At 36.6% G+C, this 65,894-nt stretch overlaps 3 protein-coding genes across 4 annotated transcripts; 2 read left to right on the top strand and 1 right to left on the bottom strand.

The window, feature by feature from the left end:
* The first annotated feature begins 11,637 nt into the window (after nucleotides 1-11,637).
* Nucleotides 11,638-14,177, top strand: LOC116264632 (NAD(P)H-quinone oxidoreductase subunit M, chloroplastic). Its single transcript, XM_031644961.2, has 2 exons — nucleotides 11,638-12,099; nucleotides 13,883-14,177. The coding sequence occupies exons 1-2, from the start codon at nucleotides 11,761-11,763 to the stop codon at nucleotides 14,054-14,056; spliced, it is 513 nt and encodes a 170-aa protein (XP_031500821.1). The 5' UTR covers nucleotides 11,638-11,760; the 3' UTR covers nucleotides 14,057-14,177.
* A 3,134-nt stretch (nucleotides 14,178-17,311) lies between these two features.
* Nucleotides 17,312-33,103, top strand: LOC116253282 (uncharacterized). Of its 2 annotated transcripts, none has more exons than XM_031628054.2 (10): nucleotides 17,312-20,831; nucleotides 22,281-22,485; nucleotides 22,770-22,917; nucleotides 26,063-26,183; nucleotides 26,390-26,464; nucleotides 29,326-29,416; nucleotides 29,980-30,250; nucleotides 30,333-30,375; nucleotides 30,649-30,752; nucleotides 32,230-33,103. In XM_031628054.2, exons 1-10 carry the CDS (start codon nucleotides 17,729-17,731, stop codon nucleotides 32,671-32,673), a joined length of 4,605 nt encoding a protein of 1,534 aa, XP_031483914.1. In that variant the 5' UTR covers nucleotides 17,312-17,728; the 3' UTR covers nucleotides 32,674-33,103. The 2 variants fall into 2 exon arrangements, with proteins under 2 accessions (XP_031483914.1, XP_031483908.1); XM_031628048.2 differs by having other exon boundaries at nucleotides 17,313-20,831; nucleotides 22,767-22,917.
* Nucleotides 33,104-35,260: 2,157 nt separating this feature from the next.
* Nucleotides 35,261-49,810, bottom strand: LOC116253300 (dynamin-like protein ARC5). The gene is made up of 17 exons (XM_031628067.2): nucleotides 49,272-49,810; nucleotides 47,878-48,042; nucleotides 47,037-47,159; nucleotides 46,665-46,886; nucleotides 46,048-46,181; nucleotides 45,871-45,963; nucleotides 45,533-45,596; nucleotides 45,272-45,320; nucleotides 45,031-45,113; nucleotides 42,861-43,018; nucleotides 42,707-42,767; nucleotides 41,256-41,318; nucleotides 41,014-41,114; nucleotides 38,644-38,701; nucleotides 38,191-38,535; nucleotides 35,799-35,963; nucleotides 35,261-35,725 (listed from the first exon to the last, which is right to left on the bottom strand). The coding sequence occupies exons 1-17, from the start codon at nucleotides 49,713-49,715 to the stop codon at nucleotides 35,612-35,614; spliced, it is 2,442 nt and encodes an 813-aa protein (XP_031483927.1). The 5' UTR covers nucleotides 49,716-49,810; the 3' UTR covers nucleotides 35,261-35,611.
* Nucleotides 49,811-65,894: the final 16,084 nt, after the last annotated feature.

Raw genomic sequence — 65,894 nt, 5'->3', positions numbered from 1 at the left:
ATCAGACTTCCCTCCCATCCAACCTTAAATGCATAGTCCTTAACATGCAAAGTGGATTTAAGATTCACATTATAGAGATCCTTAATTTGTTTAAGCTAATGATTTTGGGATGTGCATCTTTTAATGCAGCATTAGATCTAAGATCCGAGGCTATCAAACACAACTTTAATGAATTTATCTATAGTCCAGCTCTTGTAGTAGGACAAGGGGGGCAAGGATTCGTGACTGCATTGTAATATCCAAGGCTATCACATGCAACAGGATTTATGATTGCGTAGTGTTGTGCATTCACCGTTTACAGTATAGAGAAATTGCATCTATTGAAATCAAATTGATGACCAAATTTTCACTCGCCCATCAGTCCAACCACCTATGCTATGTCCCTTGAGACGTTCATAATGAAAAGGAGAACAAACTTGGAGCAAATAGGATCAAAATTAGGCTTAGGCTATGAGAACCTGATTTTGGTTACATTCTTTGGCTTTTCCTTTGTTTTTTTCTTTCTTTGGGGGACATGGTTATAAAGTAAAAAACAACTAAGTACAAGAAATCAATAGCAGATTGGACCCGGGGTGGAGCCAAGGGTGGGCCTGCATGGGCCGTGCCCGCACCTCTTTTTTTTTTTAAATTACATATAAATTTTAGAAAATTTTATTTGTCTAATATAAAAATTTTGAAAAATGATAATTTCGGTTCGTGTCAAAATTTGGAAACTTTAATTGAACCCGTTCATGAAAAATTTATGGCTCCACCCTTCTACTGGAGCGATCGATACCATGAACTTGGTGATACAAACGCATCATTTCATAGTTATCTTTGGCTTAGCAAATGCATACTTTTTTTTTCTGTGTGTCCTAAATTGCAATTTTTTTTTCTTTGGAAATTCTCATTTAGTTGACCATTTCGTGTCAAATATAGGCCTCACGTTTTTTTATTTTTCCTATATATGCCTAAGTTTTACCAACAATTGTCTAACAAGATGCCACCTTTATCAGTTATACAAAGACTCCGGCCATTTTGTTGACAAAAAATAAGGCACAAAAATTGCTATACAAAGGATGGAAAAGTATTGTGTAAAAGCTCGACTATATTTGAAACCGTATGAATACCGAATATAAGTTATTTATCTAAAACTAATCCAAATACGAATCCGGCCTGAATCTGCTCTGATATTTATTTTAAACCAAATCCAGTCAAATGTCATTTTTTAAATCTAAATCCAATCTGATATTTTAATTAGGTGTTAATTCTTTTTCATATCTAACTTTTTCCAAGCATTTTGTTTAGATATCTGATCCGAATCGGGTTTAGCGACATCCCATATAATCAGACTCTCACCCACCCTTGCCGGTGGAAGCAATTAAGCATAATAACTCAGTATCGTCCCTCCCAATGATCAATAAAAATTGTTTATTTTCATAACATTTTTTTTCTTATAAAAATTTTAAATTATAATAACTAATGTTTCTTAATAAAATTTTCTAGCTCTGCCCCCGACATATATAGTACCCCAAGGTCCAAGTGTTGATGGCATCAGCCGAGGTCCAGACGGTCCCAGCCTCCCAAAATATGTTGGGCCGAAGGAACCCTCTTTTGAGGAACAACTGGAGATTAGATCTCCTAGAGTTTAACTCTGGTCCTCAGCCCTTGACCAATATGAGCCCGAAGCTTCCTTTGTAACTCTTGGAACCTAGGCCACCAACTCACATACCATACTGTGTACCGAGCCAACATAGCGTCTGAAACCAGGGGCGGCTCGTGGTTATGGGAATCGGAAATGAGGATGCCAGGTTATTATCCGGCCAAGTCCGAACCTGAGCTCAAGTAAGCCTGGGCACTGGCCCGGGTGCCTGTCGGATACTTGGGTCCTGGCCCGAATCGGGCTCAGGCCCGGGCCGAAAAATTGGGTGTCAAGCTGGGCTCGGTTGTGGCAGATAGTTGGGCATCAAATGTTTATGGATGTCGGATGGTTAGAGTGGTTAAAAAGCTTGATTTCATTAGCCGGAATCTGTCTCGTTGGAACTCAAAATCTTATGGAAATATTCAAGCACAAGCGAATCATTTAAGATCAGAGCAACAAAGAGTTCGAAATTGTTCAAATGGTTACGAATTTTTAATAAGGCAAGAGTTAGATGTAGCTTTTAGAGAAGTATTTTGGGAAGCAAAAAGGAAGAATCAAATGGTTAACGAGAGAGACCAAAATACAAAATTCTTTCGTTCTTATGTTAATACGAGAAATCAGAACAAGAAAATTAATGCAATGAATATCAATGGAAGGAGCTCTGATAGTCCTTGAAGTATACATGATCTATGAGAAATTCTTTTTAGATGATGGTGAATGAGGTGAAATGTGTGATATATTATGTGAAGAGCCGAATGTGACAAACCTGGAAAACAGATTTCTGTGTGTCACAATAATGGAATTTGAAGTTAGATCTGCTGTGTTTAGCATGGGAAATGGACGTATCCTTAGTCCTGGTTGTTATAATTATAGTCACAATAAACATATTTTTTCTTCTCGAAAAATAACGTGAAAAAATGGGATAAATTACATTACCCATTAAAACTTAAAAAAACGTTTTTTTTAAACATTAAAACAAAAAAAGCGTCTTTAACGTGTTTTTTTTCAGTTTTTTCACCTTTTTATTTTTTAATGCCAAACAGTTTTTTTTTATTTATTTACTTTTTCTTTGTTACAAATCTACTTATCTTTTGATGTTTGTGTTATTAGTTTTTCACTTATTTTATTTTCTCTCTATTTTTAGTTTTCTTAAAATTTTAAAAATTTATCATATTTTTCTAGTTTTTCCCCTTCTTTTCAAGCTCGTTGTATTATACCCGAGAAAACCTCGTTGTTTAAAACTTTGAAACGTTATTTGCAACTATACTTATAACATTGATTTTTTAAAAAAAGTTCTGGCCGATTATTGGAAAATAAGATTAAAATACCTAAGATTTTTTTTCAAAACCGACAGAAATTAGCTGAAACGAGTTGTCATTCATAAGAAGATTGAAATACCCAAGATTTGTAGATGCCCTAGAGTTGTCCCCTAGAAACTATTTTGTTTGATGACTAGCTCATTTACTGTAATTGTGATTAGAGATCCTTAATACAGACCAAAACAATGCTCAAGGAATTTGAGAAGACTTGCTGGTATTGCTTCGAACAACCAGAAATATGGATTCTTTCCTTTTAATATATCTGAAGTGGGATGTAAAAATGTGAGCATAATCTTAGAGTGGGGCAAGATTACTCTTCTTACAAGATACTTGAGTCTGCCATTATTGTTACAACTCTACCAATATTTTGATGTTTGTGTTATTAGTTTCTCACTTATTTTATTTTCTCCTCATTTTTAGTTTTTTAAATTTCTTTAAAATTTACCGAATTTTTTCTTTTTTTAAGCGAGAAGAAGGTCGCCGTTTAAAACTTTGATACATTATTTGTGACCATGCTTTTAATAAGACCCAAATGACTCATGTGGCTTTTAAATCTAGAATTTCTGATTCTAAGTGGGCAGCCTTTGTGAGACATAGGGATATCGTATAGTCTTTGGACATATAAGCCTAAAACAAAAAATTTCATGGGCTTGGAAGAAGGATTTTGTGGGCATGAGAGGATGTATGTCATTCGATCAACTGGTTTGTAGTCAATGGTGACAAAGTAAAATTGTGGTCTGAATTATAGTCTCAAATAACTTTTCGGAGTTTTAAACGGCAAGGTTTTTCTCGGGTATAATACGATGAACTGAAAAAAATAGGAAAAAAGGGTAAATTTTAAAAAACTAAAAATAAGGAAAAAGTAAAATAAGTGAAAAACTAATAACACAAACATCAAAAGATAAGTAGATTTGCAACATATATAAAATAGAAAATGAAAAAAAATGTTTGACATTAAAAAACTGAAAAAATGAAAAAAGTGTGTTTCGTTTTTAATGTTTTTTTAAGGTTTTTAAAAGTTTTAAATGGCTAGCTAATTTATCACGTTTTTTTCACATTTTTTTGAAAAAAACGCGTTTTGTGTGACTTCTTTGGCCAGATTCATGAAGAGCACTTAGTTTTTTCTGCAACAAGAAAACTCATCTCCATAGAAAAGCTCATACTACAACAAATCAAGCTGGTTGATTGTGGGGATCGTTTGTACTGAAGCAGCTTGAAGGTAGTTATGCTCAAACATATATGAATATACAAAACATATGGGAAGGCAAAGAGAGACTCCCAAGATAGTTTTGGTATGAAAAGCCATGCTCTTCCTACAAATAAATGGTGTTTATATTTAGGTAAATAGGGGAAGCTACTAATGCACGATATGTCAAATAGGTACAGGTGCTGATATATATATATATATATATATATATATATATATATAATAATAATAATAATTCAAACAAAATAACACATTGATGATTCAAAATTTATAGTTTCTAAAGAAGAAACTATTGAACAAAATATGAAAATGCAGCTTTTTATGTGCTTCCTCAACTTAAATGGTGTAAAGAACAAAACTGAAATCCTAAATTTTGGATAAGAAAAGACTCGATCAACTTAGTACTGTTTGACCAATACCCAAAAAGTACCCTCGACAATACCAGTACCGGTGTCGTACCTAACTGAACATTGTTTGCGGTGATAAAAAGACGAGATGGTATGGAGGTGCAGTCAAACATTAGATACTTCCAAGTTAAATACAAATGGGAGGCTGAAGCTTTCTTAGGAAACATTGCTGAAGTATTCCAATCTGGTTGTTGTTGGAGGAGAAAACTGAAACATGCTCTGATTCTTTATCGTAAAGGAATGGGTCGTTCTTTCTTCCATCAGTACTGCCATCGATTTAATCATAATCCTTAGAGGAAGCTATTGAGCTGTTAAATGCAAGGGTGAAATCTAATTCTATAAAGTCTCCTTTCCCTGGATCTGTTGATTCATAAAGTTTGATTTGATGATTGTTCTGTACATTTTTGCATGTTTTTGTATTGATCTATTTTTTGCCTAATAATGGGCCCCAAAGGCCGTCATTCTCTATCAAAAAAGGGCTATCCAGCCGTGTGTGTATATATATATATATATGGGTGCAGGGAAAGGGCCGGCAGGGCCTTGCCCCCCTCCTTTCAGATTTTAAAAACTTTAAAAATTCATATGTAAATCTAACAAAGTTTAGTTTAATATATATACAAATTTAAAGATTTCTATTTCTACCCATGTCACAACTTTGAAACTATAGTTTATTTCTTGCGACAAAAAATTCCTGGCTCCGCCATTTAAGCTCGACTCATAAGCGAGTTCGAGCTGCATCATTAGTTAAACGAGACGAGCTCGAGTTCACTCAACTGGACTCGTTAAAGCTCGACTCAGGCTCGAATTAATTACAATACCGTTTTTTTTTTTTTTTAAACCGGTTCAGAATAGTCTCAGGTGGGAAACACTTTTTTGTTTTACGGTTTCCTTTTCTCCGACTCTGACTCTCCCTCTAGCTCTCTCCGACTTCTCCTTCTCTTCTCCCATTCTCTTTCTGTGACTGAAACTTTTCCTCCATTGTGAGTTTGCGACCCTAACGGCCTAACCTTTACTCGTCCACGGGCCACTTCAGCCTTCATCCTTCAAGCCTTCAAGGTCAGCCGGCTGCTCTGCTCTGCTTTCAGCCCAAGGTTCCTGCGTGTACTCTCTGCTTCAGCCTTCTGGTCCTTCTCCCTTCAACTTTCAGATGAAGGTTCCTGCTTGTGTAAGTTCTCTCTCTCTCTCTCACTTTCTTTCTGCATTCTCTTTCTTGTTTTCATCGCGATTCCTATTTTCGGTTCCTCCTGCAAATGCTTCTCCCTCTCCGTCTCCTCGAACAAAGACACGCTTGTTGCGCTCTGCTCATCTCTTTCACAACGTGAGGTGAGGTCTTCCTGTTGCATGGGCCTATTCTGGTACTCCCTCTCTCTCTCTGACACACACACACAGAAAAAATCTCACAGTAACACTCAAGAAAAAATCATGATTTATCCCCTATATTTGCTTTATGTGGTGTAGATTTTTTTAGTTTATGTGTCACCCTGAAACTAACAAATTTGTTGCCAACAGATGTTTCTTTCCCAAATTCAGGGAGTTTAATATTTTGTTCTAGATTTTTTCCGGTTTTTCTTTTAGTGAATCAATGATAAATCGTGGGTTTTTCTTGTTTTTCTTTTGTTTGTTCTCCTTTATAATGGTTCTAGTTGACAAATTTATGCTGTCAACTAGAGACTTTTATGTGCTTCCAGTTTTGTTGCATTTTGGTTGTCATAAGTTTAGGACAATAATATTCATTTTATATCCTGTGATATGGATTTACAGGACCGAGGGAGAGGTCAAGAGCCATCTAAGGTACAAAATCCTAGTTTGAAGAGTGACAAATTTAGAAAGAAATATCATTAATAAGGGCAAACAAGTAGGTGATTCGAGACAGAGTTCAGATGATACCCCAATCGGAGTACATTCCTCTAATAAAACTCATATGGATTCGCAAGACACTGAAAATGAAGGAATTTCAGTAGAGGCTCCTGAAGCACGTATTAGTGGTGCAAAAAGATCAAGGGCAAAGACTTCTATAATATGGAATGATTTTGACGATGTCATTGTAAATGGTATCAAAAAAGAAAAATGTAAGTACTGCACTACAATGTTTTTGATAAGTGCAGGAGGATCTACATCATTAATGAGAAGACAAAAATGTTTGACACGTTTTGCTAACAACAAGCAAACGATTTTAAGTTTTAAATCTAGGAATACATCAAATGTCACGAAGAAGGTGAATGAAATGAGTTCCAACATCGATGCTCAGTCAATAAGAGAGATGGTTGCAAAACTAGTGGCAACCGGAGAACACACTTTTTTTATAGCGGATAATTTCTGGTTTAGGTTCCTTCTTAGGCTTGCTTTTTCTAATTGGGTGCCAGTTTCAAGAACGACAGTTAAAAGAGATGTTATGAAATTATATGAAGATGAAAAGAAGAAATTGCTTCTTGTCTTGAAAGGTGTTAATAAGATTGCTTTGACTACAATAACTTGGATATATGACATTAACAACACATTTCATTGATAAATAGTGAAATATGCAACAACGTATCATCAACTTTACCGAAGTTGAGCCTCCTCATACTAGGTTAGTTTTAGCAAATGTAATTGCTAAGCATCTTGTAGAGTGAGTGATTAAAAAAAAATAATATCTGAGAGATTAAAAAAAAAAAATATCTATTACAGTTGACAATGCTTCATCAAATGATGTTTTTATCAGAAAATTAAAAGAGAACATGGAAAAAAGCTGCATCAACTTGTATTATGGATGTAAATTTTTTCATGTGCAATGTTGTGCACATATTTTGAATTTGATGGTACAAGATGAGTTGAGAGTCATTAAAGATGAAATCATTAGCATTAGAGATGCAGTAAAATATATTAAAGTTTCACCTTCAAGACTCCATGGTTTTGCAACTACAGCTAGAGAGTTGGAAATTTCAATGACAAAGAAGTTAGTGTTAGATGTACCAACTCGATGGAATTCAACATATTTTATGTTGGAAACAAATCTTGAATATAAAAATGTTTTTGCAAGATATAGCTTGGAAGACCTAGACTTGGTATGGTTGTTTGGACCTGAGAATTGGAAAAAAATAACAGTGATATGTGATTTTCTTCAAGTTTTTTTATGATGTGTCTACCTTATTTCTGGGTCATCTTATGCAACATCAAACTTGTATTTTCTTGAAATTTAGAGAGTTCAAGAAATATTACAGGAAAAGGTTGAAAATGAAGGTGGATTTATGAAGGAAATGACAGTGAAAATGAATGAAAAATTTGATAAATATTGGAAATCCTGTAGCTTCTTAATGGTTATTGCATCTATATTAGATCCACGCGTGAAACACACATTATCAGAATTTGTCTTTTCAAGAATTTACCAGTCAAGAGAAGAAAGGAAAAAACAAATGCAAATGATAAAACAATATTTACAAGATGTTTATGAAACTTACGTTCAAAGAAATGAAGTGGATGTCAATATTTCTACCACAGCAACTAATTCCTCTAGTATTCAAAGTCGAGCGAGTCGAGACACACCATCTGGTGGAAGACAGCTATTTTTTAAGTTTTAGGTAAAGCTGAGAATGTTGTTTTTCAGGTCTCCAAATCTGAGATAGACACATATTTGGAGGACAGATTGATTAAACATGATGATAATGGTGATGAAGATTCTTTCAATATTTTACAATGGTGGAAGGATAAGGAATCTAAGTATTGAATTCTTTCACAAATGACACGTGATCTATTGTCAATTCCAATAACTTCTGTTGCTTCAGAAAAAGCTTTTAGTACAGGAGGTCGAATTGTCAGTCGTAGTTCATTGATGCAAAAAAACAGTTGATGCTTTGGTTTGTTTGGGTAATTGGATAAAAAATGATGGTGATCCAATGCATGAAATGTTCACAAAAGTAAGTATATTTTGAAGAAATTATATTCATTAAATATTTTGTGAACCATTTGTTAATTGACTATATGTATTTCTTTCAGGTTGAGGATGAATCAAGTGAATATATATCATTAGAATGATTTAAGTTGCCTCTTGGTAATGCTTGTTTTTTCTCTTTCTTTTGTTTTCTTCTTTTTCTTGATCTAATGTGATTCTAGTGTTTGTTTCCGTTGCCTATTGCAGTTTTCAGCTTTGATGTCCAATGTTCATGACTCATGATTGTGTGGATAGCTTCTATATGAAGTGAGTATGCGAATTCGAGTTAATGATACGGTTTCTTAACTTTCCTTCACCTCTTAAGAAATGTTAGTGTTGTATCTTTTGCTTCTTGATGTCTTTGGTTCCATTATTGTCAGTGTTTATGACCATTGTGTACTTAAAAAGTCATTTTTTAAAATTGACAGTAATGTGACATAGCAATCCAACCACGTGTATTCAGTAGTAGTTGATGGATTTCCACACCAAGCCTGCCATGGCTGCAGCTTCTAGTAGCTATTCGCTGTTTTATTGTACTTTTCCTAAATGTTCAAATTTCTTGTAGAAATGATCCCAGAATTTTATTATATGACTATATTGAAAGTTTTCTTCGCTGCCCACCATAGCTTGACGTGCTTTTCCAAATTCCAGTTGTGAGAAGCACAGTGTGCAGGTTTGCTTCTTCTCTTAACATGGTCTCTTGCAACTGAAGCAAAGGAGCTTGGTTTCTCCTACACCTTCCTGATTTCAATGATAAGATCGACTGTTAGCAATGAGCTCACAATGGAGAAAGTTCTGAAGGACAAGAAGAAAGTTCTGACTTCTGAGGGGTCAATCTGGGTTCTTACATTCTTTCTTGTTAGGATGTTAGTCTTATAGACATCCTCCAGTTAAAGGAATAAACTTCTGAAAGTTAAGGCAGCATGATGTATTGGGACCTGCATTATACCATGCCTTTGGGACACACATTTTCTGTAGTCTGTTGATTAAATGTTTTATTTATGTGGCCTCTTATAATTTATACTGTTGCTAATATTGCATGTTGGGAGGCTGGAATGTGAATTGTCATGTGCAAAATCATAATATTACATGTTGGGAGGCAGGAATGTGAATGTCATGCATTAGGTTCTTCTGCTTTGCCTATTTCTGTACATGCATTGCTGGGTTATACAGACTCATCTGGGACAATTCTTATTCGAAGTTCTTCAAGAAGGTACCATGTCAGTTCATTAGCTATACATGCCTTCTTAAAGATGGTATTCTTATTCATGATATTCTAATTTTCTAAATGCCCATGATCTGTGTTCTTTGTTCCATATTTTTTTTCTTAAGACGGTGCAATACAAAGTCGATGCTATACCACATAATTCTCAGTTCCTAGCTGCCGAGGTTTATCACTGATTATTTGTAATAGCAGCTACATTTTATAGCACTTCTGGCATTTCTGAAATTATGTGAGCACACCAAATTGTTATTACATTGGCATATTGCTAATTCCTAATTTTATGTTCATACGACTAAGGGTAATCTACATTTATTGACATAAATTATGTTAAACGAGTTAACGAGTTAAATTACGCCTAAACGAGCTAAACGAGTTAAATTACGCCTAAACGAGATAAACAAGTTAATGAGTTAAATTACGCCTAAACGAGTTAAATGAGTTAAAAGAGACTTAATGCTAAACAAGTAAACAGCTAAACTAAACGAGTTAAACGAGTCGAGCTCAAGCTCGACTATGTATAGTCGAGTCGAACTTTTGTTAGGGAACTCGACTCGAGTTCGAGCTCGAGCTCTTTGAGCCGAGTCGAGCTCGAGATCGAGCTCTTTGAGCCGAGTCGAGCTCGAGCTGGGCAAGCTCGGGCTCAACTCGGCTTGTGTGCAACTCTATTGTGAGCCGCCGAAACATACGTACGTTTTTCATGTCTTTGTACTATCTATTCTTTGCCTAATAATATATATATATATATATATATATATATATATATATATATATATATATATATATATATATATATATATAGATATATAGATAGATAGAGAGAGAGAGAGAGAGAGAGAGAGAGAGAGAGAGAGAGAGAGAGAATGGCTGACTGAATTCCTCTCGTTATCGGCTTCTCATGCATATATTATTTAGAGGAGATGAAATATCGCGAGTGGCCCAAACATCTGGCAAAAGAAATTATCGATCTCGATATTACTCATATCTGTTGGCAGCTGTTTCATGAATATTTTGAAGTTGTTTTGAGCACTGTTTTCGGAATCAACCGATGCTAATCAGCTTGGGGGCAAACTGGTTCAATTCAATGGCTGATTCAAATGTGGCAGCCATCAACGTTTAAATCATTAAAGTTTTCCTGTTAATTAATTTATATATGTTTTCACTAATTTTTTAAAACTGAATTTTTATATATTTGTAGCCGAATTATCAACTGATTTACCTGAAGCACTGAATCGGCCGATTCACTGAATCAACAGCCCCACTGGTTCGGTTAATGAATTGAATTTATGATGCCAAATTTGGTTCAATTTTATCGGACGATGGGCACTGGAACCGTATTTATTTTGTGAAATATATGATTTTTGAGGCTACAATATTTGGAAACATTAATTCTTTGTCATTTATTTTTAAATGTTTACAAATATTTACGTATTTAACCCATCAGGTAACTCCAGCAAAAAATACATTATCGACAATTTCAAGTAATGTAACTTAAAAAAAAAAAAACCAAAATTTCATAAAATGAAAATAGTAGGACTAGCTATGGGCGGAGAGAAATAATATTGATGTCAGGTGTGTGTGTGTGCATGAAAAAAGTTCTTGTCTTTTAAATGGTGAAAATTTTCTCTGGTATTTAAAAAAAAAAGAAAATATGGTCCAAATTTTGAAAATTTTAAAAATCTTTAAAAAAAATAAAATAAGTAAGAAACTAACAACAGAAACATGAAAAAATAATTAAATAAGCAAATGGAAAAGACACAGAAAACAATAAAATAAGCCCCTCTTTTGACAATTATTGGTAAAACTGAGACCTATCGGATGAACACATGGAATATCAGGCCCTGCTTGGGATTTTAGCAAAAAGAGCAGTCACTAAAGTGATTTTTTCTTAAAATAATGTGATATGTGATGCCTTATAAGAGCCACACATTCTCTGCTTCTCAAACCGGAGAAAGCCTTGTCCATCCAAAATCTTATCCAATTTATCACAGCAATTTCCCCAAAATAAAAAAACCCTGACATTTCTAAGAAGAAAGAGTTTCTTGTTGAAGGAACTGGTTGCAGTGCATCCCCAGCAATGGCGACTAGCTCGGCCTACCTCGGCTCCGCCAGCTTGTTCAGACTCGGCTCGGCGAGCACCCGAAGAAGGCTGAGAGTGAGGATGACCGCCGAGCCGCAGCGGCTGCCGTCCAAGAGCAAGAACATGGCCAGGGAGTACGGCGGCCAGTGGCTAAGCAGCACGACCCGCCATGTCCGGATCTATGCGGCGTACATCGACCCAGTGACGAACGCGTTTGACCAGACCCAGACCGACAAGCTCACCCTCATTCTTGACCCTACTAATGAGTTTGTTTGGAGCAAGGAGAACTGTGAGAAGGTCTACGCCTACTTCCAGGAGCTAGTGGATCACTATGAGGTGTGTTGCTCTACCTTCCTTCAATCCAAGTTCTTTCCCCTGTTTTTTCTAGTCATGTTTGATGATTTAGAAGATTGTGAAAAATGTGACTGAGTTCGCGAAATTGGTAGTTTTTCAACCCTGAACTGGGCGCCTAGTTTCAAGTGATCAGCTGCGCAAGAAAAAATGGGAAGTGGAATTTACTTGATTTCCGCAACGCAGTTCACCAACTAGCTAACTCTTCTACGTTTGATTTCCATGAAGACGATGACCAGGAACATGATAAAGTTCGTGAACTTGAGAGTTCCTGAATTGTTTGCTTTTCATGGTCTGGATCTGGTTTTAGTTTTCACTGTGTCTAAAGGGTTCGGACCAAAAGCGTATATGGATCCGATGATCCAAATGTCACGGAGCGAAACTTTGGTGAATCGCTTTATGAAAGGAGAGAATTAACCTGTACCGGATCAGGGCGAATCGGCCTAACTAGAAAATGAATTAAACTAACTGAAGTTTGAAAAAGCAAAAAGAAAAAAAAGGTGAAAAGAAGTTGTATATCGGGCTGGTTCATATTAACAAGGGGCCGATACGATACGTATTGGCCGCTTCAACATCAGGGACTTGGCTACTGGTTCAAGAAGCTATAAAAACGTAATATCGAACAAATTTAAACGCTTAAAAAAACATATTTAAGCATTATGAGTAATCGCATTTAAACATGAAATATAAAGTTATTTTCTGTATTAAATAAAAAACAAATGGTAGAGAGAATAACATGATAGTTCAAGGCATAGTTGGCAAACACGTGATTTGGAATCAAATTGGCTGTTGATCGGGTCATCGGGTGAGCAAGTTGACTCATCGACTTGGTCGAGTTTTAAAATAACCTGAATCGACTGAGTTACAGCCGAGTTAGGCTAGTTTTAGGCTGAGTCAAACCAAGTCGGGTAGAGTCAAGGGCAAGCAGGGCCAATGGCCAGGTTTTCTAGTGATTTGAGTTGACTCCGGCGATTCCCAAAACAACTCGGCGAGTCAGCCAATTATGGTTCAAGGACTAGTGTGTGTAAATAAGTTAGTTAAAACAAGAGGATTTTAGTTAAGAGACAAATACCAGATTCATTAAAATGAATTCTTACAGTTTTTTATGCAATCTAACCATAACCATATAGATGTGATCTTTAAGAGTGATTTGGTGAAAAACATATATTAAATTAATCATTTTTTACTTAAATAATGTTCTTTTAATAATAAAAAAATGAACAGCTCTTGCAACATTAAAATTTTGATAGTAGAAAGTTTTTTTTTTTTTGTTTATAAAATGACTTGAACTAAAACATGATTTTTTATTAAACTATTGTTGATAAACACATTAAAAGGTTCACCTCTCTTTAAAACACTTTTTAACACGAATTCATGAGATTTGGTCTTTATCCCTTACCCAAGTGGTCTGGTAGGGGCGCGCGCGCACACACACACATATATATATATATATATATATATGAATGAGTTGTATGCTGTTGTGTATTGGGTTTTATTAAATAGTTAAAAATTAAACTAAAAAACAGTTGTTACACGAGCATTGGTGATAGTTTACGATACAACGACAGTTCATAGCCGGCACTTCTATCCCCTCCCAATTGCATGGAGAAATGAATATATACAAAAAAAAATGAAAATAAAATAAAAATACATTTAAAAACCAAGAAAGAGAGAAAGGAAGTGTGCGTGTTTGATTATTTTCATTATATAATGCATCCAAATAAACAGAAGCAAGTTAATTAATGTTAGCGTATAAACTTGGGCGCAGGGTGCTCCGTTGGACGAGTACACACTTCGGTTGATCGGATCGGACGTCGAGCACTACATCAGGAAGATGCTGTACGATGGGGAGATCAAATACAACATGAACGCCCGAGTCCTCAACTTCAGCATGGGCAAACCCCGCGTCATCTTCAACGATCCCCTCTCTCCCGCTACTTAGCAAACTTCCATTTCATTCTATTCTGTAAATATTATTTTACTTTTTTTATCTATTGATTATTATGAATTCATACTAATGCTTCTTCCATCAATGCAAATATATTCTAAACCTTGTTCATTAATTTTCAGTTATATGTCTTCCTTCGTTAATTAGCTTGGTGTCAGTTAATTACCCCCTTTTTCCTTTGGCTCATAACTAAAAAAATTGGATTTAGTATGATGCCTACTTGACTCAATGCAGAGGCGGAGCTACGATTTTTGCCCGAACTAGGGCCGAGCAGTGGACCCAAAAAAAAAAAAAAACATACCGGGCCGGCCCATTATCGGGACGACCCAACTCGGGTTGCCCTGATAACAGCTCGTCCCGATAGATAACAGCTCGTCCCGATAGGGCCGGATTCGGTTCTATATGTTTTTTTTTTAATATTTTTTTATTATTTTATTTTTATAATGGTATGTGTCTTACGATTAATTATATTTATGTATTACTTTATATTTAAAAATATATTTTTTATTTTAATCCAAGCTCAGGTTTCAAGTGCCGAGTCAGGTTTGGGCTGCATGGCCGAGCTATGGCCCGGCTCGAAGCCCAGGCTTACCGAAACTATTGAGAGACCTATAGTCATAGGGGCCAATATATTTTTTTAATTTTATGGGGGTCAAAATAAAATTTTCACGTTTTGACATATACGTTAAAATTTTTGAAACATTTGGGACGGGCAGATTGCCCTGATCCAAAAAGACATTGATCATGCTTGCAATTACCAATGTTAGTCAAAATTGGTTCATGAGTCGACCCGATTCAGCTGAATTGGACGGGAATTAGGAAAAATAACAATGAAAAACATTTCTTAAAAATAAAAGAAAATATATTAGCAAACAATTTAAAATATATATTTTTTTAAAATAGTTGAGTAATATTGAAAAACTGACACGTTGATACTCTTGAATTGAGTCTCAAAAGTGAATCGGTTTACCACCCGTTCAATTTGAATCGTCCGAGTCAGGCCAACTTTAATAACACTTATAATCATTATTATGGAATTTAAATATAGTTAGTTGAGGATGCTGTGTAAATGGAAAACATAGCGTGCATGTGGACGATAAAAAATTTGTGACAATAAGGGTTTGTTTGATAGGTTCGGATCTCAGATCAGATCAGAGGCTGATTTGAACTCGCCTCATTATAGGGCCACGTAATAAAAGCAAAGATTTGAGATCCATAATATGTGCCAAAATCTCAGATCTGAAGTTGAATGGATTGAGGTTCTAACCTCAAATCCTCGGGTTTAAGATCCTCAATGATCTCAAATCACCTTGAATCTTAGGTCTGACGACGAAAGCAAACGCCGCCTCCTAATAAATTTGAATATATAGGAAAATTACTAAAGTTTCTTATTGATACTACATATAATTGAAATGCATCCATAATTTTTCAACACATCAATATCTTGTCCAAGATTTGCCTAAAAGTTAAAAAAAATCATGCAATTGCTTCATGCATACCCAGAGAAGCAACTTGTGCAAAGTTAATGAAATTAGTGTTGTGTTGTGAGTTGTAATTACTTTATCAAAATAACTGAAGCCAAAACTTGTCAGTCCCAATCTAACATTGAAAATATATGAAGCAAATCTTATGTAATCTTCATCTTTAAGTGACATAAAAAGTCTTTGTAACCGAAGAGAAGAAGGAAAAATATCACATTATATTAGCAACGATTTTTACTTCTATTACTGTTGTGTTTAGATAATTCATCCACTACTTTCCAATTTGATGTATCACAAACATCAAATTCTACATAATTAAAAGCTAAGTCTCTAGCAACTTTTGCCATGCTAATCTTCTCTACACTGTTTCCATCTTATCAGATGTCTCTGACACCAGTACATACGAATGAGCAAATCTTTTAGAACACCAATATGAAAATAGTGACTTTTTTGGGGGCACTTGCCCACACCAGCCACCTATATGCAAGATAAAGAGCTTTTGTGGGGCTGGTGTGGGCAGTTGACCACACCTTCCCATACGTGACTGACCATTTCCACATCAAGCCTCCATACATACGAAACAAAAAAGAAAAAAAAAACTTTCCTACACTTTTTCTCTTACCATTACGAAGCAGGAGGAAAGTTGAGTGAGAAAATTGGGCAATTTTCCGTCAAGATCATCTTCATAATCTATTTTCAGTTCACTTATAATTGAACTGAACTTTGTGGGAAAATCTCAAGCTTGGATTTGAAGTAATAATAAATTTTATCATGGACTGATAATGGAGATAACTTTATTGACTTCAGAGAATGTAGATACATAGTAATTGATCGGAGCACCTATTTTTGTCTTATCAAAATTTTTAAGAAATGCTAAAGTTACTTGTGAAAATTTTATATACCAAATTAAAATATTCAACATCAACTTTAGAGAAGTATAGTAAATGATTGGAGCACCTATTGTTGTTTTATGAAAATTATAACAAAAGCCAAAATCACCTTTCAAGAAAGGTATACACAAATTAAAATATTAAAATTTCATTTGGGGGCAGTGCGCAGTTTAAGAAGTCCATGTAACATGGTTAAGAGAATTTTGCTTCAAGGGTAGCAATTATTTTGACACAATTATATATCATTAACTTGGTTTGCATTCTTAGTTAAGGGCTGAGCTAGGGGGCTGCTACGTTTTTCACCTTGTCATTTTCCAAAAATTAACAACACTGCTTATAATTTTCAAAAATTTAAATTGTCCCTAATAAAAGTTTTGAAAATTACAGTCCCCCTCCCTTCCAAAGAAAAAAAATTCTTGGCTCTACCAATTTGAAGTACATGAAGGTATCATCTTGAGAGTTTTTTTTTTTTTTTTTTCAAGTGGATCCAAAATTAGAAGTGTCTATTGGGAGAAAAGACAAGGCGGCACGGTCCTTTTGATGGTAAGGTGAATCTACGCCACATAGACGTTTGAGCCATGACAAACCTATCCATTATTAGATGTAGTTGTATCTTTTTGTTTTCTAGTAATTTATGAGTTAACAAGTCATACTAGACTGTTGCTGGATGGCTTTGTGTTTGCTATTTATGAACACACAAAATAAAAATAACCATCCGACTATATAAGTAACCCACTGATTTTGATTTCATTGTTCTTATATTGTATAAAAATGTGTTCAACGGAAGTTTTTTCAACCATCTAACCAAATTCTTTTCAACATAAATGGCTCAGTTGAATTCCCCATGAAATCAGTATCATGGTGACTGTAAATTTAGTGGAAATGCTGTAAATTATCTATGGTTGTTGCAACTTGACGATCTCGAAGTAAATTCTTGTTATTTCAACCTCATTAAACACAAATGCGGAAACCATACTGGTGAAATCAAGCGTGTGGAAACGATTGAGGTCTTTTATAATACTTTTCGACGGTTGAAGTTCTCAAAGATAAGGCTGCAAAGTTCAAGGGCGAATTTATGCAGAGTCGTGCGGATCCGTGGCTGCTATTGAATCAGAGGAAGCCATTGATTCATGCCGATCTGCAAATTCCTTCCTTAAAAAAAGGAGAAATTGAATTCGGCCGAAAAGAAGAGCACCCAAAAGTAGAAATGGAACCCTGAAGGAAGATTGCAGAAGTTAAAGATTTTTTTTTTCTTTTCCTTTCTTGCTTCGCTATCTTCTTCCTCTTCTCCAGGCATGGAGGACGGCCGCCACCATCTTCCGCACTTCGTTCCGGATGCCAGGTACGCTGTTCCGCACCATAACAATCCCCACAAGCAACATCACCACCACCATCTTTTCCTCCGCCCAGATTTCGACCTCCCCAACGTCGGCGGCGGCGGCGCCCCAGCCGGATTGGAGGCGTCGTCTCCCCGCGTCTACATCCCGCCGCACCTTCCCCAAGATCCCCGAATGGGGATGCCTCAGCAGCAATACCACCACCCACCGCCGCCCCCGCCGCTGTTGGATTTCCGCACGAACGGTGACCTGGCCCTTGATCGCCTCCTTCTCCGCCGCGAGGCGCATCCTGATTTTAGGGATTTTAATCCCCTCGGTTCCCCAAAGGTTGGGGGTATATTGAGAGAGGATCCCCGAAGTTGGGAACAGCCGGCTCCGGCGCCGCTGGCGGACCCCTTTTTTGAGCGGCAGGGCGTCGGGAGGGAGCGGCTGCCGGTTGAGTCTCGGCTTGGTCCACCTAGGGTTAGGATGGAGGATGGGACTCCGAGGGGCAAGAGAAGCCGGGTCGTCGATGAGTTCATCGATGGAGATGGGGTTAGGTATTTTAGGGTGAGTTCATCCGATTCGCATGGTGTTCCGGTGAAATCTCCGGGGATTCACGGGTATCAAAAAGGTTACAGGGATGACATTGGGAGGCATCCATCGAATCGATCTGCTGGTAAAGGGAAGAAGCTCGTTTCAGGAGGGAACTCGTATAACCACAAGATATCGGTTCCAAACGCGAAGAAGAAGATGAAGACTGGAACTGGCAATGGGAAAAGAATCAATTTTGATCAAGAGTCTCGAAAGGGGTCTGTTGCAGCATCACCTTCTCAGGCGAGGGAGGATGATAGGTCGGGAGCCGAAACTTCGGCCGCTGGAAACACTGTTGATCTTGATGTTTCATTTAAATCGAACGCTTTGGTGGCCAAAGAGATTGTGGTGGCGCCGCAAGCTCAGACTGCTGATTCAAGCAAGACCGTCGCTCCAAAGAAGAAGAAGATCATCATCAAGAAGAAGGTGAGGAAACTGAAGCCAGTGGCCGCTCGCCCTATATCAGGTGCCCCAGTCGCCAATGCGCAGAAGAAAAATGCAGGCCCAGTGCCATCAAGTGATCGACCTGCAGCGGTGATGAATCCTAGCAAGGATGAAGGTAATTCCTCAAGGTGTACTACGTCAGTTAGTGAGCAATCCGGGATTGTTAAGGGGCCCGAACTGGACTCCGGTAACGATAGAAGTGCTGCTAGCGGATCTGATGAAAATGTGAAGCTGTTGGCCGGAGATTCTGGAAAGGCAGGTGGTTGCACCTCGGATGGGCATGAGTTGTGTCCAGAGAGTGGAGAAATTGCTAAGAATGCTGATTCGAATTCTTTGGGTTGTTCTGATGATAATCCTCTTAATTCTGGCTTGACGCAGTGTGATGGTATAATAGGCCAGTCAAGTGAAAAAGAATTTGATGGTACAGTTGAATTGCAGCCATCGTCCAAAGATGCCAAGGCTTCAACTCTGGAGGGAAATCCACCATCTGAACTCGTGAGCAGTGATGCTTGTAATACTCTGACTAGAACAGATCCTGGTGAATTAGTACAGATGTCAGAGGGATCAATGCGATCTTTGCATAACTCTTGCGAGAATCATTTGGTATCCGTGACATCTGAAAATAACATATCAGAAACACCTTATGTGGCTTCTTGTATACATACTTTGAATTCAGAAACATTTTCGAGTGGCTCTGCAGATAAGTCTGAACCAGACTATGCCCCTCGTCCAGAGAAGAAATTAAGGACCAACAATGGTAGTGCTTTAGTAGCCGGTACTGCTCCTTCGGATGGTTTTCCGAAGGTTCCGCATGTTGGGACTGAAGGCACTGGTACCCGTAGAAACGTGCGGACCGAACACAAAAATCCGCATGTTAACATGCCATCTGCATCACAAGCAGCTAGTGAAACACCATCTAAACCAACTGCTACGGCTTTACCATCTGTAGCAAAAGTTGCCAGCCAACCAATAGCGAAGCCAAAGACAGTTAAAGCATCAACGAACAAAGAATTGCAAGGCACCAACGTTCCTGCGTCTTTGTCACAGCCAGCTTTTTTCCCATCACCGCCTTTAAGTAAAAGCAGCAAAACAACCACTGCTGCTCGTATGGTTGGATCTAGGACCTGGCGTCGGACTGATAATACCTCAAATTCCACATCCACTGGACAACAGGTTCTCTCGCATGGCACTTCTTTGGGAAAACAATCACTGATTAAGCAGGATATACGTACGAAGAGTTCTTATGTTCGCAAGGGGAACACACTTGTTAGAAAATCAACACCAGTTGACCGGAGCCCTGTGCCACCACCATCGTTGGGGCTCGCCTCAAATAAATCACCAGTGACAGAAAAATCTCTATTGGCAAATGGACCAGCTGATGGAGGGGATAAAGCTGTCACCAGTACGAGTGTGGGGTTCCAAAACAAGATGAAGGCAGTCAATTCACTGGCAAATGAAAATGCGGGCAAAATAGCTCCTATCGAGAGGCCAGATACTCCCCCTCTAACTCAAGCTACTAAATTACCAGTCACCTCTCCACAGAGTTCTCCTTTCCTGGAGTCGCTGGACCTGCCTCCTGAAACTGGTCTGGGGATCTCTTCTTCACCAGTAGTGTTGGACTTGATTAAACAAAGCAGTGATGATGAATCCAATTATGCGAAAATTTCACATATTCAGAATCATTTTTCAGCCACCAATTCTGAAGGCCAGGTGAACGTTAATTCCAAAGAAGCAACACTAGAATCAAAACAGATGACCTATGTCAAGACAAAAAGAAATCAATTAATTGCAGCTGCCAAACCTGCATGTCACAGCTCATCATCCAAAATGAAAGAGAATTCTCAGGCACCAACTGGCACGGTTTCACATGATTTCTATTACAAGAAAAAAAAGAACCAAATTGTTCGGGATATTACTGCATCAGAAGGACAATCTATGCAGGCTTTAGTTATTCCTGATGATGCTTCTAATTCAGAAGAAAAAGGTTCTCTAACATTGCTTTCTCAGAAACGTCACAGTTTTTCCAAGAGGAAGACTAACAGAGGTAAGCAATTCATGATCTTTGTTCACCTTGAATTCTCAGTTGAAAGTTCTCTTTGTGCTATAGAAGATATCTTAATTATAATCACAGCTAATGAAATATGAAAGAAATGCTTATATATATGGTACAGTGTGAATGGTTATGGCTTGACACAGCTTGAATGAAGATCTTATTCAAATGCTTTTTTTAGTATTGATTTATGGTTAATTAGGAAAATGGGAACAAATGCGTCAGATGGCATTTTTTGCTTTCCTTGAGGCAATATTCTCATTTTTATGGAGCGATCTCTTGGAAATCATTATTTTCCACTGCAAAGACACACAAGAGCATGCATATACATGTGTGGTGCAGGTGGGTGAGTATAGGTGGGTGTATATTGTTTTTACTGTTCATCCTTACTCCACAATTTTGTCTCCAAATCACGCCGGCTGAGGTGAATTAATATTACTAAATATGCCACCATGGGTGACAGCAAAACTACCAATCGCTGGTTGAATCTTGGTCGGATACTATAGAAAAATCACTGAATATGAGAATTAGATAAACACGTCCTTCATTTCCTTTCTCTCCACCACTTCTATGGAGATAACATCTACAGTTCTGGAGTTAAATGAGAGTATGAGACAGCATGAGTTATGTCCAAAACAATTATAAGATGGCTCAAAAATTTTGGCTTTGTGTTCAAGTGCAAGCCCAAGTGTAAAAAAAGGTAGCAGTAAATGGACTATAGTTTTGAGTTTGGTCTTATTTTACTTTTGAAATCCACAAAAACCAACTCTTTGAAATTCTTTTACATGATGAGCCTAATAATTTCAATAATAGGTAAATAAGGGCTTCTGGTATATGTTACAAAGTCGTAGTCTTTACCTTTGAAAAGTACAGAAAATTAATATTGACTTTAGAAAACCTAGACTTACTTTAAATATTTTCTGTAAAAGTTAGAAAAATATCTACATTTTTTATTTCATTGCTGTTAATAGGATATAATTATTATTTTCTAGGTAAGAGAAAAATTGATTTCTTAAAAATCTCACTATAAGAAAAACTTTGACATGGATAAGTCCTACGATTATTATTTCAAAATAATTTGAAGAGATATAGACAAGTATATATTTTAGAAAGTAGAGCATAACCGTATAATAAAATATTAAGACTACAAAAGTTGAAAATAATAATTTTCCAAATATCTGTTACAATTTTTAAAAAATGTGATAATGCAATAGAGCTTTGAAGTTCGAGAGTAACAATGATATGGTTTATTTACTGCAATCGAAATATGGCCTTGAAACTTAAATACTGAACTATGATATGGTTTTTAGTTCGAGGCAAGGCTTGGGCTTTTCTGTTTAATGTTTAAGTGAATGGTCAATCATATGTTAAGCCTCTGTCTGGAATGTCCGGTTCATGGCTCACTTTTGTATCAAGACCTTGATTGGTTTCTTGTTTATGCAGTTTCAGATGTTCAGACTGACATACCTCTAATGACATTAAAGACATGGACTCGTAATGGAATTAACTCACGGCCTAGGGAATATATATCCTTTGACAAAAAATGGGTTCTTCCGTCACTTGTACCTTGGAAGAGGATGACATACACTGCTTATTATGGAAGGAGCGTGCTATCTGGTGCAATCAAGAACTCATTATCCACAATCAGGCATGCAAACTCTTCTTTAGTTGCTTTAAATTTCTAGTTCATCATGTATCATGCTTCTCTATTGCTGTTATGTTATCCTACATTCAGATAATCTACCTGCAGAATTTGAACTCAAGTCTCCATGTCTTCAGGGTGTTGTTGTTTCCTCAAAAGCATAGTTGCCTGTATAACCTTGTCGATAATTGCATCATCATGTGACGTGATTTTGTTCTTTTGATGTCATAGCATCTAAGTTACGTAATTTATGGTTAATATTTTATTTGGTGCTGCTATTCTTTCAGTAGAAAACTGCAACTTTCCCGGAAAAGGGACACATTGTACACAAGATCTGGCAATGGATTTTCCTTGCGCAAGTCTGCAGTGCTAAGTGTTGGAGGAAGGAGCTTGAAATGGTCGAAATCCATTGAGAAACAATCAAAGCAAGCCTGTGAGGTCAGTCGCTGGTTTTGTGTGCACATTTGGACGAAATATAGTTAGTCTTCTCTTCACATGCAGATGCGTACACTTGATGCAGAAACAGATAATGCATCTTCATACATACATGCAATATGACAGTGCACTTATACATGTTCTCCTTGACTGAATAAATTTTCCACATAGGCTTTTTTTTAATGTTACATGTTCTTTTTAAATGGAATCTCTCTCTCTCTCTCTCATGCATGTGGCCTGATTCCTTTCATGGAAAGGATTGAGAAACCCAGCTCCTGGATCCATCATGATATCTCATTGGTTATGTGCAGAATAGGATATGTTATATTTGCAACATAATTCTTGGACACATTATTTATTCTGCATGGATTTAACTCATATTTAGATCATGAACTACATAAACAACTGTCTGTTAAGAGCTAGAAATTTGTAGTTCCACCTGATGTATTCAAATTTCCACAAGACTGCTGGGAACCAATTTAGAGATAGATTATGTGCTCTGGCACACAAATGGAATTTTCACTACAGGCGACTGGAACATGTTTGAAGATGGTGATGCTTAACTCTCTTCATTGTGAACCATCCCAGCTACTATTCCTCAGCTGCACATTTTTGTGGTAGGTGACCCTTTAGGGAACTCATCTACATATAATTCCATTAATTGGAAAGGATGTTGCTTAACCACAATAATAAATCCTTGTATTCAGGGATGCCCTTCGTTGGGTGATCACCTGATCTGAAGTGAATTTCCTCCAGATTGGGTTGCTCCAAAAGATAAGTAATTTAATTTTTTTTTCTGTAAAAGTGTGAGATAATAAAGGCAGAAGAACACAGTTCACAGCCTTTTCATTAAAATAAACTGTTCAGCCATGTGATGACAAGATTACATTAGAAAAGATCTGCATAAAGTGGTCCACACGTTTTTTGGATGATATGAAGACGACAGCCAAGATACTGGACTTGATTTGCTGAAGCTCAAGGCTGCAATTGCTTTCTCTTTCTGACTGTCCACATTTTTTTGTAACTACAAAAGGAAAACTATTGAACTAGCAAAACTTCTCGATGTTTCTGGAGGATTGGGCTTGAAAAACGTCTGATATTGCAAATCTTGTGACAAATATAGCCTGACACAACCATTTAGGTTAAGGGTGAAAGCCTATTTTACTCTGTGCAAGTCAGAGAGTTTCTAGTATACTTTCACAAAGTAATCTGTGACTTGATTTGTCTCACAATTACACTCAACCACAAAGATGGAAGGGATATAGTCACACACAAATAGTAATAATTGTTATTTTTATCCTGAAAACACATAGAAAATGCATTTTTAATACAAAAGTCCCTTGTTTATAAAACAGGAGGGACTGATTATTTAGCCATTGGGCACTCCCAGCTGCTAGAATAATAATTGTAATGCTCTTTATTACATCAAAAATCACAAAAAAAGAAAAGAAAAAAAGACCATATTTACCATTAAGAAATTATAAGGATAATATTTACATCAAAATGTGCAAAAATACGTATGCTGTACTGTACATATGCTAATAACCATGAATCTGTATATATGCACGTATATGTATATCACACACATCTATTATATATCATAGGCATGCACACTTATATTGTACATTACATATTCAAGGTAGAGACTGATTGGTGAAACTAGCCAATTAGTCAACCTAGTCATTTGTAGCTGACTAATCGCTAACCTATAAATATATATGTCCTTATTTGTATAGGTATTTATATGTACTTATTTTCATATATGTATTGATTTGTATATAGTCAATCAACTTGGACCAAGTTGGACCAACTAGTCCCGATTATCTTTTTAGGGGGTTTGAATGACCTGTGTCCAACTTTTGAGTCTGACAACTGAGGTACTTACAAGAGTCTCTTTCTTGTATTTCTTATAGAGACATCTCATTCTTGCATTTCTGATAAAGAGCTGATAATTTTTTTTCCTAGCATTTTAAAAAGAGCTGCTGTACTTACCTCTGACCTTTTGCAAGAATTAATGTTTCCATTGTGACAAGAATACCTTAGAGCCTTCCTATCCAATGTCCCATCATGCACTTGAAAGTGCATTCATGTGAACCTCGTAAAGGTTAAAGGTGGGAAGATTTTGAAAAGCTTCAATTTTTGCTTCAGCTTTGTGAGGGAAATTAAAGTTTGCACACTTAAAAGAATGACCTTATTTTTCTCTTTCAGCTATTTATTCAGGCTTTAAAATAGCTGGTGGAACAGTGTTTAAAAATTCGTTGAGTCAGCTTGACTCAGTTTGACTTGGCCCTCTAACAAAATCCAGTAAGGGGACTCGGTTTCTATCGAAACTCGGTATGGCTTGGTCGTGACTTGGTTTGACTTGGCCATAAGCCCATGACTCGACTGCAACTCGGTTTGACTCTGCCAAAACTTGTTTGACTCGGTGTAATCCAGTGATAAATTTTGTATTTGTGATTAACAAGGTCATTTATTTAATAGTTACTTTTAATCACTTAATTTTTGACATGAATCTTCTAACTTATTTGAAATATAACAATTTAGAATTATTGTTCATTTATTAAATTTACATATTACAAATGGAAAGATAAAACTAATTCTGTTCAACTTATTGTACTGTGTATTTATTCCAAGTTTTAGGACATTGGATTCTTTATTTTTGGATTTTTAGTTTTATATAATATTGACATATATGTCGAATTTGTTAGCTATTAAATAGTTGTAAATGTTGAATCTTAGTGTTTGATTTCTATTGACTTGTTTTTCGTTGATATATTGATTCTTGCCACACAGTTTTCTTAGAAAAATGCAATCATAGGCTCATAGCTCTTATTATCAATTTCTTGTTATCAAAAGGGATAATATAACTTAGTGATTACTTGATGGTGTGAATTGTACAAGTATTCAAGTCATCTTACATCTTTTTTACATTTAAATGACAGTTATATATTGTTTTACATTTAAAAAAATAGTTAACGAAACCTGGCCTGAGTCACCGAGTTGATCCGCCAAGCCTAGAATGAATGAGTCGAGTCCCAAGACACCGGCTTTTGAAACATTGATGTGAAATATCATGCAATAGATGGGTCTGAATCAAGAAATTTGTCTTTCCTTTATTAGCAATTGATATGTTGGTAGCTGTTTATAGGAAGCAACACTTGCTTTTGCTGCTGTGGAGAAAGAGAAGAGAAAGAAGAGTTCTGGTGCTGTTACAAAAGCTGTAAAACATGCCTCTCGTAGAAGTGTTTGTGGTATTAAATTGCAACCAGGTTAGCTAGCCTCCCTGTGTCTTATTGAATTAAGATTTCGCACCTTTCTGAATTTTTCAGTTCGCCATATTGTAGCATCCAGTATTCCAGTGTTTTAGATGGATTCTCTACTGACGTCGATGCTAGTGACTTTGTATATATTATGAATTGCATGTTTCCCCCTGCATTGCAAAAAAAACTGCAATTGAATGCGCTTATTTCTGTAGGAGAAAGAATCTTCCGTATCAGTTCAGTCAGATACAAAATGGACTCATCTAAAAGAACTCTTCTGCGGATCCCTGGTAGTACTTTCTCCAACCATTTTTGTTTATGCATTACAATTTGTTAATATCTGGGATTCTGGTGTGTTCTGTTTGTATGCATTTCCTCTGTCCCGTCTTTACGCATTGTTTTGTTGGTCAAATGACTCAAATCCATATTTGGAAAGAAACCGCTGTACTGAATGGCTTCTGAACTGTGCAATGGCGTTGCTGTTGAAGGTCCAACTAAAGAGTGTGTGCTTAAGGAATGTAGATAATGAAAACTACAACCAAACTACAGACCATGTCCCAGGGACATTTCTGGAGAGACACCAAATCTATGTCAACATAGCCAAACATGGGGTGGGACACAGCTTGGAGGCAGCATAACCATATTTACATTTTTTTGCTATTGTCACAAAGGTGCATTTTTTCAGAGAAACCCATTTTATGCATCAAAAATAGGTCAGCTCGAGAAAAACTGCAAAAGACCTGTCTTTTTGGAAAGACACCAAACAAAAAGAACTCCCCCAAAACAAGAAAAACATGGTTTTTTTTTCACGTGTTTTTTGCATTTTCTATTACTGCATTTATTTTTTCATTTTATTTTTAAAAATTTTAAAATTTGACGAGATTCACCCCCCCCCCAAAAAAAAAATAAAAATAAAAATTTACTGGATTATATCCGAGAAAAACCTTGCTGTTTAAAACATGTAAAGGCATAAATGATATTTATGATAATGGTCTATCTATATGTGTCCTTGCAGCCAAGTTTTCTAAAAATGATCCACAACGATATCTGCATCCATGTGACATGGACTTAGGGATGTTGATGGATCAGATTTAGATTGGATACCTGACTGAATTGCTTTACATTAGTCGAATATGGGAAATAATTCAACATCGATTTTAACATTGGATTTGGTTTTAAGGAATAGGATCCAATTGGACTCAGATTCAGATTTGGTTTTAAATGAATATCCGATTAGATAATAAGAAACTAGTCATAGTTACTTATATGAAATACCTTATAGCTAATATTGGGCCAGGTAGAGCCTAGGGTCCTAGACACAGGGAGGCTACCTGATCACTAGCCCTCAAGGCAAGGGGCAAAGGCCTTCATTGTATTTTTTTTTTAGTCACCATCATCCCCTTTTATAACAATTTTTAAGGCTCACAGCCTCACACTCCTTCCTCTTCAACATAAGACTAAAGAATGAAATAGGAGGATGAGGTCTCCTTATTCAATAGAGGAAAAAAAGTAAGGGCCTTGAAAAAGTTATAAAAGGGATGGGGTTCCATAAGAAGTCATAGTAATTTATCTAACATGTGGTCCATGTGAGAAAAAAATATTATATTAAATTATTATTAATATAAATAATTTTATTGGTAACATTGTATGCGGGCATGTACAGCAAGTTCTGGCTTCGTACCCATTTAATCTCAGGCCCTGGTGTTGGTTCAAGGCCAACAGAAATTTGCGATTTTGGATGGGAATCAATTAAGAATTTAAAAATCAGATTTGGATTTGGTATGGTAGTAAATTTAAAAGTTGGGTTTGGATCTAATAAAGACTTTTCTTCATCTGAATTCCAATCTGAATATGTGAACATCAGATAGATTGGATACGGTAAAGGGTCCATTCAATTTGAATGAGATCCATTCGCATCCCTTGCTAGACTGCATATATTGAACTTTTATCATTTAAGTAACTAATACTCTTCAAAAAGTTTGTCATACCGAGTCAACACGACTCCGGTGCGGGTGCAGCTTCGATGCTGCAACAAACAAATTGTTTTTTTTTATTGAATCATTGCCCCAATCAGATTTTGTTAATTATTAATTGCTAGTTTCATTGTTATCTTTCCAACATGGATGGTGTATAGAAAAGGAAGGAGAAAAAGTTGTTAATTAATGCTAGTTGAAAGGCACTATCTTTTTTTCCTCCTTTTCTCTCTACTATTATCTTGCAAAGATTAACGATCAGGATAATTTCTTACTAGTCTATCACCTAAAGGTCTGACACTATATATATATATATACATGCACACACATGTATATGTATCCTTGCCAATGTTCCATCCCATACCTGTGTGTGTACTTTATATTTTACTCAAGGAAAGATATGATTTACATAATAAAAAATTGGTACCTTGACAAATTTTCCCTAACATAGAAAAGTTTATAATGCTTTGTATTATAATATTTTAGATACACTGAAAGCCATTTATCTTTCACGTTTTAAATGGCATATAATATTTGAAATACCCTGTTCCAAAAGAAAGGGGTAAAAAGAAAAATAGGAAAATGGGAGAGAGGATATTTGAAGCCTCACACCTATGGCTTTTGAAATTGCCTTCACAGGCTATTGCACCTTTGTCTCTGTGGCACAGCTCTTCTGTAATAGATTTTCTAGATACGAGTCCTTCTTAGCGTGGGTTTTGGATTATCACATGATGCATCCAAGCTCAATCAACAGCTACTAGTTTCTTTATTTTGTGTTGCCATTCACCATTTACGGTTCAAATTTCCTGGTCCCTGAAACTTTAGTATTCTCATTTCTGGTCAATTCATAGTGTTTCATATGTAATATATGGTGTATCTGATGTCTCCAAATTTTAGTGCTATACATTTAGTAGGTTATGTGTCAGGTGATAAGGTACATTAGTGTGTGCTGTTTCACTGTGACTTGTATGCACAAAACATTGTTCCTTTTCTCCTATTATTCTCTTGGTTAGAATTTTCAGGTAAAATGGGTGCTCAAACAAGCTCTTCCTTTTGCATATTTAGACGTTGATGTTCTGTTTGCTTATTATGATCCAAGTACCTTGAAACGTTGGAAATTAATTATATCTATGCTGTTTCTCATTTGTCTGATTACCAGTTATAATTGTGTGCTGCAGATGAAAAGGTCACTTCTTCTGTTAGTCAGCTATCTGAAGACAGCAAAAAACCATCTTTTGTTCCAAAGAGGTTGTTGATCGGAAACAATGAGTAAGTATCATGCCTTTATTCATAATTCCCCCTTTTTTGCTTTTGAGCTTGTGGATTTTGTGTTTCTTGCGTCCCTTTTGTTCATTTGCAGAGTATGATATCAGCTAAATTCTTCTAGACTGACGTATAAATGTGCTGGACAGGCGTGCGATTTCAGATGTCTGTATAGGTTTTTTATCTGTTTTTCATGGGCTGGTCTTGATTTTCCTTCTCCCTGTGGCACCCTTGGGTTGCTTTTCGTGATGTCTGACTGCATCTTGTGGTAGGAAGGGGAAAGTTAGAACCATAGGGGCATTGTCAAGCTCCAAAGCACTGCAGTGCCTCTGATTTCTACCATGCTCTATGTGATATAGGTTCAAAAGAAGATTGCTAACATGACAGTATCAAATTTTTGAGTCTGTGTTTGATGGCTTCCCTATGGCTTTAGAAACTTATATTTCCACTTGAGAAGGGCAAAGGGTCGTTTTGTCAGCTATTTGGAGATGGATGATATATATAAGATTATATGGATGAATTTATGTCATTTAGCAGCATAAAACATATTTGTTTTGTCACTTAAATAGGTATGTACGAATTGGGAGTGGTAACAAGCTTGTGAGAGATCCAAAGAGGTTGACACGTATGCTGGCGAATGAGAAAGTCAAATGGAGCTTGCACACAGTTAGATCACGTTTAGCCAGAAAAAGACAATATTGTCAGTTTTTTACAAGGTTTGGGAAATGCAACAAGAGTGATGGAAAATGTCCATATATTCACGATCCTGATAAGGTTGCTATCTGTACAAAGTTTCTGAAAGGCTCTTGTTTAAATGAGAACTGCAAGTTAACCCACAAGGTACGCTGAGCTACTTTGTTTCTCCATTTTTTTTTCCTTCCAAATTTATTTGTGATAATATGCTATCTTGTTATTTGGCCAGGTAATACCAGAAAGAATGCCAGATTGTTCATTTTTCTTGCAAGGTAACTGAGAACTTATAAGCTTGAACCAGATGCAATAGTCATGTTTTAGTTGCTTTAGACATCTCCAAGTTGCTGCCAGTCCCTTGAGCTGTATGATTTATAGCGGCTGCATGGAGTCAACCTCAAATTAGGAGGATGATTTTACCTTACAGAACTTGACTGATATAGCTTATATCACATGCTATCTAGTCAATTTATTACACAAATAGAAAATCACATCATTATTTAGAAGTACACTTCTCTCTCTCTCCATATAAATCTTTCTCTGAACAGGTTTGTGTAGCAATGAAAGTTGCCGGTACAGACATGTAAATGTAAATCCTGCTGCATCTATCTGCGAGGGGTTTCTCAAAGGTTACTGTGCTGATGGTGATGAGGTTTGTTTCAATTAGATGCACAAACCTTAGTTGGATATATTTTTCTTTGTCTAATGATTTGAATACTTGATGATTGCCGCACTGGCACAAGCCTTGCTAATCACTGGGTGATCCTTGTTGGACTGTGTTTTGGCACTAGCTTTGCACATCATGTTGCCTTTGTTTATTTACTAGACTGTCAAGTTGCCCTCAGAATACCTTAGTTTGCTGCCTTGCTCACCTGAGGGGAGGGAGAGGGAAAAAGGGAATCTGTCACGTGCTTGCTCATCATATATTGCCCTTCATTTATTTGCTTTCCCGTTTGCACTTCAGAATGCTTGTCATTTGTTTTTTTGATCCGTTACTTTTTCTTGACTAATTATACACTTGTTGTTCCATGAGATTCTTTATATACTTCTTGGAGAGGTGGTTTCTTGCAGGTATTTTGTTATGGATTTCCACAAAAGTTATACACAACGTACAAGATGAATACAATCTTCTGTAGAAGGGTTCAAATATGTTATTTTTTCTCACAATGAAAACCTTTTGTTACATGCTTTTCATGTTATTTTGTTAAGCTTCCTATCCTTTGTGTACTAATTTGGAGCGTATGGTTTGTGGAAGTTGCGAGCCACTACTCCTTCATGGTTCCATTTTAGTTTTTTTCTCTGCCTATCAATGTATTTTGATTACTTTCAATTTTCCTTTTTTTTTTCTCAAACTATACATAGTACACCTGTTTTGCATGTGAACAATAGCTTTGACATTTTCTCTATCATGGGTCTATAGGTGAAGGAACAGCATCACTTAGTTTGTTTGGTAATCATGTGCTTATATTATCATCCATAAAAAGGTCCAACAAAGTCAGTAGTACGCAAAACATTAGCGAGCATTGATGTTACAGTTGTTCCAGGTACTTTTTTAATGCTTTTCATAACTAGGAAGTTGTTTCCTGTTGGCACTGTCTCGCATGCCTTGTATTAAATTGGATATGGTTTGTGTTGCATCCTAGCTACATAGATCCATTTTTTCCTCCCTGGCCAGAACGTACCTAGCAAAATGGGAACAAAGAAAGAAGAGTTACTATGGCTTATGCCATGACATAGACGAGAATTTGGGACCATAACTCTTCAACTGCACATATGCAATTGATTCTAGCCTAGCCAACCTGAGGTAGGCCAGTCAATGGAAAACCCTGACACATGGAATTCTCAGCTTGGATATTTGGCAGAGAGGTAGTCTTTAACAAACACCTGTATCCTTCTATTTATCATGGCTTCCCTGTGCTAGTGAAGCATGTGTAAGTGCAACCATCTGCATTTGTCTGCAGTCTCGTTTTATTGTTATGAATGACTGCAATTTGCATGATCGTCATTGTAACAGGAAAATGCTGCCTATCGTGAACAGAGATGTTGAATGGATATCTAGCATGCACTTATATTTATCGACTGGTATTCCCAGCCTTTTAAGTTGCTTTTATCTCATTTTTGAAATGCAGTGTGATAAAAAGCATAGCTATACCTGTCCACAATACGAGTCAACAGGAATATGCACACAGAGATCCACATGCAGGCTTCATCATCCAAAGAAGAAAGACAAACCTGGAAAACAATCACATCGAAAGAGACAGAAAACCACTGAGGGACGTTATTTTGTTTCCAGACTTCTTGATGTGGGAAAATCAGGAACAGCTATATCCGACAATAAGCAGTCTGTAGAGAGGATCTCTGAAGATGCCTTCATTTCTTGTGGCAAGTTTGCTGATTATATCAGTCTAGACATAAAGGACGATGATGATGATCGTAATGAAGCAGCACAGCCAGGCGAGCTTTCATGCGGTGTCTTGGAGGCTCCCATCCAAGACCTTGTGTTGGATTTGCCGAAACCAGACCTTGACATGGTCATAAAACCTATCCGTCTGATGCAGAAGAGTGCAACGTGAAGCTGACGCTGATTTCTTTGGGCGTTAGTGTATTAATACAAGGGTGTATCACATTTCAGTCATTCTTAGTGTGTTGCTTCCTTGTGTTGAGGGTTAGGCCTGATGTGATTGATTATTTCTTGTTGCAGTTTTTATCTCGAGAGCTGCATAACTCCACGTGATGCTCAAGCTTCTTCTGGGACGTTGAGTTTGCGTGCAATCGAGGATCTTCCTGGTGTGCTAACAAAAGATTTTGCAGCATTTGGAATGTAAAAGAGAGCCGGCTGGCGTCTGTAAATTTACATACGATCATGAGCACAATTTCATTCTGGACAATAAGAGTGAAAATAAAGACAAGGGAAAAGTGAAAGAAGGCAAGATTTTTGTGTGAATGGTCTAGCTGGGAATTCCCCATTGTACGACAGCTAATGATTAATGGAAATTTTTTTCAGATTCACATCTCATGACCTGAATGGCTCTCAATTTTGCTGGTTATTGGCAGAACGTCTCTGTAATACATCTCAGGTGGTGCATGGGCTCGTGGAGAAATTTGCAAGTTTCAGAAATTTTGGAGGGACCCTTTCAATCAACAGAACTGGGGCTCTTTTAATCAAACCAACCTTGAAAGGTACAGCACTTTTTAGTGAATTTTCTTTCGTTAACGTCTCAGTGCTTGAACCCACATATTTAATAAGATCTTAAAAATAATAAAAAAATGGACATTCTCTGACACGTACCATCTCTTTATTGGTTGGGCTTGCCAGTGATTCAATTCAGGCCTAATTTTTGCAGTGATTTATTTGGAAGCCTTATTACCTAACCAGTAAGAACAGGACAACAACTTGCAGTCCGGTCGACCCATTATGTTCAAATAATTCAAAGGGCTTCCCTTGTTACTCAAACAGCTGGCTTTCTTTCCAGGTGGGGGGCACTTCTTTGGACTGCATATGGTGACAGAAATACTCTTGAGATAATAAAAGGAATAATTGTAATCTAGGTTCCAGGCATTACGCTTGAGTTGTAGAGAATGACTATAACCTCAATAGAGAATGACTATAACCTAAAAATCCTGAAGCAGTATTGGATCCAAAGTAAAACAAGAGAAACGGACCCGAAGTAAAGCAAGGGAAAGAAGAACACGAGTTGAAGAAAACAACTGTAACCTAATACATCTGGAAGCAGTCTTGCACCCCAAAGCAGGGAAAAGGACAAGTTTCAGCCTCCTTAGGGTCTTCGGAAAAGAGAAAGGGCTTTTAGCCTCTTTAGGGTAACTCTCTGAGGTTGAAAAGGCTAACATATCATACAGTTTGTCACATTAACAAAATTCATTGGTTCCCTTAGGTCCACTTTAAAGAACAATTCATGGGTTTTTCTCAATGATATCAAAGTCGATCTGAGTTTGCCCATTCAAACCAAACCACAACAGAGTGACTCGTTTCAGTAAACAATGCACGAAATCCGTCATTTTAAGATCTAGTTTAAATTATGTATATTTTTTCATTTACTTTGATAAAAAAACGAACTCTTAAATACTTTTTGATGATTCAGCTGAATCACTGACTTGGCCGGTTCACCGAACCAGCAGCTTCATCGATCCGAATTCTAAACCTAGAAACATCCCTCGATGTTTCCGTCAGAAGAGGAGAAAAGGCCTTAATTTTTCGAAACATCACATTTATTGCCAATACTATGAATGATAACCGCATATGTAAGAGCTGAAATAGCGGAGGTTCCTCTCTAGAATCGGGCAACCACATGAAGTGCCCGTGTGCATTTAGCAGTTGCATCAAACAATAATGAGAAGGCACATAAGCATAGCAAATCAAAATTAATCTTACTGAAAAACCTAGTAACAGATAGGAGTACACTCTTCTACTTTGAGAAAATTAACTAGTGGATCTAATTCTATTTTACCGATTTTTTCATGTCTCATTAGATAATATTTTTTTTTCCTGTTTCAAAGTCAACCAACAAGTCAACTAATTGATTACAATAACTGGATCTAATTTGACAATTTTTTCTTCTGCAGTACCTCAACGTGGCACATGCCAAACCTGATCTGCCAACACCAAATTCCACGTTTCGTGCATCGAAGATCATTAAGAAATCACTAAGTAGTGCTTCAGCAGTGCTTCGAAGCATCAAATATAAATTCAAGTTTCTTTTCCCAATTTAATTCAAATTTTCATGCCCTTCAACCACGTTAATTTTTTTTACTTACTTTTGATATAATTCCAATAGTGAAGAATAATCTATTGATGCACTGCTAGATGGCTTTACCTTTCCACACGAAGACATTTAGAACAGGAATATGCACCTCCACAATACCAAGTGAATATGATATCTTCATTTATGCAGAATTTCACTAAAGACAAATCAATCGTGCTGTCCCCACCACATGAGTCAAACAAGCCCATTCTCGAGGTGCATTACAGGATACCAATTCGAGATCAGTGATGCATAGAACATAGTTAGCACATTACATGTCTCCTTGAACCTTGATTTCTTAATAGATGAACATTATGCCGCTCAGGTGACATCTTACCTAAATGGCATGGTGAAATATAAGGAAGAAAACAGGCATCAGAATGAAGGAAAGAGAACAATATCCGCAATGAACAAATTTATAGCTTACGAGAAACACAGAATGAACAAGAAAAGCAAATCTCTATAAACAAATGCTTGACATTCTGTTATGGAAGAGATATCCATACAAACCAAAGTGCTAGAGTCCATTTACCACAGAGGCAACGTAGTGTTTAGCATGAAGAACCAATTCCGTTGATTCATTACTCAGCATTTAATTTAGAGACAGATGCTGTGGCTCCATAACTGGCAGAAATTGACTTGATTCAGCCATTCCAGTAAATCAAGACAACCAGTCTCTGGTATCGCTTCCCGAATGCCATATAGAAGGAGATGAAGCAAAGCTCCATACTGCAACCCATGACAAAAATATTCACCTCTGTCCATCTATCAATGTCAATGATTTAATTCCATTACAAGCGTCCTTGGCTATTTGTGATGTCAAGTTCTGGTGAATGACTTTAAATTTTTCCTTCAGCCTCAGAATCTGAAAATACATAAAATTTGTCAAGAAAATATTGCCAACTAACCAGGGAAAGATGCCATCACCAGAGAATTACCCGCTTCAATTCAAGCTCATGTTCACGTTTCCTTTGTCCAAGAGAATGTCTAAGATGAGTGATATTGAAGACTGTGTCTAGTTCATCCTCAAAAGCAGATTCCAAGTCTTCCCGCAGTAGGACAGGCAACTTATCAACCACAGGCATGAGGAGGAAACAGTTGAACTGAAGTAAAAACAGTTAAAATCAGGAAACTTGTATTTCCAAGACTCAAATTAAATCTCTTTGACCTAAACTTAGCATGCAAAGAGGCCACACGTGTCAGATACTTGTCCAGCAGTGAAGCCCACTAACTGGAAAAAATATAAACAAATAGAGATGAACTAAAAAGCAACTTCCACCAGCAATATCGAAGGTCTCCAGAAATATCAAAATCAAAAACTTCACGACACATCAAAGAATCTCAAGAAATATCAACATCTACATGGTTGTTGGTATTCAGTCTTGGAGAAGTTTTCACTTCAGCTTCAGTGCACGCCCCAATAGTGAAGTATTAACATCCTACAAATCAACAAGCCTGTCTACCTCATTCTCTCAATATTTTGTGATGTAAGGAGCACGTTTCCAATTCCGTTTTAGCATCTGCCAAATGTGTCCTAGCTTGTTTCAAAGATAATAAACCCCAAGAATAAATGAGGGCCATTTGATCCATTTAAGGTCATAAAAGATGGCCATAACTTGTTTAATTGAAAGTTATGTTCATCCAGGCATAATGTACGCAATACCATTTGGCAACGTCATAGATGTCAAGCTCACCAGGAAAAAGAAGGCACATTAAATGGCATGGGCCTAGAGAGGTTTATGATCATCAAAAAGGAAAAGAGAAAAGTTATGGTTACTAAGTAGGATTACACGTAATGACTGAAAGTAGTTGAAAAATGATTCCTCAATTCTGGTTTTCTGGTCCATCAATTTCAACAAAGATCCAATTATCTGCTTTTCTATCATCCAAACTCATGTAGTACCCTTAGCCATGGTATCTTAATGGTTGTTGAAAAGTGTTAAAGAGTCTGTAAATATATTAAACATGATTAGATTCGTAATATTTATACACACACACACAAACACACACACAATACGGTTTAGCACTGTCATAGTTGTCAACCAGACTGGGGGTTGTCTCAAGGAAAAAGAATGCACATTAAATGGCATGGGCCTAGGGGGTTTCATGATCATCAAAAACAAAAAAGAGAGAAGTCATGGCCACTAAGTAAGATTATACATGTAATAATAGAAAGTAGTTGAAAAATGATTCCTGAATTCTGGTCTAATGGTCCATCAGCTTCAACAAAGATCCAATTCTCTATATTTTAATCATCCAAATCAAAAACCCATTTACTACCTTTAACCATGGTATCTTGTTGGTTGTTGAAAATTGTTCAAGAGTCTGGATATATATTAGTTATTATCAGGTTCACAACACAAAAAAATGAAAATTGTTCAAGAGTCTGTATGAATATATTAATTATGATCAGATTCATAACACACACACACACACAACAGACACACATATAGATAATGCTGTCTAGCAATGCTGAAAAGGAAGGCACACTGAATGGCATGGGGCTAAAGGAGTTCACAATCATCAAAAAGAAAAGGAGAAAAGTCATGCCTACTAAGTAGCATTGTACATGCAATGACTGAAGGTAGTTGGAAAACGGTTCCTGAATTACACACACACACACACACACACACACACACATATATATATATATATATAAGAAAGAGAGAGAGAGAGAGAGAGAGAGAGCAAACTAGAGTCAGTCAGACCCCTACGTGCCACAAAATGCAGCTGAAATATTCAAACTTGAAGATCTTAAGCTGGTTACACCAGTCAGGTGAATGAAGATGCTATTGCCTATAAGCTCATGAATGACAAGTTCAAGAGCAACCTCACATTTATTTTCATCGTTTCTCATATTAGCTCCCACAGGTATTTGACATCTATTCCTTTAGCCACCTGTATGCCACATAAGTTATTAACTTGATATGCTTTATTTCTCATGTTAATGACAAAGTTTAAAGTTTAGATGTATTTTATAGTTTGCATAAGTTCCTGCCACAAAAAGTGAGAAGATGACAATATTTACTGAATAGTCTGAATTCAGTAACTTAATATGCTTTATTTCACATGAAAATGACAAACTTTAAACATAGTTTGTGTAAGTTCCACAAAAAGTGACAAGATTATAATATTTAGACTATAATATTTGCTCATTCAGTTATGTCAGCAACACTCTTTTTTAAGTTACTTTACTCTTTCATGGCAATTATGAAACAAGGATGTCAGTGATGCTGACAACTTCAGAGACTAGTCAAAGAGATTAAACACTATGTACTAAAAAATTAAAAGACTGAAAAGGAGAGGATCCAGAAGGATAAGGAACCGTACCTTAAGTTCTGCAGATACCAAAAAGTGCTCCCTTATGCCTTGAAAAATTTGCTGTACCAATGCATAAACAATTCTCTCAGATGATGGAGCAAGTCTTCTATTCCACAGTGTGTTGTCCAGCAGGTCAACCAATCTCATTTCAGTGGTCTGGGTACAGGCACTTGTTTCTAGTCCAACATGGTTGTGTTTCACATCACCCTTGGCCTTGTTTTCTTGTTTGTTCTCAGTAGCAGCAGATCCATTAGCTATTTCTTGAGAAGCGATTCCAACAATAGATGCACCACCAAGAGTGGAATGCTCAGTACCAGCAAATGAATCCAAAAAATGGCGCAAGCCAGCTCGATTCTTGTGGTTAAAAGTAAAAAGGTGGATGTTAGAGAAAACTAAGGTTAAGAAAAGAGCATAACCAAAATATGCAACTTTTCAAGTAAAGCAAGGTCACTGTTGTATCACCTTATTGTGCAGAGACCAAGTCACATATCGAGTTGTGCTCATTAAGTCTTCCATACATCTTCACATAAAGCAGAAATTATGTTAGTTTGAATTTTCCACATTCATAGCCCTCACTGGTTTATTTATTCCTTCAGGCAATTGCAAGTGTTCTCATCTTACTGAACTTTAGTTAACTATGTCAACGATGGCCGCAACTTGCAAGTCATTTCATGGAAGAAGTCATAAAAATTTGTAATCCATTAGAATTTAAATTTGAATATTTATTTCAAGAAAAAATACTGCATGCTTTCTCATTCTCGTACACAACAACCATGGTTTTGTCCAACAAACTTGTGTGAATATCACAAAACAAGCAAAAGACTTAGTCCCCCGCCTGTTCACAACTTTCATCCCTAGGAGATGCTTCCATCCGAGAGCATCAAATAGAAAAGACTTGTCTGCCAGTTTTTTGGCCAAACCAGGAGTGTGTAAAAGGTCAGTCTTTGGGTATGGAGGTTGGTAATGGAAGAAAAAGAAACATAACACACAGTTTAAGTTCTAAAGGCTACCATCATGAACTGGTAGGCACTAGCGAGCCACATGGAAAATCTGGTGCAGTTAGTTGCCTCTGAAAATCAGCTTGTACTGCAGCCAAGTCAACCTCAAGTTGTGCATCTTGGATATATGCAGAAGGAAGCATGTGCTTATCCTCTGCATGTCTTGGATGTATGCAGAAGGAAGCATGCACTTATCCGCTTCATGTCTTGGATGCATGAAGGAAGATGCATGTAATTACATGTCCCTTTATGAATAAGATCAAGATAGATCCACTCACAGTGAAGGTGAGCGGGAACCCCAAGGGCTTTATGAGCAAGAGGGCTGCCAAAATCTGCAGAGATAGTGGTTCTTCTTTTCCTTGACATATAACAAAAAATGACCATACCAGACTGTTATGCACTTCAAACAACACCAGCTGAGTCCCTTTCATACACGGGTGCACCTCAAAAGGTGCTGTACCTGTGTCGAGCTGACAGAAGCCTGACACGTCATGGACCCAGACCCCATGTCAGTCCATTCTTAGGTCAAATTTGACCAAGTCCATTTTGGTCCCATTTTGGGGTTTTCTTTGGTTTTTTTTTACAGCACCGTATATACACAATGATTTGAAATATCGCAGCCTTCGACCAACGTCGAAGGGTCAAATGCTGCTGCGTTTTGGGCAAGTAACTGGTGGAGGAGATTTTTCCAGCACCTGGCATCTATTTCCGGTAAGCATTTAATATCTCCAGCGAAGGAAGCCACCTACAGCAGGCTTGTCTTCCTCTTTTTTCTCAGCAAACCCTACAATGTCCGGTGGATTTCATCCACTTTTCCAATGGCAGGTATGGTTATCATTCGATTTCTGTCGTTTTTCAGCCGTCCATGCTGATTTGCCCCATTTTTGCACCCTCATTATTCAATTTTTTTCTGTCTTTTGTCTCTTATCTGTCAATTTTTGTTCCTTATGTGTTATTCCTTATTTTTTGCTCAATTTAATCATCTATTGATTCTATTGTTTCATTATTTTCTTCATTATTCATTCATTGTTAATAACTTAATATTACTATGTGCGTGTGACTATTCTTACTCGTTAGCACCTACTCCTTTTCAGTTTTTTTGTTTATTATCTGTTGCTATTTTCTGCTGCAAAGCAGCAAAAGGCAGCATCTTGCTAGCACCGAGGTCATGTTAGATCAATGTATCCAATTTGGATGATATCAAACCTGGATTGGTGAATCATGATCGCAATGGTGAATGGTGCACTTTTGGTCTGTTTAAAATCTTAATGAATGCAATTTTCCAGATTATTTCATATATATAATATTATAATATATGTACATCCACTGCCGTACTCCTGTACCCCTGATTTTGAACGTGATCTGCACCCGTACCCAGACCTGCACTCATACCCATGTGACAGAGCAGCTGACTCTTGGTGGTTTGCACACAGTCGTAAAGTTATAGCACATCTGTGAAGTGTGAACTTTAATTTATAGAACAAAAAGACAATGAAATTCTATCAACTGAAGTTCCAGATTGTATTCTCAGTTTCTACAAACTTTTATAGACATTAGAAGGTACTGAGATGAATCACAGAAGGGTAAAGGATTTTTGCCAGTCATGCTTTACAATTTTATATGTGTTTGTAGTCCACTTGTGAATGATGGTGCTTTTAAGAACATTGACCAATGTTTCCTGCGACAATTTCCACGGACTATTCACTTACAAAAAATATGAATGAATAATCATGCAGCCATGTTGGAACTTCCCCACCTTTTGATAAAACGAAATTCAATAAGTTGCATTTAGAAAATTACTCTACTATTAAAGTGCTTGGCAAAGATGACTAACTTTTCACGACATGCTCGCTCCGTAGATTCTGCAAAAGAATTGAATGCTGCCTCAACACGCCTCAGAAATACATCGTGGCCAATAAAATATTCACCATCTTTCTGCTCAAGGTTAAATAAATTTGGTATTTTAAAAATTTGTGAGCCAATGAGGAATATGTCTAGCTTGACAGAAATGCTGAGGAATTCCTTAATCCATATGGATCATGATTCAGAAGTCATTAAAGAAGATAGGAGCCATACTTGCAGTAGGTAGATAGAGATGGGAAGCAGTCTCTTCAAAATGTGAAGAAGTCTAAACCCCAACTGGCACAAGGAAGATGAAAAGCAACTACATATTAGCAAGAGTGAAGAATAGTACAGGAGAAAAGGAAACAGAAACTTTCAAACCTATGTCACATGCATGCAGTGAAGATGTCGGTGTGATGCACACACAAAAACGGACAGGTATACACACATATATCTAGAGAATGGGTTCAACCAGTCCCATTTTGAGATTGGTTTTTCTCACCCCATTTTCCCTCTCTCTCACCATATCTTTTCTCTCTCCTTGCTTTTTTTTTTTTTATTCTGGAGCTATATCAAGAACTTGATCCAAGTAAGGCATCTAATTACAGAAAAAAGAAAATCAAAAGCACCTCAATGAGTCGAGTACAGAAGTAGATGAAATTTTATTTTAGATTGTTAGTAAACACAAATCCCCAAAGAGATTGAATCAGCAACATAAGGATCATTAGCACAATGTATAATAGCATAACTGAAAAATGAAGAACCTGCTTGCAGTCTAGGAGTGAGAATGAAAGAATCCATCACTACCAGGAACAACAATGCTTTTTGTATGGTAATTTTCCGAAAGCCATTATTGGAGTGCAGTGAACAACAAGATCCAGCTCAAAGCATATTCATAAAACGCCGGGAATCAATTTTCTGCTATAACTATATTATGAAGTGAGTTTCAGCCATAAAGCTGATCAACGACCAAACCTACGGCTTTTCAGAATAAATCCAGATTTAGCAAGAAATCGATGTGAAACCGTTAATTATTTTGTCCCCAATGGCCCATTGATCAACTTGAGAAGATCAGAACTGGACAATAGGAAAGTAATAGAAGCAGCCACCAAATTGGAAGACAACAATAAGCAGGATTCAGCCTGGTCCTTGATTTTTTCAAGCTAAAAGGAAAACTGAAGCCAATTAGAAGTAACATCACACCGTTGAGCTTCAGGATCCAAGAGAAAAAGTTTCCTCCATGACACAAGTAGAAATAATTAGACACTGATATGAAGTTATGAACATGAAACTTAGTTATGCATGTTCAGAAGGAATCTTTTTTTGCCATGACCCTAGGTCCTGTTCCAAATGGAACTAAATATAATGATTAATTATGTGATGCATAAATTCATGCGGCCAAGATGGCATTGCAAATACTTTCACATGTTCGATATATGCATGTAAAGATGCCTCTACAGCCTGTGCCAATACACCAGAATGCGCTTAGTTTGGCAAAATATCAACTGGTAATAAGTCAAGCAAGGCTGGTCCATGCAAAATTCCTTCCTTCCAGATGCTGTTTGGGACATAGTCGAAGTGACCAATATTTTCTTGAAGCTGGTTTTTGCCTTTTATTAGCAGCATTTCAAGATAAAAGAAAAGTAGAAAACTCATAAAGAAGCAAAGAAAGAAAGAAATGTTGCCTGATGGAGAAAAGGTTCGAATGTGTCCCTCGCTTTTGCAACAGCGATCACACAAGCACTCCTAAAAAAATTTATGGATGTCATGATAAGAACCAAACACATGAGAGCAGTGTTGAAGATTTCATTTGCAAAAAGTACTAAAGGCAAGTCATACCTGAAATAGTTAGTCCCATCGTGAACATCTTCAACTCCACATGCATTCACTATTTCTTCTCGAGTAATTTGAGGACACTTAATACCACCAACCACAAAGCGAAATTCAGCCATAGCTCTATGATATTGTGCACCTCCATAAAGACGCATTCCTGCATTCTGAGAGCAAACAGTATTCAATAGACAAAAGGAGTCACCACTTGTTGAATAGTACACGATACCAAATGTAACCACCCTTATGAAATCATGGGACCTAGAATACGGGAACCATGTTGACACCTCTAGGTCATGGAAACCTGAAGCGTATAATAGTGCTTTTTAAGCAAACCGTCATGCTGCTCAATGCTATCCTTTTTCTTGAATCAAAATCTTATTGAATGAAGGAAACTCTATGAATAAGAGGCATCTTCAGCTGTGTACATTTTGCCAGTAACTGGAAGCAGTATTTGCCAATTTTGATCTTGTATTGACCATGTTAGAATATGCATTGCATCAGCAGAAAACACAAAAAGATCTTACAGGATTAAAAAAATTTTACTTAATAAATATTTACGAATTTTTGTTAATTTTTGAAAATAAGAAAAATGAAAATAGCCCTATATGGGCCAATGCATGTTCGCCAACACACTGTATCCAGCATTGTAAATGTTTTCCAAATCACATGATAGACCTAAATGTTATGCCTGTATGACTCAATACGCATCAGCACCTATTGATCTTTATCTGGCATTTCTTTACATAGCCGCAAATATCGTTCTCAGGTTTTTATCAGTGAGGTTTTCTTGGGTTTTTATCTGAAAAAACTTGAGAAAATCTTAAAAGTTTTTTTTTAAATAAAAAAAAAAATGAGAAACTAATAAGCAGACATAAAAAAAAATCTACTTAAAATGATAGCAATGATAAAGTCATAAGCATTGTCTTGCATCTAGGAGGTCACACTGAACACCTAAAACAAGAGGAAATAAAACAATGAAACAAAAGTTGAAAAAAGATGAGAACAAAAAATGAAATAAAAAAACACGATAAAATCACGATAAATTGATTTTCACTTTTTTTTTTCAAAATATCACATTTTTTTCCTTTTTTTGTTTTTTCATTTTTTCGTGAATATCATAATATTTTTAAACTTATCACAATAGTTGTGGCTATGTTTCTTAATAAAAAACTGAAAAAAAAATCATTTTTGTTATTTTTATTGAAACATCACCCTACATGGGGCAGAATTGGCTGATACATGCTGATATGGCTTGTCCCTCATATCGTCGCCTTTTGAAAGTAGCCCCTGCTCATTGCAGAGAGGAGCCGGTACTCTGTGCATTATCCAATAGGGGCCAATATGCACATATATTGATAACAATGGCTGTATCAGCCAGCAAACTGAAACAGCATGAAATCTGAGACTATGGAACTGATAATGAATATGCCTAGACGCTTTCTGTAAAGAATTAGTCTTCTTGTCTATTCCAGAAAAAAGAATTGATTGCCCAGTGAAAGAGATTGTGGGAACAAATGATTAGAGCTAAAATACTGCTTAAAACTACTCAAGCTGTTGGACATCACAAGGTTGCTTTTGGTCATATACATAGCCACACATATCGGGATATTTTTTAAGATATCATAATATTAAAGAAAAAAATAAAAAAAATTGTGATATTTTAGAAAAACATTAAAAATCAACTTATCACGATTTTGCTGCTGCCTTTTTATTTCATTTTCTGCTTTCATTTTCTTCTACTTTTGTTTCAATGTTTTATTTCCTTTTGTTTTAGGTATTCAATGTGACCTCCTAGATGCAACACAATGCAATGCTAATTACTTTATCATTTTTACCATTAACTACATGTTTTTTATGTCTTCTATTAGTTTCTCATTTATTGTATTTTTGCCAACATTTGTATTTTTAATGTATTTCAAATGTCCGAGATTTCTCCCACCCAATCCAAAAAAAAAAAAAGACAACGTTACTGAAAAATACCCAAGAAAAACCTCGCCAATAAAACCAGAAAGTTATATTTGCGGCTATATTTATATGTATATACGGAGGGTTCTTGTCTTCAATTCTCATTAGGATTATGTTTATAGCTTGTTTACTGAGTATTCCTTTCAGGCTAGGCTCCCAACAGAGATAACAATCTTTTGTAACAGTCAAACCATATAATCCTAGAACTTACTGGCATGAACTTGTATGGAATCTGAAGGCCATCGGTGCCATGGAAAGCTCCTCCATTGACCCTTTCATCTTGTAATGTCTCTCCTACAACCAAATAACAAATACGGTTTGTGACAAGTTCTGGCAGAGACATCTTGACAGCCAAAGGACAAGATCTTGTTTGTGATGAGTTAGCAAATTCAAAGCAGACACACTGATACCATGTATATACATGCATACAAACTTTGGGAAAAGAACATTACCAAATTTGTCAGGAGGTGCAACCACGGTTCCCTTCAATAGTAGTGAAAGCTGTAAAAAGAGTAGATTTTGAAAGTAAGCACATAAAAGGTTGACGATTCTGCATAACTCTAGTATAAGTTTTCATCTTAAGAGACAAGTCAGCAGTTTTCAGAATCTTAGAAAAACAAAGTAAATATGTGGCACCAGTTGACTGCTCTAATGAACAAGTTGGGAATTTAATAATTAAAGGATTTAACAAAGATATGTACATAGATTAAAACCTTGGTTAACAGTGAATCGTGAAAAACACGTCCCTTCTCCTTCAATTTTACTTCATCCATGTTGCTGTCTCAAAGGAAATCATGATATATAAACAATCAAACAAATATCTTAAAAAAGAAATATTTAAGTTATTGGAGACAACTTTTGTACTATGAATAGCAGAATTTGAAGATCAGAATAGAAAGTATGCAGGTATTTTCCGCTATTGACAGCACAATGCAGAAAGCGACGACAGCACATGAAATGACAGTTGCACATCAATAATCTCACTTTTCATGCTCATACATGCCTTTTAGCTCACCATGCCCATATGCAGGGTGCTTGTTGAGAAACTTACTTCAGTTCCTGGCTTATTTCATGCAATTTTCTTGTGGTGCTGCGGTATTCCTTCTCAAGAAGGGGGATTATCAGAGGGACACTGTCCATGTATCTTACATCCAAAAATTTAAACAGCTTTTAGTTCAAAAAAAAAAAAAAAAGATCTATCAGATTAAGGCAAATGTGTAGAAAGTACCTTCTCCGCAGTAGTTCCTCAAGAAACAACCTAAGGCTGCTAACACCAATTCTTGATCTTTCATCCTTTGACAAAGAGCGGCCTAATTTTTCTTCCAAAGAAGCAATATCTTGTATTTCCCTCAAAGAAACAGCCTGAAATAAGAAATACTATTTCACTTCCAAGTTCCAACTCAATTGGATTAGACAATCTAAGACACTAAATCACTACCACGATCTGTTCCATGCCCATAGTAAAACCTTTATTTTTATCCCTGCCACAAATTTGAAGCAACAAAATGTCCAAGGACTATTTTATTTTTCAAGACTCAAATTTGAACTCTGACAGAAGAACACTAACTTTTCATCGAAGAATGGCTGACCAATAACTTTAGAGTTTATAGTTTACACAAGAAAACAAAAAATAAAAATCTATAATGATGGGAAAGAAAATGGAAGGTCGCGAGAATATACTAACAGAAGAAGAAAAAAAAAAAAAGATTATTCTTATTACCAAATATGTCACTTGCAGAGGTCCTGTATACTCATATAAAGATGCATACAATTTCAGAAGCCTCTTAAAGAAAGGAAGGACATAAATGCCAGAATTGTTTGAGACAATGAAATTGTGAAAATTACCTGTTTAAATTCATCATTTGACCTAAAAACAGATTCATGTCCAGAACCCACTCTTCCAGATGGTACAGACGTGAAGAATGGAGATCCCCCCAAAATGCTCCCATCAAGAGTGCGGGCAGGTGGTTTCAGAAACACTTCGACATCAGAAGACCGTGCAAATTGCAAAATTTTAGTGTCAAGCTTTGTGGAGACCACAACAGTCCTTGACAGTTCAGGATCAATCTGTGAATAAAACCATTAAACAATCAGTGGTTTTTGTGTATAATACTAACATCTTGGTGTATGCACCAGCCAAAGGAAGGTCATCATACTGCAAGAAAATAAAGGTCTGATGTGAACTAAAAACTGGATGTTATGCATGCCCAGAAGCACCTGCATCACCACCCGACGAGTTGTAGCATTACTCCAATCACTACAGTCTTCAAGGCAGAGAATGATAAACTCCTTATGCTGCATCTTTTCTCTCACAAGAGCTTCAACTGAGCGTGCTTGAGCCTTCAAATGTATTTTTGAAGTCAGTTCATGAAAGAAAAAGAAAAAATTAAAAACTAAGATTGTTCCATGGAGGAATACTTGAACAATTTTCAGAGAACCAGCAGACAAAAAATTAAATGCTAAACCAACCATTCAAAACTGATCCACTTTTTCTTTTTCTCATCCAGAGTAATAGATGGCATCTATACAAAATTGAGGATATGGAACTACTGTAACACAAATTTCTAGGATCAATTATAATACTATAAAAAGTAAGAAAGTGTGTGTGTGTGTGTGTATGTAAAGCAATAAATGTTTTGAACTTTCTAAAGAATAAACTTAATTCAATTTTCTCCTTTAAGTCACAAAATTGGAAGGTAAAACCAATAGGAATCAGCTGAACAAACATGCAATAGTGTTTTAATTTGTCCTAATTTGTAGTTATTTCATGTTTTCCCAATTAATATAAGAACAAATGATGATAGCCTTTAACAAACAAGAATCAACATAAGCCTATCTTGACCTAATTTCTACTGCAAAAAAACAGATAACTGCAATAAGTCGAAGAACAGGAGCATGAATAAGTATGAGATGATGAAATAGACCCCCAAAATGCAAAAACGTTAAACTTCATGATACATGAATGTGGCATGTAGAAATCAATAGTTGCTTCAGTGGATGACATCCATCTTAACATTACCTAAAATTCAAAGCTTCATACTGCTGTAAATGTATGTACCTGCAACATTCTATTTTTCCTGCCTGGAGCGGGAGCAACAAGGCCTGGTGTGTCAATGATTGTGAGGTTTGGGCAGTATTTATATTCAACTCCAATTGTTATTTCCTTTGTAGAGAACTGGCATGCATCACGCTCAAGCCTCATGTTTTCAGCTTCAATATATGCCTGTTTACCACTATTAATAGTTATTGATTTGAACTAGCACAAAATATGCTACTTGAAGATGAAATGGCATAGTTCCTGCAACGATCAGCTAAATAAGCAGTAGAAAATCAAAAAGATAAACCAAACCTAACAATAACAGAACCAACATTTGCCGATCTGTTTAATGCATCATCAAAATTAAATTTGCGCACAGAGAAAAAAATTGCAAATGTCTTCATGGTTTCGCTAAGATAAATATATGCCAAAGTAGTCATATCTTGATATAGAAAGGTCTTCCTAGAAGAATGTTCATGGGATATCAGATCTTTTGAGATGAAAACAGAGTAAGTGCCATATAATTTACTAGACTGGTCTTCCATGATGCTGGAGCAAACAAGTGAACATAGAATATTCGGGCACCTTGAGTACCAATCAGAAATCCATATCCTTGAGCACAAAGTTTAACGTGTTACTAGGTTTTGATGCTCACATCATGAACATGCAGGAGATGACATCTAATAAACATAGAGAGACATGTAATGATGTGATTATCACCGTGTTAGGAGCTCTGCTGTTTATGGTATGAGGTTTTTATTTGGTAATCGTTCTATTACTCCAGAATTGCATTTTCAGCTTTTTATGGTTCTGGATCTTGAAACGGTCATTTGTAACAGCTAGGAAATGGTACATTTTTCACCATATACAATAATTTAGCTAGTCAGTCATTGCATCTTGAAAAAGCCCATAGCTTTATGTGATTCACTGTCTTTTTTTTTCGTTCTTAAATATTCATATAAACGTAGCAAAGGTTTTCATTTAACAGTCTACCATGCATAATCCAATGCAGAACTTAAAACATTTTAGGATGGTTTCTTTACTAGAAATGCGCCTTTGATTGTATTTCCTTTGGCCTAACTTAAGAATCTTTTCTGATAGGCACACTACGTGCCTAAATGAGGAGGAGCTCCTCTATAAAACTAACCAAATTGCACAATGTGTTAACAGAGACAGCGCAATGTGTTAATAGAGACAGCGCCAGTCTCAGACTGATAGACAAAGAAGCAATTTCAAGCGACATCAACAGAATAAACTTCGTGGAAAATGAGTTCGTGAAGCGTTCCAAATAATGTGGATAAACTCAATTACACCAACAAGAAGGAATATCAAAATCCATCAAAGTTCAGAACACCAACATCCTAGGACCACACCATAAAATGTCCAACACATTCCGAACCAAGAATTTTCCATACTTGAATCTCGTCAAGGCTCTTCTCCTCCGACAGCATCGGATCGCCCTCGGAGACGAGGTGACAGAGCGGCTCTTCGCACAAGGCGTTGTACTTCATGTGCAGAGTAATGGGCCGCCTGGTCTTTGTCCCGCCGCCGACGTGGTTGAACTGGAACCCCATGAGCGCCTCCACGAGGGCGCTCTTCCCGTCCGTCTGATGACCGACGACGAGGATGGCCGGTGCGTCGAAGGGGGTGTGGAACTCCTGGGCCAGGCCGTGCAGCTCGTTGTAGGCGTCGTAGAGCTTCTCGCAGCCGTCCCCCAGTAAGACCGGCGGCGCAGAGTTGCGGCGCTCCGTATCACTTGCATTCTGGTTTGGTGAAGCTGGTGGCGGTGCGTCATTATGCTGAGACAGAGAAGGAGATGAAGAAACAGAAGAGGCACCATTTATGGACATGGACTCCATGATTGGTCCTCTCCTAGGGTTTTGGTGGGGAATTAGAATTTAGGATTCCAGGAAGCAGATGAGGGAGAGAAGCTCGCCTGAGCTTTTTCTCTGCTGTTTATCTTGCGAGCTTCACTAGCTGTAGGCTGCGGAAGGTACAGTACAGAAGAAATAACTGAACTTTAGGACGACATCCAAGAATCAAGTTCATCTAGAATTGAGTGCCACGTATACATAACTGGGAAACAAAAAAATTTGTTTTATCCTAATTATATGATTATGGACTTTATTTTACACGCGTCGAGTGAATATTCTTGCCTTGTTTTTAACGTAGGCCTCTGAGAATTTAATGTGCATGAGACGCCTCCATTCCTTGGTCTCGTGCCCACGTACTGCTTGTGCTGACAGCGCCCACATACGGGAAAGTGGACCTAAAAAGTCCTCCTGCATGATGAACAGTTATTATTAAAAAAATTAACTTTATGTTCTTTTATCGTTATAATTTTAAGTTAAAGAGAGTATATTTCGACAAATAATAATTAAACCGGCATTTATTAAATGAAACCTTTGTCTTTGGTTAAGAATCTTTATTTTTAGTGTTGGGGGTAAGGTAGTATTTAGATGGCACACTAAAAAAAGACTAACTTTATCAAAATTAATCTTAAAAAATTAGTTCTTAAATCATTTTTGAAAAACTGATTTGTGTGTTTAGATAATAGGATCAAAAGACATTTTCCTGTCAATGAAGGATCCAAGAAGTGTCAAGTCATTCACTCCCGTTCAAAAAAACAGGTTTTGCTAAAAATGGGTTTCGACAAAACTCACTTTTTGAATCATTCAAACCGCTTGAAATGACGATTTGAAAGCAAAACCATTTTTCACTTTACTCAATCAATTTCATTAAACAAGAGAAGACTAATCTGATTCAGTTAGTTGTTCATGTGGTGCATGCAAGTTGAAAATCTAAATCACTTGTACATCGATTTCTATAAGTGCTTGATTACTTTTGATCTACTCCGATTTAAGATCTTCCAGCTTTTAAAATCATGGATTTAAGAGCAAACCCTCTTCTTTTTAATTTTAGATCTGAAGTAACTCAAATGTCATCCCCTCAAGTACATCTAGGTTTGCTTTCGGTGTTTCGAGATAACGTTCTTATTATGCTTCAACTTGCATATTGACGTCTCCATTTTTTTGCTACAAACCCCAGGATTTTAGAACCGAGTGCACATATTTGCTGTTAATCATTAATTTTAGTTGGACATATCACCTGAATTCAAACCATTTACAGCTCCATAATTTAAGATGACAGTGGAACTTGGAAGCACTTTGTATGGAAATTATTATTAGGGGACAGTGGCGGAGGACTACGTATGGGGTTTGTGTGGCAATTGCCTACAAAATTCAACATAATTTATTTTATTTACATGTTCATTCATCCATATAATTTAGTTTGTTACTTGTTAATGCCCTTCGAATCAGTAAGATTTGTTATATTAGTGTCCCTCGGAATTTCTGGCCCAGCCATTTTGGGAAGTTTAAACAAGTAGACAGGAAACGCTAGCCATGGCAGATGTACCATGAGATCGGATGGGCCCTTTGTATGGTTTCAGATGTTGCTTGTGGTGGAACAAAGAGGCAGCTGGGTGGTGGTCCAAGGAACAGCAATGGTGGATGGGAAGTGAATGGCGATCAATGTAGGTGGTGGATTTTTCCGGCTCCACAAAGTTTCGCAAGTGATAATGTCAATTTGTCGTATAGATCACTTTGATTTATGCTTTGTTGTATTATCTATATATATATATATATATATATATATATATATATATATATATATATATATATATATATATATATAGAGTAAGTGAGTGAATGATGACTTGTTATAAGGACAAACTAATACTAAATAACAATAGTATTCATCACTTTTCTCTCTTAATCATTATCATGTTGAATTGGATGACCTTGATTAGATGGGTTGGTGAATCTAAAAAGTTAGTGTCACCATTTAATTTTTTTTTCTCTCTCTTTCTCTCTCTCTCTCTCTCTCTCTCTCTATATATATATATATATATATATATATATATATATATATATATATATATATATATATATATATATATATATATATATATATATAGTTAGTTAGTGTAACCATTACCAAAAAATTCTTGGCTAAAGATAGTTGAACCAAGTAAACAATTATTTGTGTCTATGGACCCGTTCAGAAGTTTAACCTATGGCAGGTCTCCCCTTTTCTTAATTTACAGCTGCTAAGTTTATAATAAAGAATTTGACTGAGTTGTATTAAAGAGGAAATTTGTTAGTTTACAATCTCCTCAATAGATATATAATCAACGGAAAAAGGGGAGATTTGTTTCTGATTGATCTTAGAAACCTATGCCCTTCAAATTGTAACTTGCCCTTCACAAACCTAACAGAAAGAAGCTATTGCAAGAAGATCCTGAAGCAAGACGGCTAGGAGTTGAGCTCCTGTCCAAATAATTCTAAAAGAATACAATATTTACAAACCAAAGATAAGCTCAAACAAGAACATGAACAGTATCATGCCATAATGAATAGGCCAATGGGTTCCAAAATAGCACACTACAATCCACTTTTGGCTAAAATAGCAGAGATTCAGCATCTCTATTGCACGATTACATTTAACAACAAAGAAACATTCAGCATATCATTCAGGCCAATCTCTGCAAACTCTCCTTTTTTGCCGGCTAAAGCATTTTGTAATTTTTTCACGCCACTTAAAAAGGCCCTTCCACCAAAGCTACCTTCCCTTATTTACTCCTCATATCATCCAATCTCTCTCTTGGGTAGCATTTGATAGCCCTGGATCTTAGGTCCGGAGTTGATTTAAGATGTGAGCATCTCAGATTCTGAAATCTTAAAAACAAAGGTTTTTAAAAATCTCATTTGATATCATCTAAACTCTCTCCCTCCCCTACCTCAGTGAGCTGGAAGCCGTGGTGGTAGATGAGAAATTAAAGAAGAGTTCTTCAACCTCCTAATATGAAATATATATGCCAAACAATATATACACCTGAGCATATATCAGAAGCATTTCTAATATGATATTCTCCATTCAACACCTTATTGTAAACGAACAGTTTGCACCACAAACTCGTATCTTAAGAAAGTGGATTGTAATACTTGTCTTGAGATTGGCCCATGATTTAATCTATTTTCTGGCAGGTTACCTTGAAGCAGGAGAAGGCAACCAGGAGCTAATTCACTTACAATCATGAAGAAGGAACAAAACAAAACTCGGGATTAGCTACTAGCATCATAGGTTTCTCCACCATTATTATGGAAGAATAAAGAGGCTGGGGAAAATGTTTTTGATGGTATGACAATTGGATGATTGAGTTTCAAGAAGATGAATTGCAGTCAGGCCAGATCAATGACCGACAACTTTATAGAAAGGGGGTTGAGATACCCCAAAGAAGTAGAAGCTCTTGGTCCACTCCTTTCGTCTCCAAGGTCTTGGGCTACTTCGAGACATGGGGAAACTTACAATTACTCTCTTTAACTCAAAGGTAACATATGCCACTGTCTGCAGTCCAAAAATGTAGCGTCAATGAAAATTAAATTGATGACTAGACTTTCACAGAGCTTTCACAATGTTTAGTAGTAGAAAACGGGAAATAGGTGGTCAGATAAATTTGTTTGTACACATTCAAGAGAGTGATGGGTTAGCTAAAAAGTTAAACCTCCTATGTATAGATGGAAACTATTGAACCTGTGTGTCACGAGAATAGACCCATTTTTTAGCTTATAGGGTCTATTTTTAGTTCAAGATCCCTCTTATAAGCAATTAGAAAAAAATAATTAGTAGATATGTTTTACCTAAGATGGGAACGGTATGAGGTCATGAACTAACAATCATGAATCTGACTCCATCATCAGATTATTATAAGTTCATTCAATATCGGGGCAGATTGGAATAGGATTATGTACATTCTCATTATGTTATGAGAAGGGATCATTCGAACGCATGTAAATAAATAAAGATATGGATCCCTGCATCGTTACATTCCATTTAAGATTAGAAAGACGCTTAATCGGACCGACACTCATTTATATATTTCAAAAAGACATGAACTGAATCATGTTCTTTAAATTATGTTACCAGACAGCCCCATACTTAACATAAACTGCCCATTATGTAACATACCTTGTGGGATGTCATAAAAGGCCCCAGTTAGCACCATAGATCAGAGTTTCAAGGATCTTTTTAAAATTCTACGTATAGATGTCCGCGTTCGAGCATATCTATATGTAATTGGAGTACACGTAAAATATTTATATGTATCCTGGGAAATTTCCTAGAAAGTGAGGATAAATGATAGATGGTGCATGAATAAACTTGAAAATGTGTAATTAATAATATTTGGTCCAGCAATAGTAAAGAAAACGACACTCTTGCCGCTGTGTCTTAAAATATATTTACTAAGGTTAATGGCAAGACAATGGAAAACTGAGAAGTAAAGTGAGAGGAGGGAATTAACAATAGCAAATTTACATGGCCTGTCCACATATGTGCCCAAACTTTAGGAAGAACAGATACGCAGAATCTAGTGCAAAGTTTTTTTTTTTTTTTTTTTTTTTTTTTTTTTTAAAGGTGAGGGGCACTACAGTGAATGGCCCGGATTTCGTGAGAGGACACCACTAGTGGCTGCACTTGAAAGTTTTCCATTGGCATCTTTAACAAGTTTCTTTTGTCCCCTTCTCTCTTAAGGCAGGCTGTCTGTGATTTGTTGGCTTCTTTCTTTTTTCTAATAAAGATGTTCTCTTTCTGTCTCTCTCTCTCTCTCTCCACCTCTTCTTCTTCTTACTGATCTTGTTTGAAAGGAAGAAGATCGAGGGGGGAGAAAGAAAGAGAGGAGGAAAGAAAGAAAGAGAAAGAGGAGAGTCCCCTTCTACTTTTTCCTTTGCTTTAGGGGGGAATTTATATGCAAAGCAACAGATTTTTTGATCTTTATCTCTCTCTCTTTGATTGATTTCTCTCTTAATTTCTTTTCTCTTTTATTAATCTATTGTTGTCTCTCCCCAATTTCTCTCTTAAAATTTCTCTTCTTCTCTCTTTCATCAATCTCTTTCTTTTTAATTTTCCTCTTACAATATTTCTTTTTCTCTTCTCTTAATTTCTCTTAAAATATCTTTCTCTCTCCTTTATCAATCTTCATCTCTCGATCTTTTCAATTTCTTTTTCTCTTTTAAATTTTTCTCTCTCTTTCATTTCTTTGTTAAAGTACTTTTTCTCTTTTTTATTAATATCTCTCTCTTTTTGATTTCTTTCTTAAAGTATATTTTCTTGTCCCTTTTATTAATCTCTTTATTTGATTTCTTTTTTGAAGTCTCTCTTTTTATCTCTTTTATTAATCTCTATCGTCTCTCTTTCTATTTGATTTCTCTCTTAAAATTTCTGCTATACTCTTTTATTTTTAAAACAAAATTTTAGCAACATTCTTTCTATTGACCATTTATTAGTGTCTCAAAAACGTAATCTCCGTGAGAAGTACATCCTCGATAGGATTGAAATACAACAAAAGAACGAGAAGAACCACTTTCATCAACTTCTTCTAGTGTAGACTGTTCTTCCTCATCGTGTGGGCCCATATTAAATGATGGGAATGGCTTTCTCATCATTTATGTCACTCTCACTCTCACTCTCTCTCTTTGATATCTTTGTTTGATTTCTTTTTTAAAATTTTTTCTTTCTTTTATTAATGTTTCTCTCTCTCTCTCTCTCTTCTATTTTTCTACTAAAATATATTTTTTATACACTCCACAGGATGCTGGTGCGTCTCGTGCTTCTGCTCTCTTCTATACCTTTAAGCAATGTTGTACGTATCGTACGATACGATCCCGTATCGTACGATACGTATCGTATCGTTTGAAGAAAACGATACGATACACCCCTCGTATCGTAAAAAGGACCGTTTGGCAATGAAAACAACTTGTAACTCTTCTATCTCTCTTCTCTCTCTCACGTTATGGAACCTGAGGGTGGAGGCATTTTTTATGTTAAATTCATATTATTGACCTTTTTACTGCAAAAATAAAGTAACCTGCAATTGCTAACTTAAAGTTACCAAACAGGAGGCCCTCAGAAGTCTTTACTTAGGCATCGAGTCCCAAACTATACAATCTTCTGCATGCCTTTTAGATCAAGACATACAGGTTGCAACAACAAATCAAGTTCACCTCTTTTACATTTTTCTTACCTATTTTGTATTAATTTTGAATATTATTTTTTGGAATTATGCATATATATATATATATATATATATGTATATATATATATATATATATATATATTTCTTTTGCATCCTTCGATGCTACTTTGCTAGGAGATTGGGCTTCCTCCCGTTTATTAACAAACAATAGAGAAAGATACTACATCAAGAAGCACAAAAAAAAAAGGAAAAAACAAAGTGAATCAACTATCAAGAACCTCACCTATCAATTAGGTAGTGATATCAACTAATGAACCTATCAAACTGCGCCTACAATTCTATTCGTAAAACTAAAGCTTCTTGAAGGACCAAAATCTTCAAGGTGGTTATCCACTACTGCCCCATTCAAGTATTTCCTCCACTCCTTCAATGGTTCTTGAATCAACAAAGCACAAAAACCATTCAACGAGTTCACTCAATGGCTCTCTTGAACTCCAGCCAATGCCATCACCAAACCAGCCATCTCCTGGTCCTCTGCAATTCCTCTCAACCAAATTAAAGGTGAACACCGTCTTCCATTTTCCTTGCATGAATTTATAGACCTGAAACAGGCCCAAATTCCTAACTACTTCTCATGATTCTTACTCCATTTGACATTCCAATAAGATTTTATACAAATCCTTCCAGAATGCTCTGATTAACCCTTTCACTATCTTCTCATTCTCTCCATGCAAACTTATAACATTCTTGTTCTCCTACAAAATGCCAAAGATCCGTTTCCAATCAAGGTGAATGACATTTAGTTGTTGCAACACATAACAAGCACTTTCCCAAAGTTACTTTCTATGCACAAATACAGCCAACAAACGAGTCGACAACCTTGCTTGAAGACCATTTGAGCTTCACGGACGTTACAGCAGCGGGCACAACTGCAAGTCCTGAGAAGGCAACGAAAAGGAGATATCATCCATCCACTGTTCATTTATTCCATTGAACAGCCAAGCATTAAACACCACAAAATGCGTCCGCCCAACTGACGAGAGAAATCTGCAACACCTAGTGCAGGCAATTTAAATAACAAGAAAATTCTTTTAACAGATATGCTACATAGGTGCTAATGCCGATGAGAAGAGGGTGCTGGTGTAGCATTTGTTATATATATATATATATATATATATATATATATATATATATATATATATATATATATATATATAAAAACCAAAACCAGTTAAGAAAACCAAACTCATTACAATTAATTATTAAAATTTTCATTTTTGCAAGCTAACCTTACAGATACAATCCTAAGAGTAATTTGGTGACAAACATATTATAAGTTAGTCGTTTTTATTTAAATAAAAATTTTTATTAATAAAAAATGAATGGCTTATATAACATTGAAATTTTGACATTAGAAAGAACAATGTTTTGTACAAAATTAACTTACTAAAGCTTGATTAACTTATACTAATCTAGTGTTTGTAAACACATTAGAAAATTCACATTTTGTTTAAAATACTTTTTTAACATGAATTTCGGAAGTCAGGTTTTTATCCCTTGCCTAATTGGTCTACATATAACCTTCGAATGCTGACTCTCTAGGTTTAGCATACATTTAAGGACATCAAATCTAAGCTGTCCGATCTAGAAATAGATGGCCTAATTTTTTTCACCAATCTCTCCCTCTCTCTTCCTTTTTATTCTTGTTGGCCCCTACTGTGGCTGGTGGGCTCGGTGCTTCTGGACTATTTCCTTGTGTTTACCCATTGTGGATAGAGGTTTGCTTTCTACCCACGATGGCTAAAGCAAAGGAGGAGCTCTTATTAGGGGTGGACATCGGGCCGGCGCGGCCTGGCCCGATATTCGGGTATCGGGCCGAGGCCTGGGCCGGTGTGGCCTGGCCGGATATTCGGGTGTCGGGCCCAGGCTCGGGCCGGGCCCAATTACAATAAAGTTTTTAATATAATTTATATTTTTAAATAATAAAATATATATTATTAAAATTTAAAAATAATAAAAAATATTTTTAAATACTGGTCCCCCACCGATGGCCTGACCTGATGCCCACCCTTAGCTCTGATGACTCTTCTTGTCATCACCAAGTGGTGCCGGTGCCACCTTATCTGCCCTACTTCTATCCACTATGTGTAGAGCAGTGGGGGAGCAACACCATCACTGTCGGCTGTGGGGGAGGAGCTATAGGGGCTCTCCTGAAATGATGGTGATGATATGAGAGAGAGAGAGAAAGCTGATAAAATAGAAATGCACAACAAAATTTAGAAGTAAGAAGTCCCTTGGATACAAAAACAAACTGCAAAAAGAAAAACAAATGGAACAAATTATACAAAATAGCACAACAATAAAACAAAATAAGAGTGGGAAGAGAGAGGATAGATGAGCTGGCAGAGTCACCCAGCAGTAAACGAAGGACGGTGTAGTAGCCAAATAGTAAGAAAAAAAGAAAGACACAGAGAGAGAGGAGACCTGGGCCTTCTGGATTTTAAATCGAATATATATAATGCATTCCCCATGCATGTCGTAATTTTGAGATCAAAAGCAAATTGAAATTTGAAAGCGTAACATGGCAGAAGCCGAAAGTAAAGCATATGCCTCCTATGTTAATGTACCATGAATGAGATAACTCGCACTCTGTGGTCCAATTTTGTAGAAGATAGGCGATGGCAATGATTATAGAACAGGGATATAAGGATCTGAGATGAACTGTTGTTTTTAGCGATATGGTTTTTCTCGAGCATTTTTTAGTAAAACTGAAAACCTCGAGACAAATTTTCACAATTAAAAAAAAAGTCCAAAATTTAGGAAAAAGTTATAACTGAAAAACTATAAAACTATAAAAATAGATTGATAAGATTATTGAAAATGTTGGAAACTCGGTTTGAAAAAGATGGATTTTATGTGACTATAGAATAAATTGCTCGTGTTTAATTTCAAGTTTGTTGATTTTCTTTTACACAAACTTAGTTCGGCTCGAATCCTATTTAGTTAGCTAATTGAATCTCGAAGTAAAATTCGTTAATTAGTTATGTACGCATCCAACAGATTTATATATTTATACCATGTGCATATTTTAAAGTTTATTTCGGCCAATCTCCTTCTTCAGCAACTTCAAACTAGAAAGGAATTCCATCCTGCAACCTACAAAATGATTGACAAAAGAAATAAAAGTCTAAGCCACATATGAATCGATGCAAACATGGATGGTAAGTTCTAGGCAGAACGTTAGGAAGTTTTTTTGCCGTTTTCCCTGAATTGATGCGATGGAAATAGAACACTGGGTTCCTACCAACAAACAACTTTTTAGTTCATGTTTGACTAAACCCTGTGTCTCCAAACGATATTTCAGCCCCTTTTTTTTAACTTGAAACCTTCAAGGACCGCGGAAGAAATTTTCAAATTTTTAAGTTGAAATCGCATGTTTCTAACGTTGTTAAGCCCTTCTTTTTGGATATTTTACTTGGATATGGATTTAGGACTTCAAGATTTTGAGTACAAACCTCCTCTAATTAAATTAGCTGACCGTTAATTTAATTAAAATTTACCAACTAGATAAACCACTCAACAGAAAAATGCATGCCCTGGTCTAACCCCCTATTTTATTACTTTTTCTAATCCATGTATATATATTATGATAGGTGAAATCCTCCAGCCATCCAGATCTCCATCCAATCATGGTTACTTGATACATTATGTCGAACAGTGTGAGAGATTGGAAAGTTTTTCGAACTATAGATAAATTGGTTTATTTACAAATGAAATGGTATAATATATATATATATATATATATATATATATATATATAGATATATATATATATATATATATATATATATATATATATATATAGGTTTTGAGGAGATCAATCACACCATGATCGAACTCCAAGAATGGAGTCAGCTCAGCCAAGTGTGTGTCATTAGTCTTAAGCATCCACTACGTTGTACTCGTTGAGTGCATTTGCCACCTGAACCAACATTACAGAAATAAAAACAACATTAACTCAATAGAAGGTACATTGGTGACTGGGAGGCTAATTCCAGTCCTCGGAGTAAAGGTCAAATTTTCTCCATTTCCCTCTTTCCTTCTAGGGTCTAGAGCTGCTTCAATGCTTGGAGTGAACCCAATAAAATATATAAATCTTAAATACATCATATTTGAAAGCCATTAATAGTTCCTCTGCAGGATATTTTGTTTAAAAACAAAGATAGTGTAAACTAATTGTATTTTACTAGCTGATGAAAAAGTCTCTTCATTTTTGTCGAATGTGACAACTTTTCTTAGTGTCAGTTTTTAAGTTTTTGACCATCCGACAACATCAGACAGTCGGCTTCAATTGCTCCTATATATATATATGATAAAATCAAACTTCTTAAATTCAAGAAAATACTTATTCTAGAGAGTATTTACTTGAATGGAGATTGAAATTTTTAGCTGAGGGGCAGGGGCGGAGCCAAAACTTTTTCATGAGGCAGGCCAAATTATAATTTCTAAATTTTGACTAGAGCCAAAATATCAGTTTTCAAAATTTGTATATAGACAAGTGAAGTTTTTTAAAATTTACATATAAATTAAAAAAAAAAAAGAGGTGAGGCCAAGGCCCATGCGGACACTACCTTGGCTCTGCCCGTGCTAAGAGACACTGATCCATCTTATTATTGCAATGGATTGAGTGCACATTGAACTATAGGGCAGCAACCTAAGTCCTAGGCCTGAGCCTGGTGTTATCATGGTACAACTCTTCTAAGGGTTTACTCAAGATTGAAGTGAGTAGTTACCCACACCAGTCACACACCAGTCACAAGGTAGCTCCGCTACTGCTTTGGAAGTGTGAAGAATATATATTCAGATATTCCAGCACTTTGAGAAGGGCTTGTGATGTGTTAAAATGATCGAGGTGCACCGAGAAGTGAAACCTCATCCCTTCCCTGCCGATTTGGTGAATTGAAATTGATAATTAAAAACAATAAACATCATTTTGAAAAGATAGAAACTTGAGAATGATATAATATAAGAAAAGTTATATTTGAACAATTCAAAAGATAAGAGAGGGAGAGAAACGGTCAGGGTTGGCATTCTTTTGAATTTTAAGCAATGCCATCAAAAGTTACTTTCAAAGTTCCAGTGTATATATATGCCTTGTGGATAGGAATATAAAATTATTACGTATATACTCTATCCACAAGATGCTTCATTATCAAGGTAGAATGAAATTCTTATCCACATGACCATTTTTCGAAGTTTAAGAGCTTCACCTAGAAAGCAACTCTTTGATCATTTATGTGAAGCCATACCAGTCCTTAAGCCAGAGTACAGGTTGAATATGATGGAAGAAGGGGTGGAGGCAGGTGTGAGCTACCTGTGGGCAATTGCCCACACGAAACCCAAAAAAACATTAGTGCACTTTTCTCAATACATTGGTGCACTTTAATACTTTAAAATTTTATACCTAGTGTCCCTTAACTAGAATTCTCCGGCTGATCTGTCCTGCATTGGATGAAAGCAATTTGCACGAGATCAATGTTTCCGCAACCCAAAAACATGTGGCAATTTTTTTTTTTGTATCGGTGTCCTTCTCAAAGTTGAATTCTCAACCAAGAGGACATTGAAAGCTAGTTGTTGAGAATTAAAATTTCTTAATAAGATAAGCATAAGAATTACAAAAATAGATGACGATAGTTGGTATATGAATCAACCTATCTAAGAAACGGTGGCAGAGCGAAAAAATATTTCTGCATGGGGCGTAAGGATTTTTTAAAACTTTAAGTGGGAGGCAAAGAAGTTTTTTCAAAAAAGTTTACATACAAAAGTTGGCGGGTATAGAAAAATCTATCCTGTCCACACCCCCGAAAGGGATGAAAATGTTACATTCGGTTCAGATTCAGGTTCGATCCAGCCTTTACTACATTCAGCATAATCGGATTCTATGTAATCTGGATTTGGATTCAGATTCAGACACTACTATTTGAAACCAACTTCAGATTCAGCTAACATACACAAGATCAAGCATTTATATGTATCAAGCTGAGAAATGACTTTGGTTATGAACTTGTATGGAGGCCATTGGTGCCATGGAAAGCTCCTCCATTGACCCTTTCAACTTGTAATGTGTCTCCTACAACCAAATAATAACAAATACTGTTTGTGATAAGTTATGGCAGAGACATTTTGACAGCCAAAGGACAAGCTCTTGCCTGTGATGAGTTAGACAATTCAGAAACTGACAAACTGACCATGTACACATGTACATACATGCATACATTCTTGCATACCCATGTCTCCATCTTTTTGCAACATAAAGAGTTGATGCCACAGGCTTTCAAAATCGAGTGCACAAATTTGTGGTTAGTCATTAGTTTTAGTTGGAGATTTCGCCTGAGTTCAAACCATTTGCAGCTCCATAATTTAGGATGCTTCACATCTAACTATTTGAGAAATATTGATTATAACTTAAGCTGACCATGTTGCATAATCTATACATAATATCATCAGTAAGATGGTGGAACTTGGAGGCATTTTTGTAAGGAAATTATTATTAGGGGACAGTGACGGAGAACTACACGTGGGGTTTTTGTGGGCAATTGCCTATGCAGTTTTTAATTACATGTTAATTCATCCACAAAATTTAGTTTGTTACCTGTTAATGCCCCTCAAGTCAGTAAGCTCTCTTATATTATTGCCCCTCAGAGTTTGTGGCCCCACCGTAATTTTGAGAAGTTTAAACAAGTATACAAGAAACGCTAGCCATGGCAGGTGTACCATGAGATTGGATGGGCCCTTTGTATGGTTTCAGATGTTGCTTGTGGTAGCCCAAACTGATATTACCGGTCACTACAACTTCAACGTAAATTTAGAGTTGCAAGACAATTGCATAGGGGGTGGAGGGAGGAGGGGGGCCGCCTAGGTGTGGCCCCACCCCAACTAATTGAAAAAAAAAATAGAAATTACAAAAATTAAAAATTTTTTGGTTGCGTAATGTGTTTTTTAGATTTGGGTTTAGTTTTGCCCTATTCGGATAAGTTTGTTGGACAGTTTGGCTTGCCCCAGAAAAAAAATCCTGGCTCTACCCCTGAATTGCATAATATCCTCCCAAATGCAACCATTCAAATCACTTCTAACACAAATCTGCAGATTATGAAGACAAATGCCCAAATATTCCCAATGGCTATTGGAGAATGCAAGTTGCCAACATCTCCTTCCCCGTGCATCCTTGAAGGGCTTGTTCCACCACCCAATCGAGAGCTCTTTGAGTGAACTCTTTCGTTTCCAAGCCACATTAAATCTATCAGTTAGCCATCTCCAAGTGTTTTACGACAAATAGATGGTCAATATTTTCTTCATCCTCAGTATTAATCGTACATCTATTTGCCATACTGATTCCAAAAGATTTCAGCATGTCTAAAGTTAACTACTTCACCCAACTGCTAGAAAACATAACCTCTTTGCACGTGGCAGAGCATCACACTTCGAAATCTTCCCTCTTCAGTTATCTTTGATTCACTTGGGCTTGATTCTACAAGAAAGGGAGAGAGAAATCGAAGAGAGAGAAATTGCGAAGAAAAAAAGGAGATAAAGATTAACAAAAGAGGGAGAAAGATTTTAAGAAAGAAATCAAAGAGAGACGAACCCACAAAAGATTTTAATGTAGCTGTAGCACTCTTAGGTTGAAGGTTAATTTAAGGCTGTGCACATGGCAGACATCACTTGGAGTAACCTGCTCCAACTTGTCAGTTAGCAATACTTGAGATTGGTCCATGATTTAATCTATTTTCTGGCAGGTTTCCTTGAAAGCTAAAAGCAGGAGAAGGTGACTAGGAGCTAATTCGCATGAAGAAGGAACATAACGAAACTCAGGATTAGCTACTAGCATCATAGATTTCTCCACCATTATTATGGAAGAATAAAGAGGTGAGGGAAAATGTTTTTGATGGTATGACAAGTGGATGATCGAGTTTCAAGAAGGTGAATTGCAGTTAAGCCAAATCAATGAACAACAACTTTTAACACAGATGGAAAGGGGGCGTGGATCCCCTAAAGCGGCACAAGCTCCCTCCCCATTCCATTCATCTCCAAGGTCTTGGACTACTTTGAGACATGGGGGAACTTACAATTACTCCCTTTAACTCAAAAGTAACATATACCATCATTTGCAGTCCCAAAAAAGTAATGTCAATAACAATTGAATTGATGACCAGACTTTCACAGAGCCTTCACAACGTTTAGTAGTAGAAAACGGGAAGTAAGTGGTTAGAGAAATTTGGTTGTACACATTCAAGAGAGTGGTGGGACGAAATTGTTGGATTTATGCATCTTGCATCAATTGCCTTAAACCCTCAACTGCAGCCTCCTGTGCTTGAAATCAAGAAAGCCCTCATGAAAGCAAATAGCTAAAAGGCTAGTAACAAAATAACCCACTAGCTATGAATCCGAAAAAGATCTAAATGTAGCCATAGGACTAGGAGGCAATTAGTAACAACTCTAGCTAAAGCCCCCTCCCAAAAATCAAGTAGTTGATTAACCTACCATGTCTATAGATGAAGATGCTAGCTGCTTCTATACAGACCTCCCACCATGATGCTTCACCTCTTAATTATAAGGCGCCTCATCAACCTGAACCTCAGACATCTCAACCTTCAAGTCAGCCCCGACCAAAAATCCTGCACATACAATGGTGCCTAGGTCCATAAACGACATTAGAGTACATAAGGTCTATACCACTACTATGCATCCATTACCCAATGACATGATGATCCTACACAGTCAGATCACCACATTGGCAAGATGCAATGGTAAAGAAATATAAAGCTCTTCTTCCCATAATTTTGATAAACTTCTCATCGATTTTGATTGTCGATCTCTATTTGGCACTCTCTTGGATTTGGTTCCAGACTTACGACCGAAGCTTCTACTCCAATGTAAACTTATTACATTGTGAAAACTAAATAAATCTGGGGTCGTCATGGAAGCACGGTTAACAGGTGTGTAATATATGAAAGGAGCTGGGAAGAGTTAGTTTGTCGTATCTCTGAATCTGCTGTATATGAATATGTCACATAAACAATTATTTAAACAATTATTAGCCTATAAAACTAAAGTTTTATATATATATATATATATATATATATATACATAATTTTTGAATTCATAAACGTAAATTATATACACATATGTATGTATGTAGATATGTAGACATTAAAGATGAGATGGGAGTGAATTTGAATAAAAGTAAAAAGACAGTTAGTTCTAAACAATTTACAAGTGTTAGTGGGCGAAAGAAATGGGAAGAGGGTGAATTGAAAAGTGTATAGGCTGTTTTTGTCACGAGCTTACTTTTACAAGCCCGCGTGGTGCTGAAGGTTTCTCAAGCCTTCGACCAGCCTGATTCTTTCTCAATGTAGCGGAAGTTTTCATCAACCTTTTGGGACTGTAGACTAGACGAGGAGTGCTACGCATCGACACACCATCACCCAGGTTTATCCCATAGTAGACCATTGGCAAGCCGTGACCATGAGGCTCTGTTAGAACATCGCCATTCTTCCAAGCGCCTATCTACTTCCAACGAAATCTGGGTGGGGGTAGACTTCTCTTGGGAGGAAGTCTCCAGCCGAAACCAGTTGACAACTATATGTTATTAAGTAAGGTGGCCGACCATCGCCGTACTCGACGACGAGCATTCACTTACTCACCCTCTCTTGACTCTACGCGGTTGTGGATGCAACATATGCATCCACTAAGGGAATTGCCCCCAACCCCACGTGCATCCCCGTGCACATCCAAATGCTATGCGTGGGTAACCCATCTGATTCGTCAACGACAGACTTGCACTTCCAAAGGAACTGATGACCATGATGCACTTATACGCTTCGTCGCTGCACCACTACACTGCACATCCACGTGCATTGCTTTTTGCTTGACTTAGCATCCGATTGATCTCACATGCTTTCCAAGCAATGCCAAGCAGCATATCCTTCTACTGGCTTGGCCGGGC

The sequence above is a fragment of the Nymphaea colorata genome, chromosome 1, assembly GCF_008831285.2.
Source record: "Nymphaea colorata isolate Beijing-Zhang1983 chromosome 1, ASM883128v2, whole genome shotgun sequence".
Lineage (NCBI taxonomy): Eukaryota > Viridiplantae > Streptophyta > Magnoliopsida > Nymphaeales > Nymphaeaceae > Nymphaea > Nymphaea colorata.
This window is presented reverse-complemented; position numbering and strand designations above follow the sequence as displayed.

Bases quoted from the DNA above. Each gene is read 5' to 3' on its own strand.
- LOC116264632 (XM_031644961.2), top strand. From the start codon at position 11,761: ATGGCGACTAGCTCGGCCTACCTCGGCTCCGCCAGCTTGTTCAGACTC. The intron at 12,100-13,882 runs GTGTGTTGCTCT...ACTTGGGCGCAG, and splicing joins AGCTAGTGGATCACTATGAG to GGTGCTCCGTTGGACGAGTA.
- LOC116253282 (XM_031628048.2), top strand. From the start codon at position 17,729: ATGGAGGACGGCCGCCACCATCTTCCGCACTTCGTTCCGGATGCCAGG. The intron at 29,417-29,979 runs GTAAGTATCATG...TCACTTAAATAG, and splicing joins TTGTTGATCGGAAACAATGA to GTATGTACGAATTGGGAGTG. The intron at 30,753-32,229 runs GTTTGTTTCAAT...TTTGAAATGCAG, and splicing joins ACTGTGCTGATGGTGATGAG to TGTGATAAAAAGCATAGCTA.
- LOC116253300 (XM_031628067.2), bottom strand. From the start codon at position 49,715: ATGGAGTCCATGTCCATAAATGGTGCCTCTTCTGTTTCTTCATCTCCT. The intron at 46,887-47,036 runs GTGCTTCTGGGC...TTTTATTCACAG, and splicing joins CTCGTCGGGTGGTGATGCAG to ATTGATCCTGAACTGTCAAG. The intron at 35,964-38,190 runs GTACGGTTCCTT...TTTTTACTTCAG, and splicing joins TGGTATCTGCAGAACTTAAG to TTCAACTGTTTCCTCCTCAT.